The 55,938-nt window shown below is 38.1% G+C and overlaps 2 gene segments (V, D, J or C); both read left to right on the top strand.

The window, feature by feature from the left end:
* Window positions 1-27,936: 27,936 nt before the first annotated feature.
* On the top strand, window positions 27,937-28,467 carry LOC122116702. The segment is given in 2 exon segments: window positions 27,937-28,023; window positions 28,142-28,467. Coding segments are annotated over 2 exon segments (366 nt in total).
* A 3,674-nt stretch (window positions 28,468-32,141) lies between these two features.
* Window positions 32,142-52,327, top strand: LOC122116798. The segment is given in 2 exon segments: window positions 32,142-32,201; window positions 51,882-52,327. Coding segments are annotated over 2 exon segments (501 nt in total).
* Window positions 52,328-55,938: the final 3,611 nt, after the last annotated feature.

Here is a 55,938-nt window from a genome sequence, read left to right as displayed (position 1 = left end):
TCTGCTTTTCTGAAATCAAGTCAAGGTATAAAAAACTGAGTGCTAGGAAATGTACTTGCAAGAGGGTTTGAGATCAGGAGGAAAGAGGTAGAAGAATAAATAGAGGAAATGAGTAGAATGCAGGTAAGAATGCAGTGCATATGACACAGAACTGAGAAAAACAAGGGAAAGGGCAAGTCGAAGGGGGCTGACATATCTCAAAATGTATTGTATTTATGAATCGCTTTGTTGTAACGGCAATAATTTGAAAACGTAACTTTTTTATTGTGAAAATACTGTACAGAGTGGTTACAATTACATGCCCAAGATAATGAGTACATTTGCTATCAAGCATTGTAGCCTCCTCCTTTGTTTCCCCTTTCTATCCCTTCCCATCCGCCCCTTGGTACCCCACCCAATTCTCTCCGCCCCCCCATACCAAAGTTGTAAAGTTCGTTTTGGACATAACGACCTTGTACTTCTCATTGTTGCAATGGGTCCACCTGTATCCCTATTTAAACGATTTGTTTTTCCCCTTCCCCTCCACAAATTATACCGACATCGAATACAGTGAAAGCAGGGGTTATACTGTGGGAGAGGGACGTACAAAGCAACAAAGAAATAAACTTATAAATGTGTTAGAAACAATCACATGAAAGAAAAAAAGAACATTTGAATACATATCTTAGGGTTCATTTCCCTAACATCACCTTATCTGACCTTTTCTGCTTGACTCAGACATACTCTAGATATTGCAAATAAGGGAAACTATGGGACCTATGTTTCTTTGGTCCTGGCTTACTTCACTTAATAAATTTTTTCCATTTCCTAACAAATGGGGCAATGTCATTCTTTCTGATGGAGGCATAAAATTCCATTGTGTATATATACCACATTTTCTTGATCCATTCATCTGCTGAGGGGCATCTGGGTTGGTTCCATATCTTCGCTATGGTAAATAAGGCTGCAATAAAAATAGTTGTGCTGGTAGCGTTAGTGTGGTCTTGTTTGTGAACATTTGGGTAAATGCCCAAAAGTGGGATTGCTGGGTCATAGGGGAGCTCTATGTGGAGTCTTTTGAGGAACCTCCATACTAATTTCCAAAGTGGTTGAACATGTTTACACTCCCACCAACAATGCAGTAAGTTTCTCTTCTATCCACATCCCCTCCAGCATCTGTTGTTATTAGAGTTCTTGATTTTAGCCATTCTAACTGGAGTGAGGTGGTATCTCAATGTTGTTTTGATTTGCGTTTCTTTTATGGCTAGGGAGATTGAGCATTTCTTCATGTGTCTATTGGCCATCCTTCTTTCCTCTTCAGAGAAGTGTCTCTTTAAGTATTTAAATTAACAAACATGGGCGAGGAAGGTGGCTCAGTGGTAAAGTGCTTGCCTTGAATGCATGAGACCTTAGGTTGGATTTTTCAGCACCATATAAGCAGAAAAAGCTGGGAGTGGCACTGTAGCTCAGGTGTGAGAGTGTTCCCCTTGAACTGAAGAGCTGAAGGACAGCACCCAGACCCAGAGCTCAGACCCCACGACCAACAAAAAACAAACAAAAAAAAACCCTGTTAACAAACATGAAGGAAAGTGTGGTGTGAGAGGAGTGAGAATTTTAAAAGAGATGACACTGAAGAGGTATTGTGTTCATAAACTGGATTGTGGAATGGCAACTCCTTTGTACAATGTCCTAAAGAAAATAAAAACATATTTTAAAAAACTGCTCCTTTGGGTATAGAAAAGCTCAAAAATTGAGAGAGATTCCTAAATTTCTAAAATACTAATCCTAAATTCCTCAATATCATGGTCACGTTGGACAAAGTAAATAGCCCTAAAAGCAGAGTTTTTGAATTTTGTACATAATCACAGGTGTAAAGTACAGACTTCATTTCCCATTTTGATCATGCTGAGAGCAATGTAGATAATGTCAATCGCTTCTGGTCAGTAATAAGAACTGAAGGATTTATCTATGGAGGAATGTATAATTTTTTTCGTATTTGCTTACCTTAGTGAATATATTGCTCATTAGATCATTTTCACCTCTTTAATATAATCCCTCACATTGTGTTTATGATATAACTTGATGAAGTTTATCTACTTTGGTCACAGGGGTGAAAATAAAATTTTGTTTTTAAATTTTATTGTACTTATTATTTTTTAGGCCAGTATTAGGGCTTGACCTTAGAGCTTGGGCACTGTTCTTGAGCTTTTTTACTAAAGGCTAGTTCTTGAAGATTTGAGAAAAAGCTCTATTTCCAGATTTTAGGGTTTAATTGGAGATCAGAGTTTCACAGATTTCCCTGTCTTACGTGACTTCAAACAATGATCCCCACATTTCTGCCACCACTTATATAGCTAGAAATATAGTTATGAGTCAACAGTGCCTGGCAAAGACTAACACTTTAAAGAATATCCATTCATATTTGAGATACATCCCATCTACTAAATTTTATATTTCCAACATTAGAGGCCATACAGAACTTTCTATTGTCACCACTCCAGGACAACTCCAAAGAACTCAGTTTTATAAGAGGAGTGCAGATTTGTGTGCAAGCAACAGGCATCTCTCTGGATGCTGAAGATCAGCAATAATCCAGGATATGTATCTCATGATCTCTTCCAGAACAAGTCTGAAGAGCTCACAGTCAACCAGGTTACACTTTTAAAGGAGCCCTGGATTCTGAAGAAGCTTCAGACAAACCCATGTTCCACATATCCAATTTCAAGATAATGGATCTAGTGTAGAATACAATTGACTGCATTGGAACATCGTGCTTACCTGCAGAGACTCCCATTTTGTCCGATGAATATTAACTAATGTCAGAACACTTGAACATCATGTGTATAAACCTTAATTTTGAAGGATACCACCAGGCAGGATTATGTCTATGCCTCTGGAGCTGAGAGAAAAGGAGAGAGGTAGGATGCCAAAAAGCCTTTCTTGCCCTTGTACCCAAGCCTTGCAGTGACCTTCAGAGCCTGGCTGCTTCTAGGAAATACTCTCAGCAGGTAAACAGGAGCAGCTGGGACAGCCCAGACTCTCATTTCTGCTTCCATGGGAGTTTTAGGTTATAACTTGTATCACTGTGGAAGGAGTATTGTAACCTTGTTGACAGTAATAGGCAGGCTGCTGAGTTTGAGAATGACCTCTGTCCTAGATCCATTGTAAATGAACCTAGACTGGACACCAGATTCTAAACTGACTGCAAAATAGATCAGGACCTTAGGAGCTTTCCTGGTTTCTACTGATTCCAGGATAAACTGCTGCTAATGCTTGAATGTTATGGCAAGAGATGTTGACTCTCTCTCTTTCCTGGAGATTAGAAGGGAGGACAGAGACTGGGTCATCTGGATGTCACATCTGGCACCTGACAGTGGAAACATGGAAATAAATACCCTTAATGATATGAGTGTTGTAGCAGAACTTCCCTAGAATGCGAAATTGAATTCACCACACTGTGCTGAACAAATTTCCAGTGCTGTCTTTGTTACTTGAAAGTCAGAGCAACAGGAACCCCTGTAGCTGCTCAGAGAACCTCATGTTCATGCAGTGTGCTGACTGAGAATAACTCCAACATAGGATATGCCTAGGCTGTGAAGAACTCCTCAAGTCAATGGACAGTGCTTTGGGTATATGCAAATGAGCAGAGCCTGGACAGAGCTGACCACATTTCAATAATTCATTAAAGGCCCAGTATCCCAAGAATCATCAATCTTATTTGAGTACATCAGCTTCAAATGCAGAAAACATGATTGTCTGGATGCTGAAGAACAGCACCTGTCAAGGATCTGTGGGTAGGATGCCATTTTGATCCCTTACAGATCCACTGCATTCTGTCCCTGCTCACATTCCATTATAAAAAAGCCTGGCTGTTACAGTATAATCCCAAAATTGCAACTTCTAACACATTCTTCACATCTCCCACAGGTATTACTGAAACCACAGATGATTACTCTTTGCTCTAATTACATCATTATATTTGTGTGAAATTAGAGCAATGTAAAAGCAATATGAGGCAATGTTCACAACTGTATGTATCTTTACCTGATCATTCCTGGATGCCAGAGATTACTGGACTGATCTCTATATACTCTTTTGTTGTTGTTGTTGAGTTTGTGGTAAGACTCTTCAGACCTCAACTTCCTGTGTAGCTAGGAATACAAAAATAAGCCACTGGCCCCCAACTATTCATCCAATGTTAATCACATTTTCTTCAGTAGCAGGCATCCTGTTTCTACCAAGTGTTCATTCATTCGCCTGCATTTACTATGATCACAAATCAGCAAAATCTACCAGGTCCTAATCTTTTAGTGCCTACAGAGACACGTTTCTCATTGACTGGATTTAAGGCAACGTGGCCCAAGATTGAGGACAAAAGCATGTAAGGGAATGAAAGTAAGTCTTTCTATGGGTAGTTTGGCCATATTGGAGTCCAAAGGGTATCCTCACATGGGAGCAGTGTTACCGTTGGCCAAGTGATTCTAACTAAGAAGAAAAAGCAACAAAATTCACTGTTAGTAGGGGATCCCAGTGTTGGAATCAGACCCAGGCCAGGAGAGGAAGCTACCTATCAATGGGGCAGATGCACAATGATGACCACAGAAACATTGCAGAGAGAAGTGGGTGCATGTGTTTGTGAATGTTGTCGACAATATATGATGGTGAAGACTAGGAGTGGTTATCTATGGAAGCATACATCAACTTTGCATTATTCCTTAAAAAAATTAGATATTCACTCATAAATGTTTTCCACTTCTATTGAAAGGCAATTGATATTAATTGTGGTTTGGAAATGCAATTGAAGGTGTTAACGTAAGCTTATGTCTCTCTCATTCCATCTGTAGAAACATATGTACCTTTGGGCAGATAGAGAAGTATCTGCACAGTTATCCATTGCCTGGAAAATAAAATGACTTTTCAATCCCCAAAATACACCTATAGTGTTGGAATATCAATATTCACTAATAGGAACTATTAATAGACAAATGTCTATGTCGCTATTGGAAAAACAAGATAAAAATGCAAGATGACACTGATTTCACTTGAAACTAAGGACAAGCTCCAAGAAAGAGATCCTAGCACAAAAAAATGAGAAAACTAGTCAATTTCAGAAAAATTTAATTTTGAGAATAAGATAAATGATTTAACCTATTAAGGAACATATGAGCTAAGGAATTGATACTAATGTTTTAATGAGGAATAGCTTATTCATGAGATATGAAATGGCTTCTTCTCCAAGCCTTCTTTATTATAAAGGTGGAGAGTGCCAGCTCAGCTGAGAATTCTGACACCATCTTCATCCTAATTCAAAGTACAACTCACAGTCAGAGGACACAGCAAAAGAGACTGCTGGGAGATACTGAGGTGCTTTCAAATTGTTCAAGGTGAACTTCCAATATATATTTACACTTCAGAAGAGTCTGAGTTGGAGGAATAAATTGTGCACTCTGTCCTTCTTCTATCTAGGGACATGAATATATTTCATGCTCTGACCTCATATGTATGCATATTAGTAAAATTTTTAAATTATATGTTCACAGTTATATACTCAGTAATTTACTCTTCTATATTGACGTTGGCTAATTAGAACAATTTAATATAAAGCTATTTTGTATGTATAAAGATAATTGGAGAATAGAGATCATTACAGTTTTAATTCTGAACTTTCAATACTCTTATTATCAATGCTATGAAGATATGGTATTTTGTCTTTTATCAGTTTAAATCCTCTTGCTCTTTGTTAACACACTTTTGCACTCACCCTTGCTGAAGCTTTACACAGTATCCACAGGACCATGGCTAGATGCTCAGAGTTCTGGTTACAGGATTTCCCAAAAGAAGTTTCTGGAGTGATTCAGATGAGTGAGGACATCAAGAAAGTGCCACCACACGCACTCCTCTTCATCCTGCTTCTGGGGGTTTAGACTGGAGGTTTAGATGAGTGATATCCTGAAGAACTGTAAAGTGATTTGGGGCATATAGAATAAATCAAATCATCTATATTAGTCTGAACGTTGATACATTGGAAAAACACTTACCCATACACATTTTATTGTGACCAATGATGCATTGTGTGGCCATACTCTATTCCTGATGGAAAGTGTCTTTAAGGAATTGATGATTATTCTACCTCTAATCTCTGTGACTGTATGTATAGGAAAGATGATCTCCAGGAACGTCAAGTCAAGCCAGTCTTTCAAAGAGCTCCAACCAGAAGAATGGCTTAGCCTAGGACCAGAAGAAAATAGATTCTGCTCCTACAGGGCTCATCTGGTGGCCATTTTATTGGATGTCTGGGTCCCTGGCTGGTTCCATAGAGCGTATTTTGGACACATTTCACCAGTCTCCGTGTGATTCACATAACCAAATATTACTCTCCACAGTTTTGTAAACTGCCTCTCAGCACTTCAGCCTCCACCACAAATTTCACAGTAAGTAAGTCAGAGATTTTGCTGCCACAGCTCTGTCCTCTCTGCTCAGTCCTGCTTTCTCCCATGGTCATTATTTGCATCAGTGGCTGTGATCCTGCATAATCATGGAAGAATATGTAATGCCAAGGGAAGATGGAGTAGAAGAATCTATCTAGAGAGCATTTGAAAATAAGCCTCACCATGAACATTATTATGTGACATTATCCCTTTCTATTTGGAATGTTTCTCATCCTCTGAACTGTTACATAACAGGGAAACTGAGGCCTCAAATCCTTGTAGAGATAGAGTTAGTGCCCTGACAAACTGTCTTTTCCCTGTGCCCAATGATACAGAAATTCTCACCTTCTTATTTTTACTTTTTATTGCATTTATTTCTGATATTCCATCATGACTGTAATATAGGGTAAAGACAAGCTGTCCTGCAGTTACCCCATCTTTGCTTATTACTCCAATGGTAATATACAAGGAGAAGAAAGGTGAGCAAAATGCCAAAGTGTTCCTACTCATTTAGAAACTCAAAGGATGTTGACCTTAGTATCTAGTAGTTTATTTCAAAGGATTTCGTTTGATCCCTAAATGTCTTCTGTGTCCATTCACTTTATATCTTTGTGACTTTTAACAGGTGGCCCAAACCCTTTCCATCCTTTCTATTTGTAGAAAATGTAATAAGTTAACTAAGAATTTTGTTTGATGTATACTTTTTCAGACACTAATTTCTTCTTCATTATCTATACCACTAAATTTTAGCTTAAAAAATTTTAAAGTAATTTTAAATAATTTGGAGGTCCACACTTCTTATACATAGGTAATCTTAACTTACAATGGTTTGCATTCCAATAGATCAATAATTGTAATTCTTTTTTTCTTTCCACTGTCATGAAAGCTGTGTGTGCTCGGTAACAATCTGGATTCATATTTTCAATGATTATCTTTCCATGGGTTATTGATACATAGTACTAATACTCTTCCTTGATACCAATCAGAGGTACCAAGCAATAATTTCCAGTAGCCAGAAATATATATATATATATATATATATATATATATATATATATGTACATATATATTGATCTTGCTAGCTATGTCCTTTGCCATGCAGAAGCTCTGCAACTTCATGAAATTCCATTTGTCCAACCTTTCTTTGATTTGTTGAGTTTCTGGGTCTCTATTAAGAAAATTTCGGCCTGCGTCAAGGAGACCTAGGGTTTCTCCTAATCCTTTCTGTAATATTTTCATAGTGTCTGCTTTGAATCCGAGGTCTTTGATCCATTTGGAATTGATTATGGTGCAGAAAGATAGATAAGGATCTAGATTTAGTTTTCTACAAGTAGATAACCAATTTTGCCAGCACCATTTACTGAACAGGCTGTCTTTCTTCCATTCTATTTTTTTAGCTCCCTTATAGAAGATTAGATGGCTATAGGCCTTTAAGTTCATTTCTGGGTTTTCAACTCGATTCCATTGGTCCTGAGATCTGTTCTTATGCCAGTACCAAGCTGTTTTGATTACTATGGCTTTATAGTAGAGTTTGAAATTTGGTATTGATATTCCTCCAGCACTCACTGTTCTTTCAGGTGAACATCGTTTTTGCTCTTCGAGGTCTTTTTTTGTTCCATATAAATTTCTGGATTGTCTCTTCTATTTCCTTGAAGAATTAGTTTGGAATTTTCATAGGTATCACATTGAATTTGTAGATAGCCTTGGGAAGTATTGCCATTTTCATGATGTTGATCTTTCCAATCCAGAAGAATGGGAGTTTTTGCCACTTTCTAAATTCTGTTTTGATTTCCTTTTTCAAATTTTTAAAGTTTTCATCATAGAGGTCCTTTACTTCTTTGCTTAAGTTAATTCTTAGGTATATTATTTTTTGTGGGGCTATTACAAATAGAATTGCTTTCCTAATTTCAGCCCCACTATTCTCATTGTTGGCATACAGAAAAGCCATTGATTTTTGGGGGTTAATTTTATAACCTGCTACTTCGCCAAAGTTTTGAATCAGCTTGAGTAATTTGGGAGTGGAGTCTATGGGATTCTTTAAATACAAGATCATGTCATCTGCAAAGAGGGAGAGTTTTGTTTCTTCTTTCCCTATTTGGACCCCCTTTATGATTGCATCTTATTTCTGTAGCTAGGCATTCTAACACCAGGTTGAATAGAATTAGAAAGAGTGGACATCCTTGTCTTGTTCCTGAGTTAAGAGGAAATGGCTTTAGTTTTTCACCATTAAGTATAATGCTGGCTGTAGGTTTGTCGTATACAGCCTTTATTGTATTGAGGAATGTTCCATGGATTCCTAGTTTTTCCAAAACCTTCATCAGAAAGGGGTGTTGGATCTTGTCTAATGCATTTTCTGCATCTATTGAGATAATCATGTGGTTCTTATCCTTGTTCCTGTTGATGTGATGAATAATATTAATTGATTTGCGTATACTGAACCAGCTTTGCATCCCTGAAATGAATCCAGTTTGATCGTGGTATATGATTTTTTGGATGAATTGTTGAAGTCGATTGGCCAAAATTTTGTTGAGAAGTTTTGCATCAATGTTGATCAAAGAAATGAGTCTATAGATCTTTCTTTGATGAGTCCCTGCCTGGTTTTGGGATGAAGGACATGATGGCTTCATAGAATGTGTTCGGTAGTGAACTTCCTCTTTCAATTTCATTGAAGAGTTGGAGGAGTATTGGTGTGAGCTCTGCTTTGAAGGCCTTGTAGAATTCCGCTGTAAAAACATCTGGTCCTGGACTTTTCTTCAATGGGAGGTCTCTTATTGCTGTTTCTATTTCAATGCTTGATATGGGCCTGTTAAGATGGTTTAACTCATCTTGGTTTAGTTTTGGCATGTCAATATTTGCTAGGAAAAGGTATATTTCTGCCAAGTTCTCAAACTTATTAGCATAAAGTTTTGAGAAGTATTCCTTAAAATGTTCTGAATCTTGTTTTTTTCTGTGGTGATGTTTCCATTCTCATCTCTGAGTTTATTTATTTGGGTGTGTTCTATTCTTTTTCTGATAAGATTTGCTAAGGGTCTGTCAATTTTGTTAATATTTTCAAAGAAACAATTCTGTTTTTGTTGATTCTTTCTATAGTTTTTTTTTATTCTAATTCATTTAATTCTGATTTAATTTTAATTGTTCCTTTCCATCCACTGGATTGGGGTTTATCTTGCTGCTCTTTTTCAAGGTGCAGATGTCTCATTAAATTGTTGGTTTCAGATTTCTCCAATTTGTTGATTTAGGAACTCAGAGCTAGAAACTTGCCTCTTAGTACTGCCTTTGCTGTGTCCCAGAGGAGCTGGTAATTTGTGTGCTCATTTTTGTTGAATAGCATGAACATTTGAATTTCCTTTCTAATCTCTTCCATGACCCACTTGTGATTCAGCAGTGTGTTGTTCAGCCTCCATGTGTTACTGGACTTTCTTTGGTGGCTTTTGAATTCTAATTTTATTCCCCTGTAGTCAGAGAGAATGCAAGGTATAAGTTCAGTGTTTCTGAATTTGGACAAGTTTGCTTTGTGGCCTAAAATGTGGTCTATTTTAGAAAATGTTCCATGTGCTGCTGAGAAAAACGTGAATTCTGATGCTGCTGGGTGAAATATTTGGTAGATGTCTGTTAAATCTAGTTGATCTATGCAATTGTTTAGATCTGCAGTTTCTCTGTTCAGTTTTTGCCGAGTTGATCTATCTAGTGGGGAGAGTGGTATGTTAAAATCTCCAACAATTAATCTCTTTGGATCTACGTGGGATTTGAGGGAAAGTAGTATTTCTTGGATAAATTTGGGTGCTCCGTTGTTTGATGAATGGATATTTAGAATTGTAATATCCTCCTGAAAGAGAGATCCCTTAATTAGTATGTAGTGACCTTCTTTACCTCTTATCATGAATTTTCATTTGAAGTCTATTTTATCTGATATTAGGATTGCTACTCCTGCCTGTTTATATGTGCCCTTTGCTTGGTAGATTTTGTTCCAGCCTTTAACATTGAAAATGTATTTGTTTTTATGGGCAAGATGTGACTCCTGAAGCCAGAAGATAGAAGGATCTTGTTTTTTCTTCCAACTAGACAGTCTGTGTCGCTTAATTGGAGAATTAAGTCCATTAATGTTGAGAGATATGACTGAGAGGTATTTGGGAGTTCCTGCCATGTTATCCACCTTCTTGGGGGATGTGAAAACTGGTTTCTTCCTATGGTTCTTGGATTCTCAGTTTGGGTGCAGTTTCTTGGCCATTATTGTGGTCTTGTTGGTTTTCTATGTATAGGACATCTTTAAGAATCTTTTGTAGGGCTGGTTTGGTGGAGATGTATTGTTTCAATTTTTCTTTGCTATGGAAGGTTTTTATTTGGCCTTCAGATATGAAGGAGAGTTTAGCTGGGTACAGTATTCTTGGTTGATTGTTGTTTGTTTTTAGGGCATGGCATACATCATTCCAGGTTTTTCTTTCTTTTGTTGTCTCTGCTGATAAATCTGATGTGATTCTAATTGGTTTCCCTTTATATGTGATTAATCTTTTCTCCTTGACAGCTTTAAAGATCTTTTCCTTGGTCTGAATTGATCCTGTGTGGATTGTAATGTGAAGGTGTCATGTCCTATTCTTGTCTGGACTATTTGGAGTTCTAAACTCTTCTTGTATCTGAATAGGCCTATCCTTTTGCCTATTTGGTAAGTTCACTGCGAGGATCCTGTTAAACAAATTTCCTAGACAGTTAACTTCTGATTCTAGGTTCTCTTCTACACCCATTACCCTTAGATTAGGGTTTCTGATGGTGTCTTCCAAGTGTTGGATGGATCTGTCATATTTCTTGGACTTGTCTTGGAAGTTTATATGTTCTTTCTCTATAATATCTAGACTCTCTTCAATCCCTGAGATTCGATCTTCTGCATGGTCTAACCTGCTTTCAAGATTTTCTACTTTGTTTTTTATTTCTTTTCCTTCTAATTGGTCAGCTTTGATGGCTTCAAATTCTTTGTTGAAGTTTTGTTTTAGATCTTGTATGAACTTGTTTACTTCCTTAATTTGGTGTTCAGTGTTTATTCTCAAATCACACTTAGTTGATTGATTATGGTTTCCTTGGACTTCCATTTCTTCTGTTGGGTTCCATTCAGCATTCCATTTGTGTTCTTCCTGACGTCCTTCAGCTCTTTGTTAATGGATCCTATGAATGCCTTTAGTGATCTTTGTGTATTCTCATCCTGCTCTCTCAATTCCTGTATTACTCTTTGCTTAGCTTCCTCTCATTCATGCCATTCCTGTAGTTCTCTTTGAGTGTTCTCAGCCTGCTCACACAATTCCTGCCTTTCTCTTTGAGTATTCTCAAGCTGCTCAAGCAAATCCTGCATCAGTTTTTGAGTAGCTTCCTCACGCTCATGATATTCTTGTATAAATCTTTGGATTGCCTCCTTTTTCTCCCTATCATGCTCATACAGAGTCCTTTGTAGGTTTTCAATCTTTTCCTGCTTTGACCTTTTGTTTGCCTCTATTGACTTTTTATTTGCCTCCTCTCTCTCCCTATCACACTCATACAGAGTCCTTTGTATGTTTTCAATCCTTTCATTTATCATGTTTTCCAGCAGTGTTTGTAGAGCTATTTGGGAACTCTCCTCTGGATTATTCATTAACTATTCTGTCCCCTGATTATCATGAGTGGGAATTGAGATACCCAGACTTGCCATTTTTGTTGCATTTTTCTATCTTACTCTGCCCATTTGGGGTCAAAATAATACCAGTTTTGTGCTAAAACACTATCTTAAGGCAAGCATCAACCAAAGTCTGTATTTGCACAGTCAATAGTCTGCAGATACAATCTAGTTCAACATCAAACATCTATTCAACATCAAACAACTATATATTAACTGGCTATATGAACCTCAAAGAAGAATTTGGTAAACCAGAAATTATTAGGTTTAGGGTGAGATGTGGTTAAAAAAATAGGAATAGAGTGATGTGGGAAGGCACAGGGAGAGTTAACTAAGTCCTAATCTCAAAGCAGGAAATGGGTTGGATAGGACGAAAGTAGAGAGAGAGAAAAAAAGAAGAAAGAGAAGGGAAAAAAAGAGACCAGAAAAAAATAAAGAAGTAAAAATTAAAAATATTATGCAGATTTGAAAGCAAAATATTCAGAAAAGAACTTGAATATAATGAGAGAAGGGGAGTGATATAAAGGAGATGTGAAAAACTTAAAAATAAAAATACTTAAAATATTATATAGGTATAAAGAGGTAGTATTGCTATTAAGGAATTTAAGCCTAAGAGGTTTTGAATTAAGTAATAAATTTGTGGATTAAGTGTGTACACAATGGGGGATAGGTCTAATAATCGACTATAGGTTTATCTGAGGATCTGCAGAACAACAATTGTCACATAAAGAAGAACGAAAGAGAAGAAAAGGTGAAAAGTATAAGAAAGAAAGAAAAAAGATCAGAAGTTCAGTAGAGCTAAACAAAAAACAAAAAAAAAATTTTTAAGAGAAAAAGGAAAAAAAAGAAAAAGAAAAATGCACACACACACACACACACACACACACACACACACACACACACACACATACCCCTAAAATAAAATTATAAGAGGAAAAAAAGGTACTAGAAAACAATTATTTACAAAAAAGGTATAAATTAAAAATTTTTAAAAGTTTTAGAAAAAAAATTTTTATGAAAGGTTCAAAAAAAAAAAAAGAAAAAAAAGTTTTTTGATTTTTTGGGAGGGGTGGGAAAAATCATGTATCTCCCTTGTGTCCCTAACGAGCCTCCTGTTGGAGTCTCTGGTCTGCTTGTGGTGTTTGATTTTCCTGTGGCTTGATTGGTTTCTTAAGTCAGTTTGTTTGAACAGGCAGAAAAATGCTCTGCTTTACCCAGGATTTTGCAATCTTCCTCCCAGGTTAGTTTAATGGGAGGGAGATCTGCTTTGAGTATCACAATAGAGGGAGATGGATTTTTCCTCAAGTTTGGAGATGCTGTGATGAGGCTAGGTTCTGGGTAGAGTTGAGGCCTTTCAGCAAACAGTAGCTTTTCCCAGGGGCTAGTTTGTGAGAAACTCACAGAGCCCAGCCTGGAGCCACTCTCAGGGTTTATGTTTACCGAATTTCAATTGATTGTAAAGGCTGATAAAGGGAGGGGCAGCCTCTGGCTCTGATTACCCAGTGAAGAAAGCCACTCTTGGGACTGGCACCCGAGCTGGGTGACATTTCCCTGGTCAGGTTATGTTCTTGTGACCTGCTAAATGACTCTAGTTTTCTTCCAAGGCCTGAGTTGCAGCTAGCAGCTCTGCCGAGCTTTGTCAGAATCCAAGATGGAGATCTCCTGTACTGGGGGGTGGGGGAGGGGGGAGGGAGGAGTGGCCTTCCCTCCTCTGCTCCCTGAAAAGGCATTGAGGACCTTAGGCTTCTACTCACGCTGAGTCTTGGTTCCTGGGTCATCTCTGGCCTGCAAACTGCAGTTTGAAGATGTCTGCTCCTTGTCGGTCCCTGCTGGTGTTGAGTAGAATCCGCTTGCCTTCCGCATCTGGCTCCTTCGTCCCAGACTCTCTGTTTTGCAGGTATGGCGGCTATGGCCATCGCCACCACCATTGCTACTGCAGCGACAGCTGCTGGCAAGTGCTCAGATCTGTCTCCCAGCCTGGATTTTCCCTCTCTGGCCTAACTCTCTGTCCTGTGATGGCACACTTGGTGTGATTCTCTGGCTTAGGACTATTCACTGGAACTCTAAAACTGCTTTCTATGTGAGAGCTTGTTTAGCCTCCAGCTTTTCCTCCGCCATCTTCCCGGAACCTTCTAACCATTTCTCTTTAGCAAACAACTTTGTACTCTCTTTACAACCTCTCCATTCTCAAGAAATGCCTATTTTTGTTGTTGTTGTTCAGTATTTTGTTTTCTTTTTCCCACATAGTAGGAAGGAGGCACATCAAGCTGACCATTTATTAGCCTCCAACTTCTCCTCTGCCATCTTCCCAGAACCTCTCCACTAATAGCTTTTGAATATCATGAAAAGATGTTGACTTTTAGAAGTATTTTCACTAATATACTAATATTATATTGATTCTAATCATGTTAGGATTGTGAATTTTACAGATAAACCTACTATATTAAAGTCAGTAGAATTGGAGCTGATGCTCAACTGGTAGCGTACTAGCTGAGGGACAACTCCTAGTCCCTTAGTTCAAGACCCACTTCCAACAACAACAGTAAAAAATGCAATCATGGAGCTGGGAGCAGGTTGCTTAGGTATGTAATCCAAGCTACTCAGGAGGCTGAGATTTTGGGATCAAAGTTCAAAGCCAATCCAGGCAGGAAAGTCCAGGAGACTCTTATCTCCAAACCAGAAAACAGGAAGGGGTAGAGTGCTTACCATAGGCTGAAGAGATGAAGAACGTAGGGACAGTGCCCAGGCCAAGTGTTCAAGCCCCACAATTAACAAAAATAATACAATCATGTAATTTTAAAAGAACTTTCCAATTTAACTTCCTCAAATTATTGTCCTTGAGAGAGGGAGGAGGGAGAAAGTAGGAAGGAGGATTAGGAGTAAGAGGTAGAGGAGAGCAGGATGAAAATCTCCCTTTCCTAAGACAAATTTTGACAATGTGCAGAAGAGACCATAGACTGAAAAATTTGAGTATGTATGATCAAAGGTCAGAGGAAGTTCTAAAGTAAGGTGAAGATAGGAAGATATGAGAAACATTAAAAAAAACAGGACTGTAACCAATCATTGCTATGGGTGAAGTGGCATGAAACTCACACAAATATATTGTGAAGCTGGTCAGATTAGTTGTACTGGGGATTGAACCTCAAGGTCTTTGATCCATTTGGAGTGGATTCTGGTTCAGGGTGATATATAAGGATTTAAATTCAGTTTTCATGTTTGTACACATATAGAGCCAATTCTGACAGCACCATTTGTTGAAGACACTGTCATTCTTCCATCCTTTGTTTTTGGCTACCTTACCAAACATTAGGTTGCCATGGGTCTGTGAGTTCCTTTGTAGGTCTTCAGTTCTACAAGCCTGTTCATGTGCCAGTACCAAGCTGTTTTTTGTAAGTACAGCTTTATAATAGAGTTTGACGTTTGGTATTGATATTCCTCCAGCAGAGTTCTTCCTCCTAAGAATTGCTGTAGCTATTCGGGTTTTCTATTATTCCACATGAATTTTTGGATTGCTTCTTCTTGTTGATTGAAAAATGTTGTTGGGATTTTGATGGGTATTGCATTGAATTTTAGATAGATCTTGGCAGTATTGCTATTATCACAATATTAATCTTCCCCTATCCTCTATTATGAAGAGAGTGGAGAGAGCAGACCGTCTTGTCATAATCTTTAGAGGACATAGTTTTATATTTTCACCATTTAGTATAATGCTGGCTGTAGGTTTGTTATATATAGCCTTTATTATATTGATGAATGTTCCATGAGTTCCTAGTTTCTCCATAAAGGGTCATCCACAAGTTATATAGTTCATTTTCAACAAAGTGTCCATGAGTACCATTGCTGCATTTGTTCACCTTTTGTGCCTACATTTCTGTGACTCTCCTTACCCTCCCAAGACATATGAACTAACGAACAAACAAGACAAGAAAACCAACACAGTAATAAAGAAAATACATCTTATTTCCTTTTTTGAGTTCGTTTTGATAAATGTTATTTTGTATGGTCACAAATACGGACACAGGATGACCCATTGTAACATTGAGATGTACAAGACACATTGTTCAAAATGAACTTTACAACTTTGCTTGGGGGGGGGGGGGTTGGGAGGAGTAGGGGATGTGGGGTGGAAAGGGATGTTAGGCTAAAACAAAAGAAGGGGGTAACAATGCTGGATAGAAAATAAGCTCATTACCTTGCTCATGTAATTGTAATCCCTCTGTACAGTATCATTACAGTAAAAAAATATATGTTTAAAGTTAAAAATAGATACAGAGGTATTGTGTATTTCTGTTCCTCTTCAAAGAATATCCTCCTTTTGTCTCACTGTGTGTACATGCCTACAGACCTATATTTTAGATGTAGACTCTTCTAATGAAAGAAACATGTACTACTTCTCTAACTGAGCTTGGCATACCACACAACATGATTTGTCCTAGGTCCATCCATTTCCAGGCAAATGACATAATTTTATTTTTTCTAATGATTATGTACAATTCCTTTGTGAATATGGAACAGATTTTAACTGTTCATCTGTTGTAGGGCATTTCGGCTCTTTCCATAACTTAGCTATTTGGCAATGAACATGGATGTGCAAGTGTCTATGTGGTAACCTGGCTAGTGAGGTTCAGGGTTGATGTGGAGGAGTGGTATGGCTGGGTTTAAAGGAAGAGCTATGTTTCATTTTGTGAGGAACCTCCAGACTGTTCCAGAGTTGTTGTTGCAGTTTACATTCCTACCCACAGGGCAATAAGATTCCTTTTCAACCACATCCCTGCCAACATTTGTTATTTGAATTCACAATGTTGGCCAATCTTACTGGAGTGAGATGGCAACTATGAGTTGGTTTTATTTTTCATTTCTACTATGTCCAGAGATGATGAGCAATTCCTTATGTGTTCCTTTGCCATTAGTCGTCTATCCTTAGCTCTTTGCCCATTAAGTTATTGATTTATTAGTTTGGGGAGGGGCTAGTTTCATAAGTTCATTGTATAGTTTGGATGTTAGGCATTGCCTGATGTATGACTTGTAAAGATCTCCTCATAATCGATTGGCTATCTTTATAGTTTAGTAACAATTTCTTTTGCTATACAGAAATTTTTTAGTCTGATACAATACTATTTGTCAATTTCTCTCCTATCTGGTATGCCTTTGAAACTCTATTCTAACTTTCGGCCTATGTCAATGAGCTCTAGTATATCTCCTACTCTCGTAGTAATTTCAAATTTTCAGGTCTAATGTTGAGGTCTTTGATCCTCTATGAGTTGATATTTGTACATAGTGACAAACAGGGATCGAGTTTTAGTTTCCTACATATGGATGCTCAGTTTTCTCAAAATCATTTATTGAAGAAGCTATCATTTTCCCAGTGTATACTTTGAATCTAAATCAAACCATATCAAATATATGGTTTTATTTCTAGGTCTTCCAGTCTATTCTATTCATCTTTGGGATTATTTTTGTGTCAATACCAAGATTTTTTTAGTATAGCTCATAGTAGAGCTTGAGTCTTGGGTTTGAGATTACATCAGCATTCCTTTTTTGCCTAGAATTGTTTGGCTATTTATTGTACCTCAAAACCCTAATTCTTAATCCCTGAAGTGACTGAGATCTGAGGATCATGGCTCAAAGCCAGCCCAGGCAAGAAAGCCCATGAGATTTTTTTCTCCAATTAATCAACAAAAATGCTAGTTGTGGAGCTGTGGCTCAAGTGGTAGTACATTAGTTTTGAACACAAAAACACAGGGACTGTACCCAGGCCTTGAGTTCAAGTACCATCACTAGGATGCACAAACACACACACACACACACACACACACACACACACACAATCACCCAAAGTATGGAAATTATTAGTTTTACTCATTTTATTTCATCTTTGTTAGGAAAAATTATGAAACTGTTAGAAATGTTTTGATATATATTAAAACTGCTTTTCTGAGATCATGTCAAGGTGTAAAAAAATGAGTGCTAGGAAATGTACTTGCAAAAGGGTTTGAGATCAGGAGGATAGAAGTAGAAGAATAATTAGAGGAAATCAGTAGAATGCAGGTAAGAATGCAGTACATATGCCACAGAACTGAGAAAATAAGGGAAAGTGTAGGTCGAAGAAGGGCTGAAATATCTCAAGATGCATTGTATGCATGAATTGCTTCGATGTAACGGCAAAAATATCAAAACATAACTTAAAAATTCACAAACATGGGCTAGGAAGGTAGATCACTGGTAAAGTACTTGCCTTGCATGATGAGGCCCTGAATACGATTTCTCAGCACCACATAAGCAGAAAAAGCCGTAGTGGCACTGTGGCTCAATTGGGAGAGTGATCCCTTGATCTGAAGAGCAGATGGACAGCACTTGGACCCAGAATTCAGGCCACATGACCAGCCAAAAATAAAATTGTTAACAAACATGAAGGAAAGTGTGGCATGAGAGGAGTGAGAATTTTAAAAGGGATGACATTGAAGAGGTACTGTATGCATAAACTGCTTTGTGGAATGGCAACTTCATTGTACAAGGACCTAAAGAAAAAAAAACCTATTTTTTTTTACAGTTTTCTTTTTTTTAATTTTTAATTTTTTTGAACATACTGTACAGAGGGGTTACAATTACATGGGCAAGATAATGAGTACATTTCTTATCAAGCATTGCAGCCTCCTCCTTTGTTTACCCTTCACATCCCTTCCCAGCCTCACCCCCCCCCCCGTACCCAATTCTCCCCCCCCCAGCACCAAAGTTGTAAATTTCGTTTTCGAGGTGACAACTTGTACTTCTCCTTGTTGCAACGGGTCCACCTGTATCCTTAAACGTCTTGTTTTTCCCCATCTCCTCCACAAATTATACCGACATTAAATATAGTGAAAGCAGGGGTTATACTGTGGGGGAGGGACATACAAAGCAACAAAGAAATAATCTTATAAATGCGTGAAAGATAAAAACATTTAAATACATATCTAAGGGTTCATTTTTCCTAACATCACATTATTTGACCTTTTCTGCTTGACTCATACATATACTAGATATTGCAAATAAGGGAAACCATGGGACCTATGTTTCTTTGGGCTTGGCTTACTTCACTCAATATAATTTTTTCCAAGCCTTTCCATTTCCTAACAAATAGGCAATGTCATTCTTTCTGATGGAGGCATAAAATTCCATTGTGTATATATACCACATTTTCTTGATCCATTCATCTACTGAGGGACATCTGGGTTGGTTCCACATCTTAGCTATGGTAAATAATGCTGCAATAAACATAGTTGTGCTGCTAGCTTTAATGTAGTCTTGTTTGTAAACATTTGGGTAAATGCCCAAAAGTGGGATTGCTGGGTCATAGGGGAGTTCTATGTGAAGACTTTTCAGGAACCTCCATACTACTTTCCAAAGTGGTTGAACAAGTATACACTCCCACCAACAATGAAGTAAGGTTCCCTTCTGTCCACATCCCCTCCAGCATCTGTTATTAGAGTTCTTGATTTTTGCCATTCTAACTGGGGTGAGGTGGTATCTTAATATTGTTTTGATTTGCAGTTCTTTTATGGCTAGGGAGGTTGAGCATTTCTTCATGTGTCTATTGGCCATCCTCCTTTCTTCTTCAGAGAAGTTTCTCTTTAATTCTTTAGCCCACTTATTTATTGGGCAGTTGTTTCTTTGAGGATTTGTTGTTGGGGGATTTAACTTTTTGAATTCCAAGTATATTTTAGATATGAGACCATTGTCCATTGTATGGCTAGTGAAAATCTTCTCCCAATCCGTAGGCTTTCTATTGATCTTGCTAGATATGTCCTTTGCCATGCAGAAGCTCTGCAATTTCATGCAATCCCATTTATCCAACCTTTCTTTGATTTGTTGTGTTTCTGTGTCTCTATTAAGAAAATTTCGGCCTGAGCCAAGGAGACCTATGGTTTCTCCCATTCCATCCTGAAATGTTTTCAGTGTCTGCTTTGACTCCAAGGTCTTTGATCCATTTCGAGTTGATTCTGGTGCAGGGTGATATACAAGGATCTAGTTTTAGTTTTCTACAAGTAATTAACCAATTTTGCCAGCACCATTTACTGAAGAGGCTGTCTTTCTTCCATTCTATTATTTTAGCTCCCTTATCGAAGATTAATTGGCTATAGGTCTCTAGGTTCATTTCTGGGTTTTCAATTCTATTCCATTGGTCCTGAGGTCTGTTCCTGTGCCAGTACCAAGCTGTTTTGATTACTATGGCTTTATAGTAGAGTTTGAAATTTGGTATTGAAATTCCTCCAGCAGTGTTCTTTCCGTTGAGGAGCGTTTTTGCTATTAGGGGTCTTTTATTGTTCCATATGAATTTCTGGATTGCTTCTTCTATTTCCTTGAAGAATGAGGTTGGAATTTTCATAGGTATCACATTGAATTTGTAGATAGCCTTGGGAAGTATTGCCATTTTCACGATGTTAATCTTTCCAATCGAGGAGCATGGGAGCTTTTGCCATTTTCTAAGTTCTGTAAAAACCTATGTTTACAAACTGCTGCTTTAAGGGGGCAGGGGAGGATGGGAAGGGATGAGAAGGGGAAACAAAGAGGAGGCTACAATTCTTGATAAGAAATGTACACATTACCTTGCCCATGTAATTGTAACCACTCTGTACAGTATTTTCACAATTAAAAAAACTGCTCCTTTGGGTATAGCTAAGCTCAAAATTTTGCGAGATTCCTAAATTTTTAAAATCCTAATCCTAAATTCCTCAATATCATGGCCACTTTGGTGAAAGTATAGAGCCCTATAAGCAGAGCTTTTGAATTTTGTATATAATCACAGCTGTAAAGTACAGGCTGCATTTCCTATTTTGATCATGCTGAGAGTAATCTAGATGATGCCAATGGCTTCTGGTCAGATATAACTACTGAAGGATTTATCTATTAAGAAATGTACAATTTTTTTGTATTTGCTTACCTTTACTGAATATATTGCACATTAGATCATTTCCACGTTTAATATGATCCGTCATATTGTATTTATGATATAACGATGTAGTTTATCTACTGTGGTCACAGGGGTGAAAATAAATTTTTATTTTGAAATTTTCGTGTACTTATTCTTTTGGGGGCTTGTCCTTAGAGCTTGGGCACTGTTCTTGAGCTTTTTACTCAAGGCTAGTGCTTGAAGACTTGAGACAAAGCTCTATTCAAAGATTTTGGGGTTTAATTGGAGATCAGAGTTTCACAGACTTGCCAGTCTTAGTTGGCTTTAATCTATGACCCCCACATCTCTGCCACCACCTATATAGTTAGAATTATAGTTATGAGTCAACACTGCCTGGCAAGGAATTAAACTTTAAAGAATATCCATTCCTAGCTGAGATACATCCCATCTACCAAATTTTATATTTTCAACTTTAGAGGCCATACAGAACTTTCTATTGTCACCACTCCAGGACAACTCCAAAGATCTCAGTTGTATAAGAGGATTGCCGATTTGTGTGCAAGCAACAGGCTTCTCTCTGGATGCTGAAGATCAGCAATAATCCAGGATATGTATCTCATGATCTCTCCCAGAACAAGTCTGAACAGCTCAGAGTCAACCAGGCTATACTTTCAAAGGAGCCCTTGTTTCTGAAGAAGCTTCAGACAAACTCATGCTCCATATATCCAATTTCAAGATAATGGATCTAGCATAGACTACAATTGACTGCATCGGAACATCGTGCTTATCTGCAGAGACTCCCATTTTGCTGTATGAATACTAACTAATGTCAGAACCCTTGAACTTCATGTGTGAAAACCTTAGTTTTGAAAGATACCACCAGTCAGGTTTATGTCTCTGCCTGTGGAGCTGAGAGCAAAGGAGAGAGTTAGGATGCAGAAAAGCCTTTCTTGCCCTTGTACCCAAGCCTTGCAGTGACCTTCATAGCCTGGCTGCTTCTAGGAAATACTCTCAGCAGGTAAACAGGAGCAGCTGGGGCAGCCCAGCCTCTCACTTCTGCTTCCATGGGAATTTTAGGTTATGACTTGTATCGTTTTGGGAGGATTATTGTAAGCTTGTTGGCTGTAATAGACAGGCTGCTGACTGTGAGAATGAACTCTGTCCTAGATCCATTGTAACTCAACCTAAACTGGGCACCTGATTCTAAACTGACTGTTAAGTAGATCAGGACCTTAGGAGCTTTCCTGGTTTCTAGTGATTCTAGGATGAACTGCTGCTAATGCTTGAATGGTATGGCAAGAGATGTTGACTCTCTCTCTTTCCTGGAGATTAGATTGGGAGGACAGAGACTGGGCCATCTGGATGTCACATCTGGCACCTGACAGAGGAAGCATGGAAATAAATACCCTTACTGATAAGCGTGTTGTAGGAGAACTTCCCTAGAATGCTAGATTGAATTCATCACACTAGGCTTAACAAATTTCCAGTGCTGTCTTTGTTAACTGCAAGTCAGAGCAACAGGAGCCCCAGAAGCTGAGCAGAGAACCTCATGTCCATGCTGTGTGCTGACAGAGAATAACTCCAGCATAGGATATGACTGGGCTGTGAACAAATCCTAAAGTCAGTGGACTGTGCTTTGGGTATATGCAAATCAGCATAGCCTGGATAGGGCTGAGCACAGTTGCAGGTCTGTCTTACTTCAGTAATTCCGTAAAGGCCCAGTATCTCCAAGAATCGTCAGTCTTATTTGAGTAGATCAGCTTCAAATACAGAAAACATGATTGTCTCTGAATACTGAAGACCAGCACTTATCAAGGTTCTGTGGGTAGGATGCCATTTTGATCCCTTCAAGATCCACTGCATTTTGTCCCTGCTTACATTCCATTCTGAAATGGCCTGTTTGTTAGAGTATAATCCCCAAAATTGCAACCTCTGACATTCTTCACCTCTCCCACAGGTATTACTGATACCACAGATGATTACTCTTTGCTCTGATTCCATCCTAACATTAATGTGAAATTAGAGCAATGTAAAAGCAGGAGTGTTCTGACTTATAATAAAGACCATGACAATTCATCATCCTTATACCATTAACTCTGGATAATTATTTGCCTTGCTCCATTTATAATTTCTCTGTATCCCAAAGTTGAGAATACTGTCCTTTCCCTTCTGAGGCAATGTTCACAATTGGATGTATCTTTGCCTGATCATTCCTGGATGCCAGAGATTACTGGCCTGATCTCTACATAGTCTTTTATTTTTGTTATTGAGTTTGTGGTGAGACTCTTTAGACCTCAGCCTCCTGTGTAGCTAGGATTTTAGGAATAGGCCACTGGCCCCCAACTCTTTACCCATTGTTAATCCCATTTTCTTCAGTAGCAGGCATCCTGTTTCTACCAAGTGTTCATTCATTCACCTGAATTTACTATGATCCAAAATCAACAAATTCTATCAGGTCCCAATCTTTCAATGCCTAAAGAAACACATTTCTCAGTGACTGGATTTAAGGCAATGGGGCCCAAGGTTGAGGAGAAAAGCATGTAAGGGAGTGAAATTAAGTCTCTCTATGGGGAGTTTGGCCATACTGGAGTCCAAAGTGTATCCTCACATGGGAGAAGTGTTACTGTTGGCAAAGTGATTCTAACTAAGAAGAATAAGCAACAATATTCACTGTTAGCAGGAGATCCCATTGTGGAAATCAGACCCAGGACTGGAGAGGAAATTAACTTCAATGGGGCAGATGAACGATGATGACGACAGAAACATTGAAGAGCGAAGCAAGTGTGTGTGTTTGCAATGTTGTCCACAATGGAAATATATATGATGGTGAAGACTAGGAGTGGTTATCAATGGAAGCATACATCAACCTTGCATTATTCATTAAAATAATTAGACTCAAGATATTTACTCATATTTTTTTCCATTTTTATTGAAAGGCAATTGAAATTAACTGTTGTTTGGAAATGGAATTAAAGGTATTAATGTAAGCTTATGTCTCTCTCATTCCATCTGGAGAAACATATGTACCCATGTGCAGATAGAGAAGTATCTACACAGTTCTTCATTGCCTGGAAAATAAAATGACTTTTCAATCCCCAAAATTCACCCGTAGTGTTGGAATACCATTATTCACTAATAGGTAGTATTAATACATAGACAAATGTCTATCTCTCCATTGGAGAACCACAAAAAATGCAAGATGACCCTGATTTAACTTGATACTAAGGGCAAGCTCCAATAGATAGAATAAGACAATTAGTCAATTTCAGAAAAATTTAATTAGGAGAAAAAGATAAATGATTTAACCTATTGAGGAAAATATGAGCTAAGGACCTTTACATCCCTTTCTATTTATAGAAAATGTAATAAGCAAACTAATAATTTTTAATGTATATTTTTTCTGACACTACTTTTCTTCATTATCTATACCACTAAATTTTAATTTAAAATGTTTAATGGTAATTTTAAATAATTTGGAGGTCCACACATCTTATACATAGGTAATCTTCAACTTACAATGGTTTCCATTCCAATGGATCGATAATTGTTATTCTTTTTTCCTTTCCACTGTCTCCAAAGCAGTGTGTGCTCAGTAGCAAGCTAGATTCATATTTTCAATGATTATCTTTCCATGGGTGATTGATACATAGTACTAATACTCTTCCTTGATACCATCACTGGTACCAAGCGACAGTTTCCAGTAAAATATACAATGATTATAAAAATAGGCCTTTTGTTAGATGTATTTGTCCAACAGCAGAATAATGGAAGTGTTCAGAGAGGCATGTAAGGTGGTTTGGCTACCTAAAATGGTTCTGCAGGATATTTGCAATAGATGCATTTTTTGTCATTTGTTGGGCTTGAACTTGGCCTGGGTGTTCTCCCTCAGCTGTTCAGCTCAAGGCTAGCTCTCTACCATTTTAGCCACAGTGTCACTTTGGTTTCCTGAGTGGTTTATTGGAAATAAGAGTTTCACAGACTTTCCTGTCCAGGCTGGCTTTGAACCGTGATCCTCAGATCTGAGCCTCCTGAGTAGCTAAATTTATAGGTCATTCAGGCCATTGTACTACAAGCCACTGGCGCCCAGCTTTCATTATATGCATTTTTGACAAACAATATATCCAACCTACAATGGATTTCTCTGGATGTAATGATAGTTGTTTATCATAATTTTCACTCTGATTGAATTTTTTAAAACCTTGTAATCAACATTCTATAACATCTTAATAGACTCTTTATATGTTTCTGTATATGTATTTTGCAGGTGAATGAAAATAGGTGAAGAATTACTCCCTACGCTGATGACCACCCACAGTGGGCATCAATCCCAATATTGGCTATTCTTTTTGAATTCATGGCAATTTATTTTTATGACTTTATCTATTTCCTGATCTCTCAGAATTATTTGAAAAGTTGCTTATGTCAAATCTTTAATACATTGGTAACTGATTTAATCCTCACATTGGCAAATTGTGTCTTTCCATTATGTTTTTCTCCATTTTTTTCCAAAAGCTTTATAAGTACTACTTATCTTTTAAAACATATTTATTTTATTGTGATTATAAAGGTGAATTACAGAGGAATTATAATTACATGAATCAGATGAGTACAATGATAATGGATAATGAGATAATTTTGTACTATCTCTTCTGTTCCCTCACTCTCTCATCACGCCCTCATATCTGCACCTATGAAATATATAAAGTTGTATAGTTCACTTCCATCCATGTCCGTGAGCTCCACTGCTGCCCCTATTCACAATTTTTACCTCGAATTCTATACAATTCTGTATTTCCTCAACCCTCCTGAGTATGTACACTTGAATTCACCATATATAAAGAAAACAAAAGGGGCTGGGAAGGTAGCTCAGTGGTAGAGTGCTTGCCTTACATGCCTGAGGCCCTGGGTTCGATTCCCAGCACCACATAAGCAAAAAGAAAAAAGCCGGAAGTGGCACTGTGGCTCAAGTGGTAGAGCACTAGCCTTGAGCTGAAGAGCTGAGGGACAGCGCCCAGGCCCAGAGTTCAGGCCCATGCACGGACCCAAAAAAAAAAAAAGAAAACAAAAATCATCAAAAATTAAAAGAAGATAGACCTTTTGTTCTGTATCATAGAGTTCATTTAGATATATATTTATATATATAATTATATGTAAATATGAAGAGTCATGTAGACATTCTTCCTAATTGTTTCACTCCTATGAGTATTCTCTTATGGTCTGATTTTGTGTAGATATTTAGAATCCTGTATGATTTATCATATCCCAATGCTGTCTTTTCATAAACCATCTATACCTAGATTTCTCTTGGGCTCTCACTTAGACCAAACCATGCTGTCCTCATTTTGACCATTCCTTCCAGAAGGTGGCAGGATTTACACACCAGTATCCAGTGAAGACCATTAAGGGTAGGGCTGGCAACCTTTTAACAATAGGCTCTTGATATATTTAGCCAGTGATTTCTCCAGGCCCTTCACCTGGAGACCTCTGGAACACCAGAGTCAGCCTGTGGAAGTTTGAGATAGTAGAAATTCATTCTCTTCACAGGTTAAAAAAAAAAAAAAAAGCTCTCACTGACCTGTGGATCAAAGCAATTTTTCTTGTTGTGAGGATGTGCTATCAGTCTGTCTTGCTCTCCTCACTACCTGATACAGACAATTTCTCTGACATGATCTAGCTTCGAGATTGCTAATATTCACAGACAGAAAGGAAGAGTCTGGGTATCATCCTAATTACTTGCAATGGTGAGAACATAATGTAGACCCAGAGAAGCTATCACAACACTGGCAGATCAATGAGAAAGAAACACCATGAAATATAAAGCTTTGTCTCAATGTCCTTTCTCTTACTCACAGATTTGGTTCTGACCACCTACCATGTGAGAATACATGCTTCTTAATTATTAGTGTTCCATGTGAGGAAACAGATATTGGATAAATTAATCACCTTGTTTTTTGAATTATGTCATTGTAAGATTGTTAAACATAGCAAGTACATTGATAACACGTGGTCTTAAGTCCAAGATTTAAAAGGCTAGCTGGAGATTTTGGCATATCACAAATACTGAGGTAATTTTGGTCTTCTCTGGTAGTAACAAGCATTTGTTTCAGCCCCCTACCCATCAAACCACAGGACATGGCTTACATAGGCCATTGTTATAATTGCTTTCCTTGCTTTAAGTGTTTTTATAATTTATATAGTAAAGCAAAATAAAGGAAAGTTTGTCTCAGCCTTATACCTGATCCTAAGGAGATACCACATTTCTGAGGATTGTGGGGTGGTCAAGTGGCTTGAAATCTGGGCCTAGGCGCTATCCCTGATCTCCTCAGCTCAAGGCTAGTGCTCTAGCACATGAGCAACAGTGCCACTTCCAGTTTTCTAGTGGTTAATTGGAGATAGGATTCCAACGGACTTTCCGGCCCAGACTAGCTATGAACCATGAGCCTCAGATCTCAGGCTCTTGAGTAGGTAGGATTACAGGTGTGGGCCATCGGGGCCCAGTGAGAATCCACATTTTATTTTATGTTTCCATGTGTGTGTTGGAATAGACTGAGACATAAAAACAGCTTATATCTCTCTTGCTATGGGAGGGAGATTGTTCCTATGCATAAAGATATTAAACAAGTTTAAAATGTCCAGAAACTCCATTCTCTCCATATCTTCACTTCCTCCATATACGGAATATAAAACACTCATTTTGCTTTTATCTTATCCCTTTCTAGAGTCATTACAGAGAATTGAGATTAGGACACACAGGAAAAGCATGTCCTCATCCCTGCAGGTACCAGAAGATCTACGCAGAGGACAGCAGACTGATTGAGACTTGTTCTATTTGAATGAATCATATTCTCTAGTCTAAAACTAAGACATGTGGGCACCATGGACCTATGATGGTTTCCTGCGATGAGCCAGCCTTGCAGCTATATCCATCTTTGCCCAGCCCTGCTGATTTGCATTTGCCTAGATCACATCCTACTGTCACAATGACTTCATAATAAGCTGTTCACACCTGTGCATCAGTCAGTCCCAGTCAGTACACAGCATGGACATGAGGACCCCTGCTCAGCTCCTGGGACTCCTGCTGCTCTGCCTCCCAGGTAAGGAAGAATAATGCTTCTCTCTCCCTGTGTGGTCATTGATGCCTGTGGCTTCAGGTAAGTCTTGTAATAACATGACTAATAATGTGGATATTTGCTTTTATGTGTCCAATGCCAGGTGCCAGATGTGACATCCAGATGACCCAGTCTCCATCCTCCCTGTCTGCTTCTCCAGGAGACAGAGTCACCATCTCCTGCAGAGCCAGTCAGGGTATTAGCAATTATTTAGCCTGGTATCAGCAGAAACCAGGGAATGCTCCAAAGCTTCTGATTTCTTATGCAACTAGCTTGGCCTCTGGGGTTCCATCGAGGTTCAGTGGCAGTGGATCTGGGACAGATTATTCTCTCACCATCAGCAGCCTGCAGCCTGAAGATTTTGCCACTTATTACTGTCAACACCATATTAATTACCCTCCCACAGTGATATAAGCCATAATAAAAACCTCCCAGGAAAGCAGAAGTGAGATACTGCCTGCCCCAGCTGCTTCTCCTAGTTCCTCTACCTGTTGACAGTACTTCTCTGATGCAGCCAGATTCTAAAGGAAGAATTCTCTTCAATCTAGCATTCTGTTCTTCTTAGCTCCAGCAAAATACCCACGGCACTGTGTCTCTGATTTAATAGATGAAACGAATAGTTACATATAAGGAGTGCCCATAAATTATTTTGGACATTCCACTTCACTAAATTATAAAATAGCTTATTTTCAATCAGTTTCTTCATAGAAACTAAAACAACTGCTCAAATAAAAATGATCTTTTTGAGGTTTTCTGAATTTATATATTAAAGTATCTACAACCCAATTTATGCTAGCCACTGATCTTCTGAAAGGTAATGTCTTCTTTCCATTCCAAGCACATCTGTATATAGTGATATTTTGATTTCTTACTTCACAAATATCCAGCTTACAGGACGAACTATTTCTATAGTCTGTTCTACAAACATTATAAATGTCTTAACCCCTGCCTCATTCAAGCCAGCCTAGATTAGAAGCTCCAATTCTATTGGCAAGTCTGTCCTCTTCAACTTAATTTCCATTTGTTAGAAAAGGTATCTAACACTTTTGCTCAGAGGAAACATAAAAATTCAAGAGCAAGATGATCTCAAAGACAAGGAATAAATGAGAGAATATCATAAAAGTGAGCATTTAGTGTTTCAAGAAGCTCATGCAAGCTCCCAAGTGTGTCCTCAGAACTATGAATGGAAAAGTTGGAATTAAGAGGCCTCAAAATTCTCAGTTTCATTTGTTTGTAATTAATAATCGTCTCTTCCAAAAAGAAGATAAAGATGAGGTCTGACATAATGGCCTTCCATTGGTATCCTCACAGAGCCAAAGACTAAGAGGGGGAAAGAACCTGGACCAGCACCACATCAGCAGTGTTGAACTTGGGTTCAGATTACTTCAGAAGCTGAGAGGACTAAACTGGTACCCTCTGCCTCCCCCCCACCCCCACCACTTCATGGCTCAATCTAGCAGAATCAAAGGCAGGGACTCTTGTGAGGAAAAATCTCATTACAGTCCTCAATAACCTATGATGGGTTTTAGAATTTTTAAGGTGAAATTCATATAAGTGTAAAGCTTATGAAATGTGGTTTATATTATGTCAATATTCTTTTAATCAATATGCTTTCAATGCAAATTCAGAAACAAAGCAGACAACAAAGCCATTTTAAAGTATACTGATTCTTACAATAACAGGATGTGTATGTTTAATACATTGAGTGACAAAGTGGAGACTATATTTATTTTGTCAAAGCTTCCTGACACCTATACAAGTGTTCTACCACATGAGCCCTTCCTCATTCATTGTTATTTTTCAGACAGGTAGCATGCTTGTACCTTAACTGGGCAGGCAATGGACTTTCACATTCAGATTTGTATTCTCATAATGTGGAAGGAAGAGTGTGGATCTTATCACAAATATTCACTGAAAATTAAAATCAAGGATGAACTTGGGTTAGGAGGGGTTCAAATTTTCCCTTTCCTCCATGATCATCAAGCAGGCACCATTCTGAGCCCCAGAGATTGTAGACAGAACAATGACTTAAAAGAGAAATTTCTACTGCAGTACTAATTTCTTGATGAACTGTACAGTCAATAAATGTTTACAAATATCACTGGGATTGCAAAGAAACTCTAGAAGACTATTGAGAATGTATAAGGTCATTAAGATATTAGAAAAGAATCAGGTCTTGAGATAAGTTCTTCAAACACCCAGAGGCAAGGCTGGACAACAGTTAGACATATATTCACTGGATCTGAATCCGCAGGCCACATAGATTTCCCAGAGGTCTGATCCTTTCTTGAATACAGTACCTGCATCCTCCCTGGGAGGAGATCAGAACACAGTACCTGGTGCTGTGTCATCCTGTCCTTAGCCTTGTTTCAACCTGATTCAAAATTCCAATGGCTGAAAGTCATTGATCTGAAAATTAACAGACCTCATTTTCTGAGTTGCCAAATCTAGCAATCCCATTTAAATAATCAGAAGTTGCCATAGTGTCATTCTGAATGCCTACCTTACTCCAACTACTTCAGTTACTTCCCAAAATATGTCTGTGGCTCCCTCACACACCTAGACTAACGCAGAAACAAAGAGATATTTAAAATGATTCACAATGCTACTCAACCTTCACAGCAGCTATCCTTTCTCTCCTTTGCTACATTAGGGTACAAGTTCTGATCTGCAGGTATAGAAAGTAGAGGTGAGCCCCTCTCATCTCCGGGCAGTAAAAGAAATTTGGGCACATGTGATAAGAAACAGATGTAAGAGGACTAAGGAACAGGTACTTAATGGGATGGAGTTTGCAAGTGATTTACCTTGAATCTGATCTGGAATAATAAACTGGTGCTTGAAGTATGGATGTCCTACAGCCATTTTGAGAACATGAGACATTAACACAGTATGGCATTTGAGAAAATAAGACATTAAAAATCCATAACTAAGCTGAGCACTGGTAGTTTATACCAGTAATCCTACTACTCACCAATCTGGTATATGAGGATCACCATTTGAAGCCAGCTGAGAGAAGGAAGTTAATGAAACACTTATTTCCAATTAACTACCTGAAAAACAGAAGTGCAGCTCTAGTTCAGAGCAGTAGAGCACTTACGCCTTGAGCAGAAAAGCTCAGGGACAAGGCCCAGGCCCTCAGTTCAAACCCCACAGAGAAAAAAAAAGTACATGGTCATTGTGACAAGTCACACATAATGAAGTAACTTTGGTCTTTTCTGGTGGCAACAAGCTTTGGCTCTAGCCCTCGAGATATCAAACCTCAGGACATGGCATACTTGTACCAGTACTATATTTGCTTTCAATAATTTTCTATCTTATGAAGTAAAGTAACAAAAATAAGGAAGAACTTGACTCAGTCATATATCTACTAAAGGAGAAGACTTTTTTTATTGTAGGGCTAGAACTCTTGGTCTGGGTGATGTCCTTCATCTTTTCACCTCAAGGCTAGCACACTATCACATGAGCCACAGCACCACTTCTGGGTTTTTTTGGTGGTTTATTGGAGATGACTCTCACAGACTTTCCTGTCCAGACTGGCTTTGAACTATGATCCTCAGATCTTAGCCTCTTGAGCAGCAGCATTATAGGTGTTAGCCTGTGATCATATTTTATCTTGTGTTCATATGTGCATTTTGGAATAGACTGAAGCATGAGTTCCTGGAAAATATAGCAGCTTATGTTTTCTGCCCTGTCAGTCACATGTTGAGATGTATAGAGAAATTAGAATAGTATTTTGTCTTATGTTCACAGGTATTTTGATATCCTGAGCATGAAACACTCATTCTTCTCCTTAATCCTCTCTTTCATGTTGTTACATAGAATTGAAATTAAGACACTCAGGTAAACCAGGTCCTCACCCTGAAGGCACCAATAGATATCTTCATAGGACAGAGGATTGATCATGACTTGTGATGTGTAGGTAAATCACATTCTCTGTTCTAAACTAAGATACTTGGGCACCATAGACTTGTGATGATTTCCTGAGATGAGCTAGTCTTGCAGCTGTTTCCATCATTTTGCATATGCCAAAATCACAGCCCACTGTCACAATGACTTCATATAGGCTGTTCATACGCTGTTGAGCAGTCAGTCCCATTCAGCACACAGCATGGACATGAGGGCTCCTGCTCAGCTCCTGGGGCTCTTCCTGCTCTGGCTTCCAGGTAAGGAAGGATAACATTTCTCTATCCATTATTGCATGTGCTGACTAGGCTTCAGGGTAGTCCTGTAGTAACATGAATAACTTTGTTTATTTGCTTTTATGTTTCAAATGCAAGATGCCAGATGTGACAGCCAGATGACCTAGTTTCCATCCTCCCTGTCTGCATCTCCAGGAGACACTGTCACCATCTCCTGCAAAGCTAGTCAGAATATTAGAAATTATTTAAACTAGTATCAGCAGAAACCAGGGAAAGCTCCAAAGCCTCTGATCTATTACACTTCAAGTATGGCCTCTGTAGTCCCATCCAGGTTCAGTGGCAGTGGATCTGGGACAGATTATTAACTCACCATCAGCAGTCTTCAACCTGAAGATTTTCCCACTTATTACTGTCAGAAGTATGATAGTAGACCACCCACAGTGATACAACCCATAACATAAACCTCCAAGGGAAGCAGAAGTGAGAGGCTGGGCTGCCCCAGCTGCATTTCTGGTGCCTCTGCCCATTGACAGTGCTTCTCACATGCAGCCTAGCTCTGACAACTATTGCAAGCTTTTCATTAAACTTTCTGCAAAGAGTCCTCTGTATCTCTGTCTCATTTCTCCTCTTCTGTCCCATAAGCACAGACATGACCATGTCTCTTCTCAGATAAGGGCATCCTTTGTGATTCATATAGTAAAACACAATCTAGCCAAAATTCTCCAAGCAGGACTTGTTTTAATATAGGAAATGAGTCTAATCATTAGCTTCTGAACTCCTAGATAAATAGAGAAGTTGGAACTAGGAGTGCGGAAATCTTCTGTGAAGCTCTCCTAGGGTGTTGGGTACATAAACCTGGGATTCTACAGACTGTGGAAAAAGCCAGTGTGAGCTGCTGATGCTCTCACCTGACCCACCAACAACTCTGGGGGATCCTCCAGGTCTCAACTCTGTGAAGATGTCACCTTTTTATGTCAAGAAATGAACAAACCCCTGATGTTGCAACTCTGCAAGAAATCAGAGAAGGAACAGGGATTTTCACTTCAACAACTATGGTATTGATCATAATGATGTTTTGAGATAGCTCACATCCCAGGATCCTCACTATTTCCCACATTCTCAGAAATATTCCCACTAAACGATGTCATTAGAATTCACTTAAATTTGATTCTAAGTTTTGTCTATCAGCTGAAATCATAAAAAATAATAAAATAAAACTTCATTAAGTCTTAGAAGAAAGTATAAAAGCTGACAATCATATGAAGCATCACAAGTTGTTCAAGAACTTACAAAGGAACAAATAATTGAAAGATCTTCCTGAATAAAACAAGTGAGATGTAAAACAAAACAACATATAAAAATAGAAAATAAATTACTTGCTTTAAGATTTGATTTCCTGCTGTGCATAGGTGACTCATACATGCAATCCTATATAATCAGGAGGTTGAGATTTGAAGATCAAGGTTTAAAGCCAGCCTGAGCAGGAAAAGCTATGAGACTCTTATCTACAACTAACTAACAAAAATCCAAAAGTTGAGATGAGGTCAAAGGCACAGAGAGCTAGCTTTGAGCAAAACTGAAGATCAGAGACACCATCCAGAGTATATGTGAAGATAGATAAATAAGGATTTCCGGTAAGATGGTGGAGAAGCTGGAGGCTAAATAAGTTCTTGCATAGAAAGCAGTTTTAGTGTTCCAGTGAACAATCCTAAGACAGAATCACACCAAGTGTGCCATCACAGTACAGAGAGTTAGGCCAGAGAGGGAAAATCCAGGCATGGAGACAGATCTGAGCACTTACCAGCAGCTGCCACGGAGGAGGCGGCAGTGGTGGCGGCGTTGTCCATAGCCACCATACGTGCAACAGAGTCCGGGATGAAGGAGCCAGATGGGGCAGGCCAGCGGATTCTACTTAACACCAGCAAGAAACAACAAGGAGCAGACATCTTCATCCTGCAGTTTGCAGACCAGAGATGACCCAGGAACCAAGATTCAACGTGAGTAGAAGCCAGACTTCCTCATTCCTTCTCAGGGAGCAGAGGAGGGAAGGCCACCCCTCCCCCCATGCACTACAAGAGATCTCCATTTTTGAAGTCCCGGCTGAGCTATTAGCTCCAACTCAAGCCTTGGAAGAAAACTAGAGTCATTTAGCAGGTCACAAGAACCAAACTGACCTTCCAGACTCAGCTCCACCCAGGGAAAAGTCACCCAGCTCTGGCCACCAGCCACAGGAGTGGCTTTTTTCACTGGATTAACAGAGCCAGAGGATGCTCCTCCCTTTAGCAGCCTTGACAATCAATTGAAATTCAGTAAACAGACACCCTGAGAATGTCTCCAGGCTGGGCTCTGTGAGTCTCTCACAATCTAGCCCAGGGAAAAGCTACTGTTTGCTGAAAGGCCTCAACTCTACCCAGAACCTAGCCTCATCACAGCATCTCCAAACTTCAGGAAGCAACCATCTCCCTCTTTGGAGATACTCAAAGAAGATCTCCCTCCCATTGAACTAGCCTGGGAGGAAGATCACAAAATCCTGGGTAAAGCAGAGCATATTTCTACCTGCTCAAACAAACTGACTTAAGAAACCAACCAAGACGAAAGAAAATCAAACACCACAAGCCGACCAGAGACTCCAACAAGAGACTGGTTACAGACACAAGGGAGATACAGGATCTTCCCATCCCTCCTAAAAAAATCAAAGAAATTTTTTTTGTACCTTTTATAAAAAAATATTTTTCTTTCTCTAAAACTTTTTTTAATTTTTAATTTTTACCTTTTTTAATTTTCTAGTAATTTTTTTTCTTTCTTCTTAAAATTTTTATTTTAGAGTATATGTGTGTGTGTATTTTTTTCTTTTTACAATTTTTTTATATATTTTTGTGTTTAGCTCTACTGAACTGCTGATCTTTTTTTTCTTACTTTCTCATTCTATTCACCTTTTCTTCTCTTTCATTCTTCTTTGTGTGACTTAATTGCAGTTCTGTACATCCTCAGATATACCCATAGTCGATTATTAGACCTTATCCTCCAATGTGTACACACTTAATCCAGAAATTTTTACTCAATTCAAAACCTCTGAGACTTAAATTCCTTACTAGCAGTATTACCTCTTTATATCTATATAATATTTTAAGCATTTTTATTTTTTAGTTTTCCACGTATCATTTATATCCCTCCCCTTCACTTATTATATACATGAACTTCTCTGAATATTTCGTTTTCAATTCTGCATAATTTTTAACCATTGCACTTTTTAATTTTTATTTTTGCTTTTCTATTTTTTTCTTGTCTCTTTTTTATGTCTTTCTCTTTCTTCTTTTTCTCTCTCTCTACTTTCAACCTATACAACCAATTTCTTGCTTTGAGATTAGGACTTAGTTAACTCTCCCTGAGCCTTCCAACATCTCTCTATTCCTACTTTTACCCACATCTCTCCCTAAACCTAATAATTTCTGGTTTGCCAAATTCTTCTTTGTGGTTTGTAGCCCATTAATATAGAGTTGTTTGATGTTGAATAGAAATATCTGTTGAGCTGTCAAGGAGAAAAGATTAATCACCTCTAAAGGGAAACCAATTAGAATCACCTCAGATTTCTCAGCAGAGACAATCAAAGCAAGAAGAGCCTGGAATGATGTATGCCATGTCCTAAAGACAAATAACTATCAACCAAAAATACTGTACCCAGGTAACCTCTCCTTCATAACTGAAGGCCAAATAAAAACCTGCTATAGCAAAGAAAAAATGAAACAATATATCTCCACCAAATCAGCCCTACAAAAGATTCTTAAAGATGTCCTATACATAGAAAACCAACAAGACCACAATAAATGACAAGAAACTGTACCCAAATCGAGAATCCAAGAACCATAGCAAGAACCCAGTTTTCACAGCCCCCAAGAAGGTGGATTAAACGGCAGGAATTCCCAAATACCTCTCAGTCCTATCTCTTAGACACTTCTCTGAAGAGGAAAGAAGGATGGCCAATAGACACATGAGGAAATGCTCAACCTCCTTTGCCATAAAAGAAATGCAAATCAAAACAACATTGAGATATCACCTCACTCAAGTTAGAATGGCTAAAATCAAGAACTCTAAAAACAACAGATGCTGGAAGGGATGTGGACAGAAGGGAACCTTACTTCATTGTTGGTGGGAGTGTAAACTTGTTCAACCACTTTGGAAAGTAGTATGGAGGTTCCTCAAAAGACTCCACATAGAGCTCTCCTATGACCCAGCAATCCCACTTTTGGGCATTTACCCAAAAAGTTTACAAACAAGACCACACTAAAGCTACCAGCACGACAATGTTTATTGCAGCACTATTTACTATAGCTAAGATATGGAACCAACCCAGAGCCCCTCAGCAGATGAATGGATCAAGAAAATGTGGTATATATACACAATGGAATTTTATGCCTTCATCAGAAAGAATGACATTGCCCCATTTGTTAGGAAATGGAAAGGCTTGGAAAAAATTATATGAAGTGAAGTAAGCCAGGCACAAAGAAATATAGGTCCCCCTTATTTGCAATATCTAGTATATGTCTGAGTCAAGTAGAAAAGTTCAGATAAGGTGATGTTAGGGAAATGAACCCTAAGATATGTATTCAAATGTTATTTTTTCTTACATGCAATTATTTCTAATGCATTTATAAGATTATTTCTTTGTTGCTTTGTATGTCCCTCCCTCACAGTATAACCCCTGCTTTCACTGTATTTGATTTTGGTATAATTTTTCGAGGGGAAGGGGAAAAACAAATCATTTAAATAGGGATACAGGTGGATCCATTGCAACAATGAGACGTACAAGTCGTATGTTGAAAGCCAACTTTACAACTTTGGTGGGGGGTCGGGGGAGTGGGGAGGATTGGGCAGGGGAGGTGGGGGAGCATGGGAAGGGATGGGAAGGGGAAACAAAGGAGGAAGCTACAATGCTTGATAAGAAATGGACTCATTTAATTGCCCATGTAATTGTAACCCCTCTGTACAGTATTCAAAAAAATATAATAAAATAGATAAATAAGATATAGATATATGTGTATATGTATATAAATATATAGATATATGTATATGTAAACATTTATGTATATATGTATATACATTATATTTATTCATATATATTTCCTTACTGTTATGCAGAAGCATTTTAATTTGATGTGTTTCCCATTGTAATTTCTTGCCCATATGCAACAGGATTCCTGTTTATAATTACTTTCTTGTCTCACATTAATATCTGATCCATTTGGCATTTTATTTTGAAATTGTGAGATCAAGGAAATAGATTGTATATTCAATATGTAGATACATAGTTTCCCCATCCCCAATCTTTTTTTAATTGTGAAAATACCACATAGAGGCGTTACAATTACATGGACAAGATAATAAGTAAGTTTCTTATCAAGCATTGTTGCCTCCTCCTTTTTTCCCCCTTCCTATCCCTTCCCTTCTCCCCCACCTCCACAAACCCTTCCCCTGCTTCCAAAGTTGTAAAAATTTTTCGACATAACAACTTGTACATATTGTTGCAATGGGTCCACCTGAATCCCTATTTAAATGATTTGTTTTTTCCCTTCCCCTCCACAAATTATACCAACATCAAATACAGTGAAAGCAGGGGTTATACAGGGGAGGAGGAGTATTCAACGTAAAAATGAAATCATCTTATAAATATGTTAGAAAAAATCGCATGAAAGAAAATACATTTGAATACTTATTTTGGGATTCATTTCACCTAATATCAACTTACCTGACCCTTTCTGCTTGTCTCAGACACATATGCTAGTTTTTGCAAATAAGGAAAACCATAGGACCTATCTTTCTTTGGGCCTGGCTTATTTCACTTAATTAATTTTTCCAAGTCTTTCTATTTCTTAACAAATAGGGCAATAATATTTCTGGTGGAGGCATATAATTCCATTGTGTATATACACCACATTTTCCTGATCCATTCATCTACTGAGGGGCATCTGGATCGGTTCCATATCTTAGCTATGGTAAATAGTGCTGCAATAAACAGTTGTGCTGGTAGATTTAGTATGGTCTTGTTTGTGATTATTTGGGTAAATGCCCAAAAGTGGAATTGCTGGGTCATATGGGAGCTCTATGTGGAATCTTTTGAGAATCTCCATACTACTTTCCAAAATGGTTGAACAAGTTTACACTCCCACCAACAATGCAGTAGGGTTCCCTTCTGGACACATCCCCTCCAGCATATGTTGTTATCAGAGTTCTTGATTATAGCCATTCTAACTGGGGTGAGGAAGTATCTCAATGTTGTTTTGATTTGTATTTCTTTTATGGCTAGAGAGGTTGACAATTTCTTCATGTGTGTATTGGCCATCCTTCTTTCCTCTTCAGAGAAGTTTCTCTGTAAATCTTTAGCCCACTTATTTATTGGGCAGTTGTTTCTTTGAAGATTTGTTTTGGGGGGATTTAATTTTTTGAGTTGCATGTATATTTTAGATATGAGACCCTTGTCTGTTGTATGGTTAGTGAAGGTCTCCCATTCTGTGGGCTTTCTATTGATCTTGCTAGCTATGTCTGCAACTTCCTGCAATCTCTTTTGTCCAACCTTTCTTTGATTTGTTGTGCTTCTGGGTCTCTATTTAGAAAATTTCGGCCTGTGGCAAGGAGACCTAGGGTTTCTCTTATTCCATCCTGTGATGTTTTCAGAGTGTCTGCTTTGATTCTGAGGTCTTTGATCCATTTGGAGTTGATTCTGATACACAGTGATATATAAGGATCTAGCTTTTGTTTTCTTCTAGTAGTTAAACAATTTTGCCAGCAGCATTTACTGAAGAGGCTGAAGACACATTTTTTTGACACTGGTAAATATCTAATGGCTTCAGCTTTGTGGATTTATTTTGGGTCTTGTCATGTGTTCCATTGTTCTCCAACTACCCAAAGCTTGCTGGGGGTGAACATTGGTTCAACTATTCCAAGTGAAATGACTTTCCAGGTAGCCTTGCATGAGCTGGATGTCTGGAGGAGCTCTTCTCTCAAGGGAAGATTATACTCTTAAGTTCACTCTTTGATGATCTTGCAACCTGTCTATAGGTTTAGAGACAACACCTGAGATGCTCTCAGTGTATCTTTGCAATCACCGAGACAAAAGAATTCACATTAATGGTGCTAATCTCTCAAATTTTTCTCAAATTACCCACTTTATCTCTATCAATCAAAGTATTTGGGCTTGTAGCTATGAGCCACCACATCTAATATTTTCTTAGACTCAATATTATTAAAATGACAAATTGTGAGAAATAATTCTACATAAAGTTGAGTTTGATCTCCATTCCTTCCCTTCTCCTTCACATAAGTGTTTAATAAACTGCCTCTAGGAGTTTTCCAAAAAAGTATTTTCACCTTCAGTTTGACCACAGGAATCAGAAGCTAACTAGTAAATCTTCCCAATGGACTGTTTTGTAAAAGTCTATTAAATATTACTTCCTCTTCCTATTCTGATTTAATTCTATAAGTTTGGTAAGTCAGACAAATGAGTTAATGTGAGTGGTTTAAACAAGAACTGCAGCAAGGGGAATCACAAAATTGGCTTAGAACTATGTAGTTTTGCTTGCTGCATCCCATTGTGTTCATCCTAAGGATGCAATGTCCAAGTTCAAATACAAATCAATGCAATTGTTGCCCTTGTTGCATTCCATAGGAATCAGATGGTCAAGACAGCCTTCAAGGCAAAGAGTTGGTGCTGAAAACAGGTGGACCAGCTGATCGATTTCCTCTCTTAGCACAAGTAGTCAGTGAATGGTTTGACAGCATGAGGCTGGTATGTAAAGTCTGAGCCAGAGCCATCACTCTACCATTGTACATTTTATTGTCACTCAAGACCCCTACTACTTTGCCAAACATCACATATTTGACATCTCATAGGGAACACACCTCCTAGGTAAGCAACAACTTTGTGGCCATTAAATTCTCAGAATTAATGATGATGTTATTCTTTTTTTCATAAACTGCTATAAAAAAATCTGAGAGGAGGAACCATTTGCATTCGCTACTGAATCTGGCCTTAACCAGATGGAATAGGACCAGCTTTGTGAATATTGGTGGAAACATCCAAAGTTAAGACATGAGGACTACATATTGACAGTCATAAAGATTGTTATGTCACAATTCCACCACCAGAGGACAAGCCAACTTCACAATCAACAAAGACCCATACTTGAGATCTTGAAAGACATTGACAACATCACATTTCTGAGCATGCAGCCATGTGTGAGGTTAGATAAAGTACCTGAGATCAAGAATTCCTGTTCGCTCTACCTGGCAGGTGTTTAGAGAGGTGGCTATGATTTATTGGTCAGGTCTAGGCAGGCCTTAGCAGATGCAGTAACTATGTAGGTGGCAGTCAGAAGCAAAGAGAGAACACCTGTAGATATTATCATGGCTTCTGTTGGATAAATACTTCCTGGGCAAGATAACATTGCAGTATATTTCCCTCCTGTTTTAGGGTAATAGCATGAATTCCAAAATTACAAAGATTAATAACCTTGGAGGAGCCAATTAAATATTTTGGCTCTTAGCCAGCAGATTAAGAAAGAAAGACAGAAAGAAAGAAAGGCAGGAAGGCAGGAAGGCAGGAAGGCAGGAAGGCAGGAAGGAAGAAAGAAGGAAGGAAGGAAGGAAGGAAGGAAGGAAGGAAGGAAGGAAGGAAGGAAGGAAGGAAGGAAGACTGAGAATAGGAGTGATGCTGCCTCTTTGTCAATAGGAACCTGAGGCTGGCAAGCTGGCTGCACAGCTGTCATGGTGCAGATGTGCCTGAGACACTACTCACACTGCCATGATTCTTGAGGTGCTTGTTGCTAAATGCTTTCTATTTCATTTGGCCTATTTATAAGCACACTCTACAATGATGCTTCATTTTCCAGGATTCTTTAAATGGAGTAAGATCTCCAGTTCACCCTGATGTGTGAGAACAAATGCTGCCTTCTGGGTTGTGATAAACCATGTTTGGCCAGTCAGCATGAATTTTCAGTAGGGGCAATAAGTAAAGTGTCTTATAAGCGTATGTGGAAGGAGTTGGATGTAGAAAGATTTTGAAATTTTAGTGCTATCCCAGAACCTGTTTTTCAGAATACTCAGCAATGAGCAACATATGCAATAGACTTAAAATTCACACACTTGATCAACAGGTCCTAACGTTTCTGAGGAGAATCGCGCTGGCTGAGAGGAGTCTTAGGATGAGGGACATTTGCTGTCTTTCCTTGAGATTAATGAGAACAGCAGGAAATCACCCAGCCCCACGAGCAGGCAAAACTGAGCTCCTTTCAGCTGGGTTTAATTCCAGTGAATGGTGAACATTTTTCTTCACTGAATCCAAGGCCACCACATGGCAGGGCCTTTGTTACCTCAGGTTCTCAGCTCCATCACTCTGGAGGGTGACTGCTTCTCAGAGCAAGAAAGTCATCCCTGGAGAGAGGCTTCTGATCCAAATCTCTCCAGTTTCTTCCAGAGCCTGAGAGTTGAGGTCAGCCTTCACATCTCCACACTCAGGGAAACCACACGGATATTTAGAAAAATTCCTTCATAATTTTCTTTGGGCCTAACTTGTTCCTACCTCACCTCAGTATGATGTTCCATGGCATCTGCCTTCATTCTACTTATGCACTGTGATAAATCACTAAGACTCTCAGAATTCTTAGATTCTGGGGTGTGCATCATGAAGGTAAAAATGGCTGTTTTCACTGGGCTGGGGTGTCCAAGGAAACAGCACGATATGATATCTGATTGGTCAAATTTCTATATATGTTTTATCCAGACCCAAATTTTTTCTTTAGAGACAGTTTTACTAGATTGAGAAGTGATGAAATCGCTCTCTCTTTCTCTCTGTCTCTCTCTCTGTTTGTCTTCTTTTTCTGTGTCTCTCTCTTCTTCTCATAGAGAGGCAACTGGATATATCTTTTCCACTAATTGGAAAGGATAAAGTCAGAGGCATATATGGTTACATAGCAGTGATTTTTGTCCAGCATCAACACTTACACTTCATCCTGATGAACAGTGAGAGGTAATATCAAATGGCACAAAGGTAGCAAAATATGAGAGGTCTCAGTAAAGGAAAAGTACTGAGGATAGAAGATACTAGTGTTTTAATAGTGGCAAATTTATGAGTCATAATCAAGAAATCAGAGTAAGCATGTATCTGCAAAGTATGCTTCAACTATATCATAATGATCATCATCAAACTACTGTAAAGTAATTTTCAATATACTCATTATGTTTCATATTTTTTTACTTAAAGAACTTAAGTGGCTGGGTACCTGTGCCTCACATTTGTAATCCTAGTTACTCAGTAAGCTGAGATGCAAGGATTGCAATTTGAAACCAGCCCAGGCAGTAAAGTCCATGAGGCTCTTATTCATATGTGTTCATCAGGGAAATTGGTCTATAGTTTTCTTTTTTGTTGAGGTTTTGCCTGGTTTGGGGATGAGATTGGGACAGCTCCCTCTGTTTCTTTTTCTTGGAAGAGTCTGAGTAGTATGGGAATTAGTTCCTCTTTAAAGGTCTTGTAGAATTTCAAAGTCAATCCATCTGGTCCTGGGCTATTCCTTGTTGGAAGATTTCTCATTGCTTCCTCTATCTTATTGTAAGACATTGGTATGTTTAATTGTTTTATTTCTTCTTGGTTCAGTTAGGGCAATTTGTATTTCTCTAAATATTCATCCATTTCTGCTAAGTTTTCTTTCTTTAGTGAGTATAGATTCTTCATATAATTTTTTATAATTGTGTGGTTGTTTGGTTATTTGTTGTAATTTTTCCCAAGGCATCCCTGATCTTACTGATTTGGGTTTCCTCTCATCTTTTTTACTTGATCTTTCCAGAGGTTGATCAATTTTATTGATTTGTTTTAAAACACCAGACTTTTTGTGTATGTTTTTCATTATAGATAAACTGTACAGAGGGTTACAATTACATGAGCAAGGTAATGAGTACATTTCCTTCTGAGCATTTTTGCTTCCTCCTTTCTTTTTCCCCTACCATCCCTTCCCTCACACTTCCACTATTACCCTCCCTCCTCTCACCAAAGTTATATAGTTGGTTTTCAACATAGTGTCTTGTACATCTGATTGTTACAATGTGTTAAACTGTATACCTATTTAAGCATTTTGTTTTTTCTCTTCCCCTCCACAAATTACAGAAGTGTATATACAAGATGCAGGGCCCTGACATCAAATACAGGAAAAACAGGGATTATAATGTAGGACAGTAACAGAAAGAAACAGAAAAATCATCTGGTACATTATAAATATGTTAGAAATAATAGCAAGAAAGAAAAAAAATGTGTGTCCATATCTTGGAGTTAATTTCACTTAACCTCATCTTATATGATCTTATGTACATTGCTTTTGACCTTATCTGCTTTTTCTACACATGTACTAGTTATTTCAAATAAGGGAAACCATGGGACCGATGTTTTTTGGGCTTGGCTTACTTCACTTAATATAATTTTTTCCAAGTGTTTCCTTTTCCTAACAAATTTGTCAATGTCATTATTTATGGTGGAGGCACAGAATCCCCTTTGACCCAGGAATCCCAATTTTGGCCATTTCTCCAAACATTCACAACCAAGGCCATACAAGACTAATAGTACAACTTGGTTTATTGCAGCATTATTTACTATAGCTAGGATATGGAACCAACCCAGATGTCTCTCAGTAAATGAATGAATCAAGAAAATGTGATATATATATATATGTATATATATATAGACATATACACATATATATGTATGTATGTATATATACACATATACAATGGAATTCTTCAGAAATGACAGCGTTTTGCTTCATGAATTTTATTTATAGTTTTCTTAGTCTCTGTCTTGTTAATTTCAGCTCTATTGTTGCTATCTTGCTCCATCTTGTAAATTTAGGTTCACATTTTTCATGCTGTTCTAGTAGTTTTAATTGCAACATGAGATTAATTACTTGGTCTTTCTCTAGTTTTTTTGATGTGTGCACTGAGAGGAATAAATTTTCCCTTCAAGACTGCTTTTGCCAGGTCTCACAGGTTTCTTCATGATGTATATTCATTTTCATTGAATTGTAGGTACTTTTTTTAAAAAATAAGTTTTTATTTTGAGAATACTGTACAAAGTAGGGGTTACAGTTACATGAGCAGGATAATGAGTACATTTCTTGTCAAGCATTGTTGCCTTTTCCTTTGTTTTTCCCCTACCATTACTTTTCTCCCATCGCCACAAATGTACTCCACTCCACCCCCACAAAACCACGCCCCGCCTAAATTGTAATGTTCGTTTTTCGACATAGAGTCAAAAAAAAAAAAATCGTTGTTGCAATGGGTCAACCTGTATACCTGTTTTAAAATTTTGTTTTTTCAATTCCCCTCCCCAAATTATATAAACAATAAATACAGTGAAAACAGGTTATACTTTACCTCCTCACATCCTATCCAAGTTCTTCTCTCAATATTACTTTGTTAAACTTGCATAACTTTTAAGTGTTTCTCCTTTTTAAATTAAAATTTTTGTTTTTCAATTTTTTTCTTGTTTCTATTTTTTTCTTCTCTTTCACCTCTCATTCTGTCCAATCCATTTCCAACTCTTTGAAAATAGGACTTGGTTAATTTCACTAACCTTTTACATTTCCACAACCTTCTCACTCAATTTTTCCCCTCATTTCTCCCTAAACCTAATAATTTCTGGTATGTCAAATTATACTTTGTTGTTCTTAGCCATTAATACATAGTTGATTGATGTTGAATAGACTGTATCTGTTGCACTACATTGTATCTGTAGCCTTTGACTGTGCAATTACAGGACTTGGTTGATGCCTTCCTTAAAATAGAGTTCTAGCACAAAACTGTTGTTACTTTCATACCAAATGGGCAAAACAAACCGGAAAACACAAGATAAATGGCAAGTCCAGGTATCTGGACTCCCACTCATGATAATCAGGTGACTGAACAGATAATGAATAATCCAGAAGAGAGCTCCCAAAAAACTCTACAAGCACTGATGGTAAACATGGTGAATGAAAGTTTGAAAACCTTGCAAAGTACTCAGTGTGAGAGTGATAGGGAGAGAGAGGAGGAAAACCAAAGATTAATACAGGAAACCAATAAGCATGAGGAAGCTATACAAACATTGATACAGGAATTGCATGAGCAGACTGAGATCAGTCAAAGAGATAGAAAGGAATTGCGTGAGCTGGCTGAGAACAAAGAGAACTACAGGAATCGCATGAACGTGAGGAAGATAATCAAAGACATACAGGAATTGAGAGAGCAGGATTAGAATAGACAAAGATCAATAGAGGCATTCATGGAATCCATAAAAAGACAGCTGAAAGAACTCAGGGAGACCACAAAGGGCATGCTGAATGGAGCCCAACAGAAGGAATGGGAGTCCAAGCAAACCATAACCACCCAATAAAAACTGAGAATAAACACTGAACACCAAATTAAGGAAGTAAAAAAGTTCAAACAGATCTAAACCAAAGCACCAACAAAGAATTTGAAGCCATCGAAGCCAACCGATTAGAAGGAAAATTAATAAAAAACAAAGTAGAAAGTCTTGACAGTAGGTTAGACCATGCAGAAGATCGAATCTCAAGGATTGAAGTCAGCCTAGCTATTATAGAGAAGGAACATACATCTATGCAAGACAAGTCAAAGAAATATGATAGATCTATTCAACATTTGGAACAAACCATCAGAAGGCCTAATCTGAGGATAATGGGTGTAGAGGAGCACCTGGAAAGAAACAAAACAGAAAGAAAGGAAGGAAAGGGGGGAAGGATTGGGTGGGGGTGCGGGGAGAGAATGGGAAGGGATGGGGAGGGGAAACAAAGGAGGAAGCTACAATACTTCATAAGAAATGTACTCATTATCTTGCCCATGTAATTGTAACACCTCTGTACAGTATTGTAACAATAAAAAAGAAAGGAAAGGAGCAAGAAAGGAAGAGGGAATAAGGAAAGAGAAAAGTAACAGAATGGACCCTAGGAATATAATTGTCTTTTCATAGATTTTATAAAACCAAGAGTACTTGAGATAATACCGTACAAGTAACTTAGTATTTCTATTTATTGGTAAATATTTTCCATTAAATGTATTATTAATAAATTGTCTTTTTTATAACTTCAATTTCAACAGATGCTTTTAAAATACCTATAAAATTTAAACCACCTGACAAATATAGGGAAGAACTAAAGTTATTTCTTTGTCAATGGAAGGGCTCTGTACTTGAGATATGGTAAAGGATAAAGCAGTGTGGTAATGGAAGTTTACTAAAAATATACACATTCATATAAACTAAAATATTTATGAAAAACTAAAAGAAGCAAAGGTCACTTGTTTATATAAACTTGAAAATTTGCAAGCCTAATAAGGCCAAAAAATTTTGTATAGAGCAATAACTTGTTTATTTTAATTTTTACTTTTTGTTTGTTTTCTTAATCTCAAAATATATTCTCAGCTACTTGCTTTTATTTCTGTTTTTCATCTAGCATTAGCTAAAACAATTCACTAAATTATTGTTAATGACAAATTATCATAGCAGCAAAGAAGAAAATGATTCTTCAAAAAACTCCTACCAACTAAGTACAAGCTTAACAAACAGAAGATTATTTTAAGCAGACAAAACCAAAAAGTTACCTCACCAAAACCAAACAAAAATCATGAACTTAAAAAGCAAAAGCCATCATTGATAATCTCACAGTGCTTCTGGGAAAACAGTCATTTACAATATTCAGGACCACAACAAGAAACTCAGTTTCCCTAAGGAGCTCCAAAATAGAATGACCACTTCCCATTTTCATGCAAACTACAACAGAAATTTCCAAATACACCTACTTTTCTCAGCTTCTCAGAGTCTTAGATACTAGTACCCAAAGCACAGTAACTAAGATATTTTTTGGTCAAGTGTTTCAAAGACATCAGTTTTGTTTCAGGAAAGAGCCTTAAAAGGCTGACAAGTCACAAATGGCACGGAAACAATGGAAGAACAAGGCCAAGTATACAAGCAGCAAACCTTACTAGAAGGACAAATTTTGAATTCATAGGATACAATCCATTCCAATTTCTAGTCCCTCACAAATAGCAAAGGCTGTTGGCCCTGATGAAAAGGAATGGAAAGACTTAGAAAAAATTATATTAAGTGAAGTAAGCCAGGCACAAAGAAACATAGGTCTCAAGATTTCCCATATTTGTATTAACTTATATATGATGGAGACAAGCAGAAAAGGTCAGATGAGTTGATGCTAGGTGAAATGAACCCCAGGATAAATATTCAAATGATTTTTCTTTCTTGTGATTGTTTCTAACATATTTATAAGATGACTACTTTGTTGCTTTGTATGTCCCTCCCGCATGGTTTAACTCCTGCTTTCACTGTATTTCATGTTGGTATACTTTGTGGAGGGGAAGGGAAAAAACAAATCATTCAAATAGGGATACAGGTGGACCCATTGCAACAATGAGATGTACAAGTCGTTATGTCAACAAAGAACTTTACAATGTTGGCCTGCAAGAGGGGTGGCGCAGGGGAGAATGGGTAAGGATGAGAAGGGGAAACAAAGGAGGAGGCAACAATGCTTGATAAGAAATGTACTCATTACATTGCCCATGTAAATATAACTCCTCTGTATGGCATTTTCACAATAGAAAAAGAAAGACAGTGGGAGGGAGAAGTAGGGGAGGTGAGAGAGGGAAGTGATAGTAAGAGAAAAAAAACAAAGGAATGGATAACAATCTTCAAAAAAATGTACTCATTAGCTTACTCATATACAGCATCTTTACAGTAAAATAAAATTTTAAAAAAAGAAAGGAAAAATCCTAACAGAAAACTATGCTTGAAAATAGCAGAGAGGGCCTGGGAAGGTGGCTCAGTGGTAGAGCGCTTGCCTTGCATGCCAGATGCCCTGGGTTCGATTCCTCGGCACCACATAAGCAAAAAGAAAAAAGCCGGAAGTGGCGCTGTGGCTCAAGTGGTAGAGCACTAGCCTTGAGCTGAAGAGCTGAAGTACAGGGCCCAGGCCCAGAGTTCAAGCCCCACAACTGGACCCAATAAATAAATAAATAGAAAATAGCAGAGAGGATCTTTGTTTTCACCTTTTATGCAGATCTGGTGATACATGAGCAAAAATCCTGAGTGTTTCACATCCAAACAATGAGCTTCCCTAATATTCCTATATTATCAACTGAGTTCTGAATTCTGTCTGATGTATTTTTGAATTAAGCGGTATACTACACAATGGTAGATGTATAGATATAGATTTAGATAGATAGATAGACAGACAGACAGACAGACAGATAGATAGATAGATAGATAGATACATAGATAGGGGAAAAAACTGAATTGGCCTCAACATTGGGCCATACCTGCATCAGAAATAGTAAAATTTAAAATCACTACATACCAAATACTTAATCTGTTTTTGTATAGGATAGCTGTATAATGATAAGCACTTAGAATCCCATATAAACAGGTTAAGCCAACACACAAGCCAGGAGTTTTCTCCTAGCATCAGGCTCTCTCCAAACACACAACTCAGTCACACTTTCTGTACACAGTCAGAGTTCCCAAGGGGTTCTAGGGTCTGTCAGCACAATTTAGGATGTTTAGGAAGCAATGTGAAGGGAGGAAGAAACATAGGGAAGGGTAAATGGACAGTAAAGACCATACAACAAGCTAAACACTTCCTGTTGCTGATGATGACTGAATCTCAATGTCCCATGGAAAAGTGCAAATTACCTTCAGGTTATTCTCCATAAGATGAGGGTATGAGGTTTGCATGCAACTCTCCTCGCATCAGCTCTGAGGAAATTCTGAGGGCATTCATTCCTGATATGGTGTTCATTTTAGTGTATATTCAGGGGTCTCCTCTCTTGCTTCAAGATGACAGTGAGACACAAAATGTCTAGTAGAAGCACAAATATATGGAATACCAGATGCCAGCATTGCCTGATAATCCAGGTAAAAATAGTATAGAATTTTACATTTGCCCTGCAACAAGATTCTGGTTGGATTCTTTATAGCCAGATCCCATCAAACACAAGATATACAATCTTACCCCAATAGATACCTATAGTAAAGCTGGGGCCTGGCTCATCTTCTTACTAGTATTCATGGGAACAAATAAATAAACACCAAAAACCTAAACAACAAGGAAAAACCATAGGCATGTATGGTGAATGGAGAATATAAGCAGAGTATATAGAGATGTTTGTTAAAGTGAAAATATCTGGTATAAGTAGTCTGACTTTCTTTGTGATAACAAGAATAATCAAAAATGACAGACATGGCACAATAAAAACAATTCCAAATTAAGGAAAAATTGTAGCCCTTTTATTATGGAACAGCAAAGAAACCTACAGCACTGAAACTGGTGAGCGTGAAAGTGAGTCACATTGGAAGAATTATGCAGTGTGCTGCCTCGCCTCTATTACTACTTCTGATGAGTTATCATTTTACTTAAAAAAGAACAGGACTATTTTAAATGCACAAAATCCTTTGTAAAACACAAACTGGAAACTGGAATTATGTGCAGACTGTGGCAGTGATAGGATGTTGCCTGTTTGCCTAATTGATTGACAACATGCAGAATTTTTATTTTGGGTGCTATTGAGACTGAAAATGAAAACTTGATGTCTGCTACATAATTACTCTGTCACATGAGTCATTCCTCATCTGCTTTTGTTTTTCAGGCAGGGTAGCATGCTATTGGTCTGGCAATGCACTTTCAACTTCTGACATTGTGTTCATCATAATATGGAAGAATGAGTTTGGATTTTTTTTACAAATATTCACTGAACCTTAAAATCAAGGATTATTTTGATTTGGGAAGGGGTACAAGATGTCCCCTTCTTCATTGACCACCACCCAGACACTAACCTGAACTCCTGAGATTATAAATCGACTTAAGTTGAAATCCAGATAGAACTGAGACCGCTGTAACTATCATTTGGTTATGCATTATACAGCCCAATAATGTTTCCAAACACCATTAGGATTTCAAGGCTTTCTCTGGAAAGCCCTTGACAATTTATTTTGCCCTTAAGATGTTATTCAGAGACACATCAGGTTCAGAAACCAGTTCCTACAAAGACCAGAATTAAGGCAAGTAATGCTGAATAGCAGTTGAAAATATATTTAATGGTCACATAGATCAGATAGATCTCAACCCCTCTTAGATCTGACGTTTTTCTCTTCCCAGGGGATCAGAATATAAGCACAGTACCAGTGAGGCAGTGTGGCATTGGTTTTGGTCCTTTGTTCAACTTGACTCCAAATTACAATAAGTTAAAGCCATTAACATTAAATTGATATCGCTCATTTCCCATATTGCAAAATTTAGCAGTCTCATTGAAATCATTACAAATTAGCTTTCATTGTCATCCAGAAGGCGTATCTTCTATCCCAACCACTTTAGGAGTTTCACCGAGATATCTGTGCCTCCCACCCTCACAACTAGATCAATTGAGGAACAAAGTCATATTTAAAATGTGTCACAATGTTTTAAATCTTTAAAACATCTATCTTTTCCTCACCCTTGAAGTTGCCCTGTCCTGACCAGCTGGGTGTAAGAAGTATAGGTGAGCCTCTCCATTCTCTTGATAGTAGCAGAAAATTAGACACATGTAACATGAAAAGGATACATGAGAACTAGGGTGTTTGAAAGTAAGTGTTTGCCCTGAATTTGATGTGGAATGATCAGAGGGTAATGGATATATGAATGTGCTGTAGTTCTTGGATAATATGGAACTGTAAGTCCAAGTAAAAATTGTACCTGGTGACATGGCAAATCAAAAAAACAGAAGATATGTTGAACTTTTCTGGTAGCAATATGCTTTTGCTTCAGCCCTCTAGCCATCTAACCAGAGGACATGCTTACTGAACTCTTGATATAATTTTTTCCTTTGCTTTGAAAATTTTCCTGTGTAGCAAAATTTTCCTTTATGCATTTAAGTCAATATGGAAGAGTTGGATGCAGCCTTTATACCTGCTTTTGGAATGAATCACATTTTACTTTGTGTATATGTGTGTTTTAGAAGAGCCTGAAGCATGATTTGCTTGAAAATTTAACAACTTATATATCTCTTGGTATGTGAATGAGATGTTAAAGTCATAGAGATATTAAACAAGTTAAAAATATCCACAAATTCTATTCTTTCTTTATCTTCACTTCTCTGCATGTTCTAAATATAAAGCACGAAATTGTTGCTTTACTCTTCTCCCTTTCAAGTATCATGACACAAAGATTGAAAAACTCAAGTGAAATGGTCATCATCCTTGAATGCACCAAGAGATCTATTCAAAGGAAAGTAGACTCACCACAGCTTCTGCTGTATGGATGAAAAACACTCTCTGGGCTAAACTAAGATATGTGGGCACAGAGGAAATATAAGGATTTTCTGAGTTGGGCTGGTCCTATAGCTGTTCCCAGCTTTACAAAGCTTTGCTGATTTGCATATGCTCAGAGCACAGCCTACTGCCCCAATGACTTCATAATAGGCTGCTCACACCCTGTGCAGCAGTCAGTCCCAGTCAGCACACAGCATGGAGATGATGACCCCTGCTCAGCTCCTGGGACTCCTCCTGCTCTGGCTCCCAGGTAGGGAAGGACAGCACTCCTCCCATCATTTGTGTTCAGTGCTGCCTGGGTCTTCATGGTAGGTCTCCTATAACATGACTAACTGTGTGGATATTTGTGTTTATGTTTCCAATGCCAGGTTTCAGATGTGATATCCAGATGACCCAGTCTCCATCTTTCCTGTCTGCATCTCCAGGAGACAGAGTCTCCATCACTTGCCAGGCCAGTCAGGGCATTAACCAATATTTAAACTGGTATCAGCAGAAACCAGGGAATGCTCCAAAGCTTCTGATCTATAATGCAAAGAATTTAGCCTCTGGAATTCCATCAAGGTTCAGTGGGAGTCAATCTGGGACAGAGTTCACTCTCACCATCAGCAGCCTGCAGCCTGAGGATTTTGCCACTTATTACTGTCTACAGCATAATAGTTACCCTCCCACAGTGATACAAGCCATAACAAAAACCTCCCAGGGAAGCAGAAGTGAGAGGCTGGGCTGTCCAGCTGCTGATCCTTGGTGCCTCCATCTGCTGATAGAGCTTCTCAGATGTAGCACAGCTATGAACACTTTTGAGGTTTTTCATTGAAATGTGAAGGCTCCTCTGAATCTTTGTCCCTTTTCTCCTCCTCTGTCCCAGATGCACAAACATGGCCATGTCTATTCTCATGTAAAGTCATCCTTTCTGCTTCACACAGTACAGAAGCCAGACAACAATCTCTAGGAAGGAATTGGTTTAGTATAGGAAATGAGTCTATTCATTAGATTATTAACTCCTAGGTAATCAGAGAAGTTGGAAGGAGGAGTGTGGCATTCTCTGGTTCAGTGAGGCTGTCTTAGGGTTTTGAGCACATAATCCTGTGATTCTCCACCCTGTGGAAAACATCAGGGTGAGCAGCTGATTCTCTCACCTGACCCAACTGCCTCTCCAGGGGAATTCTCCAGGCCTCACTTCTGATCACCTGGCAGCCTGCTTATGTGAAGAATTATGCAAGTCTCTCCAGTTCACCGAATCTCATAAAAGGATGACATAATGATGAACTCTTCAGGAAACAAAGGAAGGAAAAGGGAGTTGAGCTTCCACACACAATCTTAATGATCATGATGTATTGAGATAGCTGTCAACAATGGTCAGTTTCCCCCAACTGTCAGAAATAGTCCACCTAAGTGACTATGGAAATACATTTCAGTAGCTCTGTCTCCTTTACTCTAAAACAGATATTTTTCTATAATTTTCTATAATTTCTATAATTTTTCTAGAATTTGGAGGGGACCATCCTGTATAATTTTGTATGTGAGGATATGATAGTAAATATTTCAACATTTAAATCAATCTGATGGGGAAAATGTTAAAATATCTCACCACTTATTATGATACTTATCATTCATTTTTTACATATGTTTCAAACCACTTTGGTATTTTTTCATTATTTCTGTCTTTCTTAGACACTAATAGCTTTTGCATATTGTGAATAGATGTTGCCTTTTATCAGTATTTTAATATACTCATATTATGTTTGTTTCTAATCACGTTAGGATTGTCAATTTTATAGATCAACCTACTGTATTAAAATCAATAGAAGTGGAGCTGATGCTCCACTGGTAGAGTATTAGCTGAGGGACAACACCCAGTCCTGTAGTTCAAGACCCACTTCCAACAACAGCAGTCAAACATACAATCATGAAGCTAGGCACAGTTGGCTCAGGTCTATAATCCAAACTACTCAGGAGGCTGATATTTGAGGATCACTTTTCGAAGCCAGTCCAGGCAGGAAAGTCCAGGAGACTCTTATCTACAATAAACCAGAGTACAGGAAGTGGTAGAGTGCTTGCCTTAAGCTGAAGAACATAGGGACAGTGCCCAGGCCAAGGGTTCAAGCCCCACAACTAACAAAAATAATACAATCATGTAATTTTAAAAGAACTTTCCAATTTAACTTCCTCAAATTATTGTCCTTGAGAGAAGGAGGAGGGAGAAAGTGGGAAGGAGGATTGGGAGTAAGAGGTAGAGGAGAGCAGGATGAAATTTTCCCTTTCCTAAGACAAATTTTGACAATGTGCAGAGGAGAACATAGGCTGAAAAATTTGAGTATGTATGACCAAAGGTCAGAGGAAGATCTTGTAAAGTAAGCTGAAGATTGGAAGACATGTGAAACATTGAAAAAACACGACTGTAACCAACCGTTGCTATAGGTGAAGTGACATGAAGCTCACACAAATATATTGTGAAGCTAGTCAAGTTGGTAATACTGGGGTTTAAAACTCAAGGTCTTTGATCCATTTGGAGTGGATTCTGGTTCAGGGTGATATATAAGGATTTAAATTCAGTTTTCATGTTTCTATACATGTATAACCAATTCTGACAGCACCATTTTTTGAAGAGACTGTCATTCTTCCATCCTTTGTTTTTGGCTACCTTACCAAAGATTAGGTGGCCATGGGTCTGCGAGTTCCTTTCTGGGGCTTCAATTCTACTCCAGTGTTCTACAAGCCTGTTCATGTTTCTGTACCAAGCTGTTTTTGTAAGTACAGCTTTATAATAGAGTTTGAAGTATTGATATTCCTCTAGCAGTGTTCTTCCTGCTAAAAATTGCTTTAGCTATTCAGGTTTTCTATTATTCCACGTGAATTTTTGGATTGCTTCTTCTTGTTGATTGAAAAATGTTGTTGGGATTTTGATGGGTATTGCATTGAATTTTAGATAGATCTTGGAATTATTGCCATTTTCACATGTTAATCCTCCCAATCCTTTATTATGAAGAGAGTGGAGAGAGCAGACCACCTTGTCATAATCTTTAGAAGACATAATTTTAACTCTTCACCATTTAGCATAATGCTGACTGTAGGTTTGTTATATATAGCCTTTATTATATTGAGGAATGTTCCATCAGTTCCTAGTTTCTCAAAAGCTTGCTCCATAAAGGACCATCCACAAGTTTTATGTTTCATTTTCAACATAGAGTCCATGAGTACCATTGCTGCATTTGTTCACTTTTTGTGCCTACATTTCTGTGACTCTCCTTACCCTCCAAAGATATATGAACTAACGAACAAACAAGACAAGAAAAGAAACACAGTAATAAAGAAAATATGTCTTATTTCCATGTTTTGAGTTCCTTTTTATAAATGTTATTTTGTATGGTCAGAAATAAGGATACAGGATGACCCATTGTAACAATGAGATGTACAATACATTATTTTGAAAATAAACTTTACAACTTTGCTTGGGAGGTGGTTGGGAGAAGTTGGGGAGGTGGGGAGGGAAAAGGATGGTAGGGGAAAAAATAAGAGGTAACAATTTTGGATAGGAAATGATCTCATTACAATACTGGATAGGAAGTGGGCCCATTACCTTGCTCGTGTAACTGTAATCCCTCTGTACAATATATTTACAATAAAAAATATATGTTACAAGTAAAAATAAGTACACAGGCATTGTGTCTTTCTGTTCCTCTTTTAAGAATATCCTCCTTTAGTCTCACTTTGTGTACATGCCTAGAGACCTATATTTTAGATATAGACTCCTCACATGAAAGAAAACATGCAATACTTCTCTCTCTCTGAGCTTGGCATACCACACAACAGGATTTGTCCTACGTCCATCCATTTCCAGGCAAATGATACAATTTTATTTTTTCTAATGATTATGTACAATTCCTTTTTGAATAGGTAACACATTTCAACTGTTCATCTATTGTAGGGCAACTCAACTTTTTCCACAATTTGGGTATTTTGAATAGTGTGGCAATGAACATGGATGTGCAAGTGTCTATATGGTATCCTGGCTTGTGAGGTTCAGTGCAGATGCTGAGAGGTATGGCTGGGTTTCAAGGAAGATCTATGTTACATTTTGTGAGGAACCACCAGCCTGTTCCAGAGTGGTTGTGTCAGATTACATTCCCACCAACAGTGCAATAAGATTCCTTTTCCTTCACATTCCTGCCAACATTTGTTATTTGAATTCACAATGTTGGCCAATCTTACTGGAGTCTGATGGAATCTATGAGGTGGTTTTATTTTTCATATCCTCTATGGAAAGGTATGAAGAGCATTTCCTTATGTGTTCCTTTAGCATTCTTACCTCATCTTCTAAGTTATCTATCCTTAGCTCTTTGCCCATTAACTAACTGATTTACTAGTTTTGGGAGGGAGTAGTTTCTTAAGTTCATTGGATAGTTTGGATATTAGACTTTGTCTGAT

Source organism: Dipodomys spectabilis, unplaced genomic scaffold, assembly GCF_019054845.1.
Source record: "Dipodomys spectabilis isolate Male_0828 unplaced genomic scaffold, ASM1905484v1 ptg000137l, whole genome shotgun sequence".
Classification (NCBI taxonomy): domain Eukaryota; kingdom Metazoa; phylum Chordata; class Mammalia; order Rodentia; family Heteromyidae; genus Dipodomys; species Dipodomys spectabilis.
This window is presented reverse-complemented; position numbering and strand designations above follow the sequence as displayed.